The sequence below is a fragment of the Nannobrachium achirus genome (assembly GCF_963921795.1).
Source record: "Nannobrachium achirus genome assembly, chromosome: 13".
Taxonomy (NCBI): domain Eukaryota; kingdom Metazoa; phylum Chordata; class Actinopteri; order Myctophiformes; family Myctophidae; genus Nannobrachium; species Nannobrachium achirus.
The window spans coordinates 13,757,194-13,824,207 of NC_137833.1; the positions used below are offsets into that span (position 1 = coordinate 13,757,194).

Consider the following 67,014-nt stretch of genomic DNA (forward strand, 5'->3'; position numbering starts at 1 on the left):
CATTTTAAAACATTTGAGTACTTTTTCCACCACTGTTCAATGTCTCCGGTGCGCAGTAAAAACCTGTGTAGCATTTTGGTACACTTTACGGGTCCATTTCGTTACACTTGTTGTACACTCTCTGAGTCAAATGAGTGGGTGTGATGATGGTGAGGGAGGAGTAGTGACGGGAAAGGGCAGCATCCATCTGCACCATCATCCACTATTAATCACCAGTGGATAATACGCTGCCACCCACCCACCAATGCCCACTGAACCTTATTTAGACTGTGATAAGGGTGCTGGGGTTCTCAACGTGGGGTCAGGGGACACCTAAAGGGTCCCAGTCCAGGGGGTCCCCATGCTAAACGACTGATAGTTAATCCAACATCATTAAACTACAGCAGTGATACTCAAACTCAGGCCCGCGGGCCAATCCGCATCAAAAAGAAAAGAAAATCGAACCTCTGTTCGAAGTGGAGCTGTGTGTGTGTGTGTGTGTGTGTGTGTGTGTGTGTGTGTGTGTGTGTGTGTGTGTGTGTGTGTGTGTGTGTGTGTGTGTGTTTGTGTGTGTGTGTGTGTATTGCAGTTGATGCTCAGGGCAGGCTAGACTCAACAGCACCTCTCTGGTCACCCAGGGTTACTACATACAGGCTACATACAGACCCACAGACCCACCCACATACCCACATACCTACACACACGGCCACGTATAGGGGAGCTTGTGTTCCACACAGCTCCAAAAATCAAATGAAGTGAACGGTGGATGTGAGCAGTTCATTGTGTTAAGCTATAACCTGTGTGTGTGTGTGTGTGTGTGTGTGTGTGTGTGTGTGTGTGTGTGTGTGTGTGTGTGTGTGTGTGTGTGTGTGTGTGTGTGTGTGTGTGTGTGTGTGTGTGTGTGTGTGTGAGAGAGAGATTTAATAAAATGTATCAAGTGGATGCCCCTGGGCTAATGTACTGTATAATGTACATCAACACGAGAGTCCTTGAAATGAAAAGGGTTGAGATGAAGGCAGAATCTCACAGCCATCCCTTTTTGCCTAAGCCTACAGTACAGTATATGCATAGGGTGGAATACTGTAATGACACTCACTGTGGGTGGAATAGACAGGTGCTGATCAAAGAGAGACATTATTAGTCTCCATCAGAGGATGAAGAAAGGAGCCCTGGTCTGCGGAAAGGAGGATCATGTGCCGAGAAAAGATGAAAAGAACAAGGATGTAAAAGAGAGAAGTGAAGCGTGCTGCAGTGTGCTTAACAACTCTGAATAAAAAAAGAACAGAAGGGCAAAATGGAGAAAGTGTTTCTGGCTGTAACCAAGACAGCCCTCTTAAAGGTTGCCAACCAAGGTCCTGCTTTTCCTTTTAATTCTACTTTTCCTGTAATGGACTCAAACGCTGGTGGTTGATTCTATTACTCAATTCTATTATATCAATGCCTTACAGCTAGCTGTAAACAGGCCTTACACAGTAACGCCCCCTGGGTGCTCATTTGAGTCTGAAAGTGTCCAAATTTATGGACCCTTACGGGTCAGAACACCACTAATAATAGAACATAAATGCACAAGGCTTATAAACAATAACTTAATTGACAGGGAGACAATTAGACAACTTGTTACACAACTGGAGCCATGGAGAGCCTCAATGCAACTGGGTACAGACAGTACTGGCCGTGATGTCACACACACATGGTGTCACAATATAAGGTCTTTGTGACCCTGGATGTGGACTTCTATTCAGGGCCTTGAACTGCTGTTGCTGCACTGTAAAATCACAAGTGTTATTTTCAATCTGAGAGGGCACAAATGGAACCAAAACTGATTCCATTGGTACATTCTCAGATATGAATAAACACTGGTGATTTCATTGTGTGCTTGTGTACACCCATATTACTGTATGTAAATGAGACTGTGACATTTAACACATGGCATTTACATATGTTAATTACCTCACTTTTGATTGCCATTTCCATTCGAGAGTCCATTTTGACTCTCTCAGCTAGATTTATCACTGAGGATTTTTTACAGTGCATGCAATGAAAACATGATATATTCATTATTAAGATATACCTTGGATGACTGGTATGTTTCCAAGATGGAGGGCAGAGTGCTTGAGTGGTAAATGTCTTTACACTTCGACCTCATGATGATTCCCCAGTCAATAACCTCTAGGAAAACAGAACCAGATAGATTTAGCAAACAATCAATTACACCCTTAGATACAGGCAGGTTGGTGAGTGTTGAATTTTTTTTAAAACTGCATTGTGATCATGCCAATTCAAGCTAATGCATACAGTACAGCAGCATTTGACATATTTAAGATGAAGAAAAATGTAGGCTACTCTCTGATAGCAAATTACACATGAAATGTCATTCTAAAACAATGTCCTTTAGCAAAAAAACAAAAACAAATGGGCAACAAAAAATAAAGAAAAAATATATAGATTCTTACCAGCAGACAATGTGTGAAAAGATACTGGTTATTTTACTGTAACCTTCTTTCTGTCTCTCTCACTCACTCACTCTCGCTTGTCCAGTGTGTGATTGAAGGTTAGAGTGGCACAGGCTCTTAGTAAAACTTGGTTACCAAGTTACAGAGAACAATGTACACACACACACACCCACGCACACACGATAAACAGGTGGTTGATTTACTGCACATATTTGCCATTTCATTTACAGTAGATCAATTTCACTTGGTTGATTTGGTCTAATTCTCTCTACAATGATGTAGTATAGTATACACACAGCAGAATCCTGAGTGTTCATTTCCCTCCCAGTATGAACAGTGCACACCTGCATGTGTGTGGTTATGATTTGCGACAGCCATATACAGTATAATATCTTAATTGGCATTGCATCTGGGTGGTGTTAATCTATGGGGGACTGCCCATAAATCGAAGGTTCATTCGTCCGAATTTAGTCAGGGTTACTGAGGTTAAGGTTAGGGTTAGAGTTAGGCATAGTATTCTTAACAAATTCTGACTAATGAACCTTCGGACTAATGAACCTTCGGACCAATGCCATGGCACCTTAATCTATAACATCCTGAGTACACTTTTACAGTGAGCTGTCAGTAAGCAAAAGTGCTAGTAACCAAATGGGCCCAAATGGTCCATCTATTTACTACTGAGGATTTTGCCATATTAGAGCAACACAGAATAGATCAGATTCAGAAGGGAATATTTAAAGGAAGCCTGGAGGCCCTTGATCATTTCCACATACTGAGAGGTGGTTTCAGTGGTTCTCAAATGTTTGACCCTGAGGATCCCTGGACCCCACTTTGAGAACCACTGATCTAAACAGGCGGTCTGTCCTCTTAAATAGTTCTATTCATTGATAGATCTGTGGGTTAGTTAGCCATGTTTACATCCACTATATTTATTCATTCAGACTTATTATTTATATTCAAAATAATGCAAATCTGAGATTTGATAGGTAATTTTTGGCCAATTCTGAACAGAGAGGAGCATTCAGAATACAGTGTTTATATGGTAAATATATTCTGATTCAAGCTGTATATACCACCCCTCCAGATACCACCGGAATGGAATAGTGTATTCCAATTGACCGGAATCAGGGACGTGCTGCCATTGGGAAAAGCGGGACAACTCCCGAACGGCCGGTTCATTCCTGGCCGGTCCAGGCCGGCCATTAGGAAAAAATAAATAAAATAAATGTCGGCCTTCATTCCATTTTGGGGGCTGGGCGGCCAACCAAGTAAATCAGACTCTGTCGGGCAGAAACCTTGAATCTCCAAGTTTCACATTTATAATTTTTTTTGCAAAGCAAAGCACTGCTTCATCATACAAGGCCGTTGCACAAAAGTAGTTAAAACAGCCAAACTACAAGCACACAACGCCTCGCATCGTGCTTGTAGATCGGCTGTTTTCACTAGTTTAAATCATTTTTAAAATGGTTTTGGACATACAAGGTTTCCACCCGACAATGACGAAATATAACTCCTGTAATTGGCCCACTGGCTTCTCACTTGTCATGATCTGAAATGGCAAATCTTTGAGTAGCAGCAGCGCTATATAGCGCGCAATGAGGGCCTCTACAACTCTTTTTCCCGGGCTGAATCAGGGGACCAGCACGTCCCTGACCGGAATTGAATATTCTAATCCAATTGAGGTGTATACATGAGCATTTTTTATTCTGATTGGATGTGTTTTCATGGACAGGTATATTCCACTTGTATTCAAGAATGACTACTCATTCAGAATAAAAAAATCAGCATTCATCCATGTAAATACAGCCAGTGACTATTAGTAGATTAGTTGTTTCTGAGCGGTGCTCCTACATCTGGCTTTGTGTGTCTGTCTGTCCGTCCGTCCGTATGTCCGTCCCGCAGAGCACGGCATTGGCCAGGCTCCGCGGGATGCTTAATGAAATTAACTTATAAAAGGCACCGCTCACTTCACATTGGGTGTTTTTTTTACACTTTTAGATGCACGTCTTGTAAACTCTATCCTATATAAAAAGTGGCTTAAGGGAGGACAGGGCCTCTAACCATATAAGGAGTTCCAATGCAGCTACGCCCAGATATTATGGAGTGTGTTTGTCTAACCTCAATGTGTGGTCATGGCATCAGCAAAAAGCAAACAAATCAGTCATATCCATATATGGGCACAAAATGGGCAGCATATAAAGGCATATACTGATGACATCAGGGATCTCAATATATGGGAAAAGGGACAATGACTGACAGATACAGAGATCTCTGTATATGGGCATATCAGCATACATACAGTATAGGGGCATATTGTCAATATGCCCATATATGGAGATATGTGCATCAATATGATATTGATGTGATGACATCTAGGATATCTATATATGGGCATACAAGGGTCATGGACTGACAGCTATCTTCATATATGGCATATCCATATGGCCATATCAGTCAGATCATCAGAGGTGTGAACCTCTTTGGCTTAAAAAGATATTTCACTTTCAAAATAACTTTTGGTAATGTTATCATCTAATCAGGCTTTTATGAATACCCTGAACAGTTTTTGCCAGACCCATGAAATGGGTAGGCCTACATAAGCAAATGTCGGTCTGTCTGTCTGTCTGTCCGGGTTTTCTATATAAAGGGTATATATGATGATGACATGATGATGACATGCCTACAAAAGGCATGATGTCATAAATGATGATGACAGACAGGGGGTCTGGCACAACCAGGTTGACCTGGTCTAGTTAATTAGCTTGATTGAATATTTAGATATTTGATGTAAATGTTACCAGGCCCTCCAGGCCCAGGGCCTCTCCCCACACACACCCATTGTAACTTCAAACTTCATTTTAACCATGATAGATTCATTAAAAACACCCATTATTTTTTTCTGGTGACTCATACTACCCTCCTAATATGTGAGCAGGCCGTGTTTTTTCAATAACTTTTTTCATTTATTTTTAATAATTATTATTTTTGTATTTCATTTTTTCCATTTTCCCAAATAATTATTAAAAATAAATGAAAACAGTTATCGAAAAAACACAGCCTGCTCATGTATTAGGAGGGTAGTATGACTCGCCAGAAAAAAATAATGGGTGTTTTTAATGAATCTATCATGGTTAAAATGGAGTTTGAAGTTACAATGGGTGTGTATGTGGAGAGAGGCCCTTCCACTGCTCCCTGTTGAAAGTGGAATATCCCTCACTCCTGTAGCCATTGTGAAATCAATGTTGGCTGGTGACCCCATCTGGAAATATTTTTGAGGCCGCGACCCCCCATACAAGGCTTTTTCAATATTTTTTGAAAATAGCAGTTCTACAAGCTCAGCTGATTAAACTGATTTTGATGCTTATACCGTATTCACATATTTTGCTGGGGGCCCCGGGCCCCTGCAAGCGCCTCAAGGACCCCTGCGGATCCCTGGAAAGCACTGCTCGGTCCAACTGAGATATCATCAAATTAATAACCTCTACTGCATGCACAAATTGCACAAATTACTCAAATAATTTCAGAAGGCTCATTGACACTTGCATAGATTAAAACATTTTACTTACAAGTGACATAAGAATGTCACAGCGGGCACAGTACAAATATTTCGCAAATATTAAATAGGCCTATAGTGGGCAAAAGAGAGTATTCTCTACAAAAGATATAAAAGGACAGTGTCTCTTCTTGTGAGAGCAAAAATAAACAGTCTCAATTTCTGCTCCATATTAAAGAAAGGCGCGTGCACCCCGTTGCCGTTGACAGATTGTTGTTCTCCGACACAAAGGAACGTTTCCAGCGCTCCGCGGGCACGCGCACACACAGCATTCCTTCACTGAATCGACCGGTTGAAAAAAACAAAAAAATAGCATGTGCAAAAAGAAAGTACAGGACATTAAAGTACTTGTTTCAAACGTCACCAAATACACAGAATAACACTCGTAGTCAGAGCAACATTCCCGTGCGTAAGGAAACCAGTGGCATTAAAAGAGTTTGGCTATTTTGTATCTATCAATGCGCATCCGTTCATACAATCCTGACTGAGTGTTCATGTAGGTTGCAACGCACGTGTAGTAAGTAGCCCTATTGGTTCTCAAGCTTTTCAGGCAGTGTGAGCCCCCAAAATAATCATATTTGAACTGGGGAACACCCAAAAATCATATTGAACTGCTTATCAGGACCCCCCCGTCCTGATAGCAGTTGGAATGTAGGAAGGAGTTAATTGAGGCATTAAATGATGTGTTGAGTCTGTTCCACTGATACACGTTGGGGAAATAGCCGACCGTAATGTTTCAGCGCAAGACTGGGGGTCTAAATTGACGAATACAAGTCTGTAACTCTTGACAGTGTACAAATGGAACCAAATTAACCCGTCAGGGTCCATTGTAGGCCTACACTGTCAGAGTTAAGGGGAGACCTTGAAATGTAAAGGTTTGAGAAACCCTGTATGTCAATTTAGACCTCCATAAAGGAACCCACAGAGGGTTAATCAAAATGTCACCGTGAGGTAAGCCTACATAGGATCAGCATCCTTTAAGGTGCGGTAGTGCAGAGACAGAAAGTTTCTCTTGCTTCCCGTTGAACGCCGCGGCGCTCTCCACTCCCTTCAGCCACTCCCGACACTTCCTCACCACCGTCTCGTCCACGGCGTCCCCGTCCTCCTCCTCGTACTCCACGTCGTCGTACTTGTACTGGTCGTTGAGCAGCGAGATCTTCACGATGGCGGTGATGTCCGGCTGCTGCTGCTGCTCCGGCAGCTTGGCCACCGGGACGCCGCTCCGGGACGCACCGTTGTGGTGGTGACCTCCGTGCGCTCCGTGCGCCTTTTTGGACGAAGAACTCGGGTACACCCGCCTGTGCCGGCTGAAGTCGCCGGCTCCCCCGCCCTGCTGCTTATTGTTCGCGGTCATCTTCTGCTGCTTCTCCAGGTTGCGCTTCTGGATGACCAGGATGGCTTCTGGCGTGAGGCTGAGCGTGAACTGGATGTCCTGCTCCGGCTTGCCGAGGGAGCCCCGCCGCGACGACTGCCTGCTGCTGCGGTGAGACTGCGAGGCGGACGCCGAGGACTCCTCCACGGAGCTGGAGACGAGCGTCAAGGCGTCACAAGAAGAGTCCTGAGGTCTGGGGACACCGGTCAGCCAGCATGGGTCTTTATTATTAGCACGACGAGCCTCCTGACAGGCAGCTAGTAGTGGACCCTGAGTAGTGCTGGTGGTTGTTGCTGCTGCAAGAGGAGCCTTCGTTTTCTGCTGCTGGGGCTTTCGTCCCAGATTCTTTAAGTTGGCTGATGTCCAAGACGCGGAGAGCCTCTCGGAGAAGTGCTTCTCCTCGTCTCTCGGTTTGCTTTTCAGGAGGAGTTCGGTCTGTGGAGGAGGAGGCGCTTTCTTCCTCCTGAACAGCTCCCTGCCCGGCGAGGAGATCCGCTGGTGGAGGTTGATCGGTGGAAAAGGCATTCTCGAGTTTGTGAATAATAATCAGGGTGTGGGGAAAAAAGCAGCAGTCCTCAAAGTGCAAATGATAAAAACGCACGCAAAGAGACGAGGACATGGGAGAGAATATTATTATCATTATCCATGATGATCAGTACAGTAGTGCACCTGTTGTCCCGTCTTCTCAGTCATACTCATCTAGTCTAGTGCCACTACTGCCTGAGCAAAGCCTGCGTTTTATCCCATTGGCTGGGAGGCGTGGCCAAGAGGAAGGAGCAAGCTGCTAAACAAAGCCTAGAAATAAATGAAAGCACATGGATGGATGGATGGGGATGAGGTCATTTCATTATTTTCACACTATAGCGGTTGATGTAAAGTTTTCTCTTTAAATCAATCCGATTTAGCTATAAAAGTCTCCTATAGAAGCCAAGCAAAAGCCCAGTGCTAGTGTTTGTTAGTCCAGGAACAATTCCATTTGTTGCCAATAGCATCACCTAGATTTTCATAGGCTCATAAAGGACGTTTTGGCATTTCTACATAGTAAACATGGGATAATCTAATCATTACAATAATTTAAGTTATTGCACAAATCACTCTGGAGTCTGGATGCACCTTTGGCTCAAGAATATACATTTATACATCATCTGCCAATTCATTCAGAAAGCTCCTCCAAGAGTTGCATTGTTTCAGTTAGTGCATCATTCTCAAAATGGGGACCAAAAAGGTTCTATGTTCCCCACCCACCCTCCCCACAAAAAGGTTCTATGTTCCCTAGTTCCCCCAAAAAGGTTCTATGTTCCCCAGGTTCTATGTTCCCCACCCACCCTCCCCTGCTCAACCAAAAAAAAAAAGAAAAAAAGATCTACTGCTTGTTCCCACCAACAAAAAAAAGTATATGTTCCCAACGCAAATGCAGGAAATGGTGGGACATCTGGGCACTAAGAACATGTGGGCAATCCTAATTTAGGTGCCCAGTTGCCCAAGTGGTGCCCGCATGTCCCTATAGTGCCCAGATGTCAACACCCCTAAGTACCCACTCGTCCAACTGCCCACGTCCCTAGTGCCCAGATGTCCAGGTGCCCACTCGCCCAGTCATAACAAAAGTATGGTGCCCAGATGTCCCCAGTGCTCCCTGTCCCACTAGTATTCATAATTTCTCCCCATTATTGTGTTTTGAGTTATTAATAATTAAAAAATTATGTTTCCTGCATTTTTGAATGAGTGGGGAACATAGAACCTTTTTTAAGTTTAGCGCGGAACATAGAACCTTTTTTTAGTTGAGCGCGGAACATAGAACCTTTTTTTGTGAGGCTAAGTGAGGAACATAGAACCTGGGGAACATAGGACCTTTTTTGGGGTAAACAGGGAACATAGAACCTTTTTTGTGGGGGAAAATGGGGAACATAGGTACATAGGTAAAAGTTTGAGAATCCCTGAGTTAGTGTACGTCTGTACGGTAGAGAAATCAATAAATAGCCCCTTGCATCATTTTCACACTGAAGATCCTTTATTTGTTATTGCCTGAGGAGGTTGCGATTGGTGGGTGTATAAATATAGTTTGACGATTTTGTCAATCAACTGACAAACCTAAACATTCACATCACTTATCCGGGTTAAACTGTAACAAGTTACATCACAAAATAGCTTACAATCACAAGTCAAACAATATATTACAATGTTATGCACAAACACAACAGTATTATACTGAAATAAATTCCAGTAGTAAATTTAAGTAACTTAATACTAAATTCGAGTTACAGACATCAATTACATTAGTTTAACCTCCTCTAAATATTAACATAATTTTAACACAATAATGCACTATTCATAAAAAACTCTTGAAAAATAGGGAGTGCTTGTATGGAACGTCCTCTGGCAATACATAAAAGTATGTTTAGAAAAATCTTGAAAGTGTGACTGAAAACTATATACTGTACATACATGAAAAGCTTTTCGGGAATTTCTGCTGTAGTTTAGCCAGTGGAGAGAGCATAAACCAGGAGCAGAAGTAAGATATACTGTATGTAACTCATGGAATTCTACCCACGACACTGTGGCACACTGCCTAGCTCACATTTATTTGTGGTGCACTGGATCATCATGGTAGTGTTAAGAGAGTGGGTGAACGCATTGGCATAGTAGCACTCTGCTCTCATTGAATCAGCAGTGGATTACATCACCAGGAAACCATTTTGCAGAGCTCAGAATCATCGCTCCTATAGTTGTAGTCCATCAAATAAATTCAATGGAAGGTTAAGAAAACTCAACTAACGCTCCCTTCCATAAGAGCACAAAGCCTTGAATTATGTCCCTCGAGTTGAAACATCACGTGGGGTCTTTGGATTTGTTGTTTTCCTAACAAGAACAGTATACGACCATCTAATGAAACTATGTAGGGGTTGTATGAGGCAGAAGGTAAAGAATCACTCAGGTGGTAAAGAATACGTAAATCAAAATGTGGAGAACATGTGAATAATAAACATTTTTCAGACCTGCAGACAACACGTCTGAATGACAGTAAAGCGAAACCTCATGGTCCTAGATTGACCACAAGGTTATCCAAGGTATTTGACATCATGAGTGTGTTCTACCGTGTCCGGCACATGCGTAGTTACTAGTATGACGCGAAGAAAAAATTAGAGAAAGCGTATCTTAACAATAGACCTGACACCTCCCAGACTCACTTCGGTATTGGATTTTTCCCCACTTTTTTTTGCAAGTGCGCTTTTTTCCTTTATAACTGTTTGCTATTGCTGCTGAAATGTGTGAGGAGCCAAAAAAATATTATTTGGACTTTGTGACCGGTTGAAAATCTGTGAATTAAAGGTATGACCTAAAAAATAAAATCTAGAACGCACCACTGATCACGAGACACGTTTTTTGCATTAACACGAGGAAGGAACCATGTGATCATAGGCAAGGCATGGCAGATGGGGGTGGGCTGTAAATGTATGTTCCCGGCGTTGTCATGACAACTGCATCCTCAGAGGGCTATATGCCATCATGCTGAAGCAACACGGGAAATCCTGTGCTGGCTATTGTAGATTATCAGGTCACGTCAAAATCACCACGCTCACAAAGGCGGAATGGACCGAGTCATTATTGCATTGGTTGGCCAGTAAATAAAATCAATAAAAAATAAAACCCACCCCCCAGAGAAATGCAGGTGATGTGTGTGTGTGTGTAGGGGTGAGGTTGATAAATTAACAACACATGGCAGAGCTGCTAGACTAGACTATGTGCTACTTTGTGTCTTTGGCTGATTAAACCTCCGTATCATGAATACATGATAGACTCCAGTGTATTATCGTCGCAATTTGTGCTTCACTGAACAACACATGGACCGATAGAAATAGCAATTTACATAAACATGCATGTGTTGTGTAGAGTAAATATTACTGTACATAGTAGACATACAAATTCATAAAGTAGAAAGGCAATTGTGTTGTATTTTACAGGCACTGGCACAGCAAACTTTCAAAAGTAATTTCCCTGCCCTTGAATGGTACAAAATGGCCAAGAAACCAATAGCAATATCTTTTTTTAAAACATATTAAGCGTTAAAACAAAAAGCAGTCATCTCGCTCACACCCAAAGCAATACACAGCTGAAACATTATGACTGTAGCCACAGAAAACAATCTAAGTTAATGGCTAAATTAATGGCAAAGGTGAGAATTCACAGTTTGACAGAGCAATGTTAAGAATGTAGAGAGCTATAGCATATCAAACAATATGCATATAAAACAATATAGATATATATATTTATATATTTTTTCTTTTTTTTACAGAGTCACTGAGCTCGCAGTTTGCACACTGGGACCCGGTCTTCCCGTGAAACCGAGGACTCAGCCATTCTAACTGAGACAGGTAGTAAAGCATTTCATCACAGCGTCCCTGTAAAAGACAAAGACAACATGAATAGCAGCTTGCATAACAGAAAAACTAAAAATGACGACAACACGCGAAAACAGTTCTAATTATCCTGGCATTATGACTCTAGATATTTAAATTTGCTGAAGCAAAATCTGGGTTTCTGTCATGCATGCACAAGCGAAGATGACACAAGTCATTTTGTACGAGGGCTAGGGAGAGGCTGGTCATGAATAAGTAAGCGTGTTTTGGCTGGGAGGCAGGAGCACATGCTACCAAAGAGGGGGGGCGGAGGGGTTGGGGGGGCTTCCTCTTTCAAGGTGCTGTGCATTGACGGACGGCGCAACGCACGCCATCGCCACGGCAACGCCAGGCGGCTGCCTCTTCCGTTCACATTGTTGCCATTGCCATCACCATCGGTGTGTGTGTGTGTGTGTGTGTGTTGCTATGCAGACTTTGCTCTGCCACGCTCAAAATTCAGTGGAGGAGGTGTGAACCCACTCAAGGTTAAACGGAGTGACGATCGTAGGCGAACCCAGAAGGAGGGGGTTGGTCGATGGGACTGGTGACTCACACCTACCATCTTTCACCTGATTTGTGCTTCCGTAGCAGCACATACGCAAATATCCAACCTCAGCATTCTCCTTCTTGCCATTACTTATAACAGCCAAAGGTTCGCTTCTCGCTATCTTCATTTAAAAACAGAGTATGAAAAATCGCTAAATTAGATGTCTCTAATTTCTGAGGAAAATATCAGAATGACTGCTATGTCTGCCAGAAGATCACTTGCAGTATGTTTTAACATGTGTGTGTGTGTGTGTGTGTGTGTGTGTGTAATTGACAGGTCTTAAATAGAGTTAACGGGGTAAAATACATTAAGGGATCAACTCCCCTGGACATGTGGCGCTGTGGCTAGAACCAGATATCTCGGTTTGACTGGGCATAGTCGGGATTATTAATTTATACTCTCATCGCGTTGTGAGCTTGTAGATCGGCTACTATTTGTGTCACCCTCACGTGGTAAAGTACAAATCACCTGTTTACGCTATTCTATTTACATCTGTGAAATAATAACGTGAAAAACAACAGACAGCTAAATAATCCAATCCCAACTAAATGAAAAAAATGGATTAGAGCAAGAGGCTTAAGACCAGAGGAAAATAGTAAACAGTTGTTGATAAAGAAACAAAACCAAACAAAAAGGAAATAATAAAATTAAGTGTAACATTTTAAACATTTTACCCACAGCATTTTTTTAAACAGTCAACAACATACGGCAAAAAAAATAAAAGTACATTTCTCTGTATAGATTTGGACTTTGGGAGGTTAGCGGGGGGTGCAGACATTAGCCTTTGTCTGGACTGTGTTAGCATCTGGGCTGGGGGGAGGGGTACTGAGGGATGTTGTAGTGTAGGAGGACTCTCAGCTGTCAGAATGGATTAATACACGTGGCGCTCACTGCAGGGGGGGGGGGGCCAGGGGGCACTAGACCTCTCACTAGATGGGAGATAACCCCGTTCACAGCTGGACTGTCAAAATAACATCACCCCTCTCGCCTCATTCTGAGAGGTAGCTCACTCAGGTGACTGCCGGAGACATATGGCTTGATTTATAGTCGGAAAACAGCTCACAGACAGTTTAGATTTTGTGTTACTTTTCAAATGATTACAATCAATTTCTTGAATGCCTATGGGAATTCAAAAACCAGACCTTCAGTCCCTTTCATAAAATAAATACGCTCAAAGTACTTGTCCTGTGAATGTTTGTGAATATGTGACAGTATTGAAAAAGATAATAATTAGAGCCATTTGAAACCTGGGGGAAATTCTTTTTCACCCAGCTGATAAGATCTAAACGCAGGGCAGTTAGGGGTTGAGTAGTCTTGCTCAGGGACGCCTTGACACATTGACAGGGACGGGAATCGAACCTGGGAGCTTCTGTTTCCCCAAGCGGCCTCTCTACTCGTTCAGCTATGACCGCTGCCCCTATACAGACTAGATTAGATTACGTTATTGTATGTCCTCAGAGAGAGGAAACACTTTCCCAGCTCACATAGTACGGTGAACATAATGAAAGCCAAAAACACTGTGATACGTTCTGACTATAAAGCAATGTTGTTTTTGACAGCAAATTTTGATTTAGTTTTAGTCATAGTCTTTTGAATAAAATGTAATTTTATTTTATTCGTAATTTAGTCACCTGAAAGGTTTTAGTTTGTCTAATTTTAGTCGACTAAATATCATACGTTTATAGGCGACTAAATCTACAGTTGATTTAGTCAACTAAAATGTATTTTGGCAGGCCTTGATGGCATCGTAATGACTGATTTTACACTTACACTTGGTTGTTTGCTGAAAATAGCCGATCTACATCTGCTATTTTCAGCATGCAACACCTGAGAGCAACCAAACATAAAATGACTCTCTCCTCCACTAGTCCCTCCCCAACGTTTTCGTCTAGTTTTTATTTTGTTGACAAAATTGACAATATATTTAGTCTTATAGTTTTAGTCATCACAGCTTAGTTTGTCGCAACTTTAGTTTTTTTCACAGCTAAGTGAAAAAACAAACAAAAAAAAAGAAAAAAAAGAAAAAAAAACATTTTTCGTCATTTTAGTCGACGAAATCAAAACTGCTATAAAGTGCATTTGTGCTCAGTCAGTATGTTATTTTGTGCATCCTAAACAACCGTAGCCCCATAAGGCTAAACTAAGCACAGAGGGTGTGTGAAATAACATGCTGCCATTTGGGTGACAAGGGATGGCCGGTGGTGACGTGTGTCTATTCCTAGCCGGGGATTACGGCCATGTGTTGAAGAGAAAGCAGCAGGGTGCCACTGCTTAGCGGTAAATACAAACATGTTTTCATTCAAGGATTGCCTCGTCGTTTTAATTACCTGCGTTACGTTCGTGGGCATGTGACCGACAGTGTCAGTTATTTATGTATTGGCATTTGGATTCTCAGTAGTCAATGGCACACATGGGTCACTGGGTTCAAACATCTGATAACTACAATATATCAACCTAACGCTGCTGCCTGCTGACTTACCTGGCGAATGGAATGTATGAGATGCTATACCTGGAAAAAAAAAAGAACAAAGAAAGGAGAGTCAGTGCTGCTGTCTATTCCAACAATATTACAATTTGGTAACAGACTAAACAAGACAAAACTATGTCTTTATAGTTTATAATAGTGAAGTTAGATGAAATGCAGTAAAGATACAATTGCAAAACACTGAAAGAAAAGTGTAGTCATAATAAAGGCCTTCTCAGTGTGCTTTCTCAATTAGCAACAATTAGCAATAGCATACATATTTCATGACTAAAACACATCACATATACAAATCATGAAGATTTCTTTTCTTCTTTTTTTTTTACGTAAACATTTCGTTTACCTACATAGCTTTAGCTTGCCCAAAACAGTAACATTACCCTATTTAAGCTAGAGGCTGTTAGGTCTTAATAGGTAACATCTGTCTCTCTCTAACAAAGGCATTCTGATGATTATACACAAACAGCGTAAACATGTTCTTTATTGAGGCATCAACTGAATGAAAAGGATTAAAGCCATTATTAACCCCAGCCATCTTTTGACAGACGTACGCCAGAGGATTAAATCATCAACATCCACACTGCAGTCCACAACAAGGCTAATGTGTTCAAAGGGGTTTCCATTGTGTACAGCCTGGCTCTTTTAACATTTAACACAAGCCTGTGTTTTTTTTACCCGTTATGGACCTAAACCATTTTCTTTTGTCTTGGCTTTGCTTTTCCGACAAACAAAACAAATTGTGTTGGATTACAACACAATAAAATGAAATAGCGGACCTCTCCATTTACACTGAAGATTTTATTGTGTAGCCAACAAATACAATATAAAACAGTCTAATGGGAAAATTAAAGGAGGATGTTCAAGCTGTGAACAGTCCATCAGAAACAAGACACAATAACACACTGGATTGATTTAATTGATAATAAACACTGGATCACCTCAATAAACCCATGTTTAATTAATAATAATAGTGGATTGTATTTTTATAGCGCTTTTCTAAGCACTTAAAGGGCTTTACAATGGCCCATTCATTCATACATTGGGAGGTGAGGCGGTGAACAGTCGACAGTCTCAGCACCAGCGTCCTCACTTCCCACGTTCACACACCAATGGTGGCAAGCTAACACCGACCGACTCATTGGAGGCAATGTAGGGTTCAAGTGCTGCCCTTATTGTCAAAAAGTGGTTACTGTGAACTACAGGAATGACTCTGATGAACTGAGGACTCTAAATTGGTTTGCACTGTCTTAAAAACACTACACTTAATTCATGTGTCTGTGCATTAAAAGTAGTGTTTAAGTGCAAACATGTCTGTGCTAACTGTGATTACAACCCACTGTACCCAACGACGATGCCAAATCAATCACTTCCTTCCAAGCATCCCAGTTATTTGAACCATGTGAGGCATGCAGTACAATAAATGAATAATTAACTGCGTATGGCTGCCCTCTCATTCAACCATCACACAGCGGGCACCGCTCTTCCACTCAGTAGATGTGGGAATAGGCAGTGTGGTAATAATTACAAGGCCATAGTAATGGAAGGTCCTCCTGCATACCACTCGAGGTAGGGTTTGGCAAGTTACAGCCATAATGTTCCATATCACAAAACGATAAATAGGTATTATGAACATAATAACTGTTATATATGGTTTGGTATCCAGGTTAACACAGACAGGGAGTGTCTGTATGTAAAGTGCACCTTCTTGCGCTCCGTCTCCTATGACTAGGCTTGAATGTGCAGTTGTGGTCGCCAAGGTGATGCTTACATACTCTCATGGTACAGGCAGAGTCAGAGTGAGAGTACACCGTGTTCGTGTGCTAGCAGCCCGGGTTAAGGCCAATCATGTCTCGTCCAATGACGCAGATTTCCGCTGCCCAGAGAGACCGTCCATTATGTTCCACTTGAGCTGCTGGGGGTACCGTGTTCTCATACTACGCAAGCGCTTTGTTGCCGCTGTGCAAATATGCTCACGTTAACAAATACACTCACGGACACGCCAAGACACACCACCAGCTGGAGATTTTATTTGCTGTCAACTCGACTAACCAATCAAAAATACGGTCATGGTGTCTGGAACTAGTTGGCAAGGGAACGATCCACAAATGACAGGACATATGTCCACCCTGACATCCCTTTTCACCCAAGCAAAAAACACTCCCACTAAAGTGGAAAGTGATGCAGCTTATCCTCATCACAACTCCACTTACTAAACACAGGTACCTAAACTCCCACTACACCTAAGACAGGTAGCCTCTGTGGATAGCTTTAAAGCACAGCTCAAGACCCATTTCTTTACTCTTGCTTTTAGCTGAATTTTTAAATCCCTGTGCTGCTATTGAAGTCCGCACTGCTCTGATTTCTTTTAATTTTTTTATGGTAGTCCTTACTGATGTTTTATGTTTTTTTCCCCCTGCTTTATTGTAATCATGTGTACATTTTCTGTAAGAACTTGTGCTTCATTTTCTGCTCTGTAAAGCACTTTGAGCTGCATTTCATGTCATGAAAGGTGCTATAACGTTTATAATTGTTCATAAATACTAAGGAGAATAATCCTAAACTAATCAAATTTCTAATACCACTACATACTCATTTCCAATGAAAGTATAATGAACACATGGCACTTCATACTGAAGTTCTTACTGATAAGTATAACTAATTAAATAGCTATCAGTGTAACACCAGATCAATTACCAAACTAAGTTCACATACAATATAACATACTGTTATATTAACTCATTCATTGCCTTTTCAAAATGGCCCCCAAGTACCTCACTGCCACGTTCCTAAATTTCTAGTGCACGGATCAATTTTTAGTGCACAGATCGTGCACGCCCATGCCTAGATCATGCACCATATGTGTAGTACTTTTTAACAGCTTTCAAACAAAAGAATCCGCTTGGAAATCCGTTCAGGCATTCGTGAGATAGATGCCTTCAAAGTCAAACAAAACAAACATTTTGCCACTTTGAAAGATGTGTTTGTTATGGGGCTAAACATGCAATTTCGCGATTGCGATAATGCCTAATACATTTTAGGCATTTTTGGATTTTCTTTTTGAAAAAAAAGGAAAAAAGAAGAAGAATCCTAAACTAATCAAATTTCTAATACCACTACATACTCATTTCCAATGAAAGTATAATGATAAACACATGCATGGCACTTCATACTGAAGTTCTTACTGATAAGTATAACTAATTAAATAGCTATCAGTGTAACACCAGATCAATTACCAAACTAAGTTCACATAGAACATACATTTAAAAAATAAAATGCAATCGTAGCCTTTTTCCCAAACAGAGCATGTGCCATGAGGCCCAAAGTGTGCCAGTGTGGCAGTTCCAAGTCTAACCATTTACAGGATTTAGGTCAAGCATGTGCCCAGGGCAGTAAATCAGATTAGCTCACAATTAGCCAAATGATCTCAACTCATGGATACCTACAGTAATACAAGCTGTATGAAGCTGGACTAAAGCTCTTTTTGGTTTCCTGTGAATGCCTCTTGATATGAATGCATCATTGACATTAATCATTGTTAGCCAACAGTGGAGAGATGGCTGAGGGGGGTAGGTAGCACTTACCATGTCATTGCCAAGAACTGCAGAATACAGAAGATGAGAGCCAACAACTTTTTGTCCCACTGTGAAAAGAAATACAAAGCAGACATTTGTTTTCTGATTTATGGAATTTCTTAGATTTTTCTTTATGAAATTACTGGAAAAAATATATATTTTAATTTGTTTGTTTTAATCCACAAATTGTTTCGCTTTTTTGGGAATGTTTTTTGAAAACATTTTGAAATAATAATTAAAATGTGTCCCGACTCCCGACCCAGTGGTCCAAACTGTTTCAGTCTTATTTATTTACTTACCCAAAACGCTGCACAGAGTGTCAGTACAAGGCAGAGCTGGAGGGTGGCAAAAAAAGTAAAAGTAAAATATCTGGCAAGCTTGCACAACAATATGAAACCTTTTGTATAATTAAACACCTTTGTTAAATCAACTGTTGGCCATTTACAGAAAACACAATGCTTCTGACCAAACGGCATTAATTGCCTCCACAAAAAAATGAAAATGTTTGCCTATTGACATGCACCAAAAGTCACAGACACCAGGTTCAAAGTGGGTAATACCACAAGAATTCCAAATCTTAAAATCGGGTATGCAGACAATGTACACTCAAAAGGTTAGCCAGCCACAGGCCACCTAAGGAGTAAATCAATACAGATGACAATAAACTGGAGCCTCTCTTAATCCGGGGCTTAAGACGAATGGAAAACAGAAAAATTCCATGATGTTGCGTCTGTGTCCCACATGACTTGAATGTCATGGATAGAGCAAGCAACGCAGGAGGTAAACTCTCAATCAAAATGTTGGGTATTATTGGCTTTAGGCATGGGCTGAGCACAGCTATGAGTGTCTGGTTCCCCATTTCAACTGTCTGACACACAACATACACCAGACTGGCAAGTGTGTCTCCACCAAAGCCTCACCCCTTTTGGGGGGCCATGCTCCCCATTGTAACCAAATGCCATTTGAAATAAACAAGCTTACCTTTACCATATATTATTATACAGTATTATCATAGTACTATCTATTTTATCTATCTATCTACTATCTTATATTATTCTGTTCACCTTGTTGTCCGTTCCTCTGGATTTATTGATAGCCAAGCACACAGAGATAGATAACTAGATTAGACACCTCGATTAGATTAAATAAAAACAGATTAAATAAATCCAGAGGAACAGATGCCAACAAGACACGCAGAACGTGGAAGTAATCTCTGGCGTGATGTCAACAGGTCAGAAAAGATACGCTGGAGTTAAACAAATATTCCGTTATTAACAAATACTTACAGAAAAAAATTAGCATAGAAAAGGGCATAATCCTTGACACTGTCACAAAGCTGTTTGTTAATCTCGTGACCTCAGCACAGACAGATGCACTGCCCTAGAAATATGGTACTAAATAGCACTTAACACTTGGGGAGCCAAACGCGTTCAGGGACGAGTTATGGCCACTAGATGTCACCCTGCCACAGGAAGTTATATCGTCGAGGGACGAGTCAACAAATAGTTAACTTTTCGAGACCGCAGCTTCCCTTTGCATGCCCTGAATCCATTACGTCACCCAGCCAGGGCAGGAAGCCCCCTGTCTCTCCCCACACGGAAGGATTTTACATGGCTTTAGATTCTACTTTGAAACATAAGAACGGCTTTATCTGAGAATGAGGTAAAAACAGCCCCATGGAGGCAGAGAGCTGATTGTTTTCACGGCGACACTTTACCGCGAATTTACCGCGATTTTTTTACCGCGAGTTTCGCGAGCGTTTGTAAACAAATGGAGTACCTCCTCAATCTTCTCTGGACACGCACGTGCACACGCACGAAGCTTGCGGGGCTCATCAAAACATAACGTAAGTCAATGGTGGCACCAGCAACAGCTATAAATGTTATAAACCTTGGCCGCCCATGTGTTAAGGTGTGTTTTTGGGTCATAATCATGGGGGAACCTATTTTGGTGATACAGCACCTGTCTTTAACGTGCTATAGCACCTGTCTTAAACGTGATACATGGCACCTTTGTCTAATTCTGATATATAATGGAACCATTAAAAAGGTGCCAAAACAGCTAAAGAACCACACAGGGGCTTTGTATAGTGGCGGTGCAACATAGCACCTTTAGTTGAGGTGCTACAAAGCCCCGGTGTGGTTATTTAGTTGTTTACCTTTGGCACCCTTTTCTTCAACCATCCCAAAATAACTGCTGATGAACCCTGTAAGAATGTCGTCACCATCATATACTACTATATACCAGAAATGCTGTTGTTTTGTTCACCCTACACAGCTACAGAGGACGCTTTAGAAAGATCTTAAACAGTAACAAAAATGGAAATAATAATGTATTTACCAGCATAACAATGGTGGCTATCAGTCTTGTTGGTTCAAACATGCGCTTTAACTGATTAAATGGTCCCATCAGGAAGCAGGTGCTTGAAATTAAAACAAAAAGAAAAGGTTAAATAGTTACACATACAATCAATGAAAAATGAAAAACCTGTAATATTACACAAGTGATATGTGAATCTTTCTTCAGTCGTGGTACTCGGTAATAATCATTACTCGATGACACATTCAAAACCACGATCAACAACTCCATTACGGTTTCTTAATACCCGGGTTGCAGAATCGCAGCAGGTATGACGTCAACAACGGAATAAAAACAAAGGATATCCCCAGCTAGGCAGAAAGTGGCCAGCAGGGCTGAGTGGGCTGAGTGGGGCTGTCTCTTCAGAGTTCAGACAGAGTGGTGTGTCATACTGTACAGCGAGCGCGGTGTGAACTCACTGCAGCAGAGTGCTGGCTGAGTGCCCAGGGCCAAAGACACAGTAATGATATGGACTCCCACACGCAGCGGCTGATTACTAAGTTGGCCGCGGGCCGTTACGTCAGTGCGTCTAACCATCACTGACGTTTAGCTGTGAGGATGTGTTAGACGTTAAAATATGGTGACCCATGATGAGTGGGTCAGAGTAAATCCACCTCTTCAACATCTTCAGAAAGGGAATGGCAACGGTCCTATACCTAACAGTATAACTTGGTAGGAGCTGGAGGCAGGCCAAACTTCCTAACTTTGGCTCTATAAAATAGAATGAACTTGCACTAAATGCTTCATATATTTTCTGTCAGGCAGAAACCATGTCCATATTTCACCTTTTATGCTTTTTCAAAAATATATGCCCCATTTTATACTTCATCTTGTGTCGCAGATCTAAACCCCAGGAGATGTCTAAAAGGACAAAAAGGTGGCCGCACACCCCATAGTCAAAGTGCGAAGTTTTATTGTAGGACACAGAGTAACAAACCGACGTTTCGGCAGCACAACTGCCTTCTTCAGGGTATATGCACATCTAGAACCTCACAACATGCCACGATGCTCAGTGTAGTGAGCTTATAGAATGTTTTTCCTTGTAGAAAAGATGTAATCCTCTGTGTTATGTCAGTCACTGGTGCTCAAAGCCAATTTAAAACATGACACTGTTATGTCTTTGGAGCAGCAGTAACCAGGGGTTTGGAAACCCTAGGTGGCCCAGTTCCATTCATTGTCTTGTGTGTCTGTCAACATATTAGATATATGACACTTGAGACAAAAAAAGACTGCCCTCTGCTGGAAACAATACCACTGTCAATGAAGGGTCAACAGCATGTCAATGGAAGACACTGTGTGGTTTGTCACTGCACCCATAGTAGATGCTATCTAGTGTCTAGGTTTATAGTCAAATGCAAGCTGCTAAAGTCCCCGAGATGATGAGAACGCTATAAAGTTGCATAAGAATGGAACATGAACATGCCATAGAAAGATAATGACAACTAACACTACACAATAGCGGCCAAGTAGTATCTGAAAACTAAACAAGAAAAACCCTTCCACATCAGGAAGTGTCTGTACAGGATGTGAAACCTCCCCATTCCAGGAGGATTCTAAGATTACTGTCTACTCTAAATCCATGGCACACTTCCAAGAAACTTTAAAAAAATAACAATGTGATATAGTTTGTGTACTTGGTGGTGGTGGTGGGGTTCACCCGAACCTGAGACATGTTTGCATATGTTGCAGTTGTTCTGAAACAAGACAGAGTGTAATGGTGTGTCATCTGTAACTTCTATGATTGATGTTTCACCCTAACTTTGGGCAAGGTTTCAGCCTGAGCTGACCGTTTCACTATCATTATAAAATGTATATAAGTGGAAAATAACTTCAGTTAGTTGAAGTAATTCCTTGGCCTACTGTCAGTCATTCTGCACAAAAATGTGGTGCTGAATGATGAACAAGATTTGTAAGATTAGCCCCCCCCCCCCCCACACACACACACACACAGACACTTTAGATGGCTTGTGAGTGTTCTGTTTTTTACGGTACTTGCCAGCTTGTATTGCACAATGCACAGGCTTTCCTGGTCAGTCTATTATGTGAATGGCAGTGGCCACAGTAACTCAGTAAAGTATATTAATACAAAGAAGGTTGTCATTTCATTATTGACTTATCAGGCTTGCCTCCTACAGAGCCACGCTGTAAAAATATGGATTCCCCGTGATAAATACAAGCGTTAACTTTAGAGTTAAGTTGTGCATGTCCAAATATCAGCAGCACCGTATTCATATTTGAATATCATGGTGATGTCCCACACAGGATGGAAACGTACTGTTGTAACATCAGTAGACCATGGCTTAAGGCCAGACCGCACCAATGCAACTAGTCGCAAAACAAAACCGTTGCATGCAACTACTTGCAACCATTATCCCTGATGGCTTGGTGTGGACTGTCCTTAAAAGGGTTTTGTTGCAAGGAGTTGCGACTAGTTGCATTGGTGTGGAGTGGACCGTCCTTCTAGGTGTCAGTCTTACCTGGAAAGTGCTGCGAGATTCCCTAGTGTGTAGAAGACGGCAAAGAGCTTAATGCCAGCTTTGGGCAAGAACAGCAAGGCTGAACCCTGGTGAAACAAATGGTGAAAATAAAGCACTTGTGTTATTACATTCCAAACAGCTACAGCTTATTATTATAGTTCTTAACTAACCTCATCCTGGATTATTTTATACAATAATTGCACTATTAAACTCTTCACTTTCTTAAAGTGTCATAACCATTCTAGAGACATTTGATTATTATGGTGATAATGGAGGAACATAGGCTCCCCCTAGTGACAAAGCTCTGTAAAGCCAGTTCCTGGATAATGCCATTTACCTCTCTAATTTACAAATCAGGGGGGGTAAACTATTATTTGTCATCACCTTGGATTTGACAGATTGACAGAACTGTCAGCATACAAAAAGGCTATGGTTAAGTACTTCATACTTAACCACTTACAGTGCCGTTAACACCATTTTGCAATAGTTGAAATGTTTTGAAAAATGCTGAGCTATAACGACATCCCGAAAATAGGGAAGCCGGCATATGTGGTTAACACTAAGAGAGTAGACTTTTCATCACAGCAGAAGCTATCATGAGATTTGGATGTGTGTATTATCAGTATGCAGTTGCTTCTGTCCGTTATCAGTGGGTTAGGGTTAACTGTCTAACTGTCTTAACGGTCTGGGCTATTTGTTTCAAATACAGCATCAAAGCTGAGGTTCACTGAGCTCATAGCTTTACATTATTCTCCATCCTATTATGCATCCATGCACATTATTAAATAGCAGTTAGCTCTTATTGGACAAATTAAGAGACTTGCCATGGAAGTCAGACAGTGGAAAATGGGTATGAATTTAACCTAAACCTAATTTACTCATGTATACCTTTTCAAGCGATAAACAGGATCTGTTTTGGCCTGTTTATCGCTTGAAAGTAATGTTTTTAGGCGAGTGACGCTTCTGCGTGACGAAGTATAAAAGCTTTTGAAAGCACCAAGAAAGACTCACTAATATTGAGCACAGGATGCCTCCAGCGAAGCATATGACAAACCATTTCACCCTGGTGCTGTAGCTGAGCGTGGAGGAATCAAGGACCTGGTGAGAGAACAATGAGAGGATGTCACAATGACCCACAGAAATACCCCACCAAACAACACACATGGACTTCCTATCCATGACGTTTACCACTGCCAAGGCTGGAGATACAGACATTCTTTTATCTCTCTCTCACACACACACACACACACACACACCCACACACACACACACACACACACACACACACACACACACACACACACACACACACACACTTGAGTATGTACAACACAACATGACAGATATATAGGGATGTGAACTGTAATGTTATTATATATATATAAGTATATATATACGATTTTAAATGTGGACCCCAAGAAGACTTGTGGTGCTTTATTAAAGGCACAACTGATGAGGATCCAAATAAACCAATGAACCGGCCAGTCCACACCAATGCGGGGAAATCTCGCTCTTTAGATGGGTCATTCTTTCGACTATGAGCGTCGGCAGGTTAGCCACTTAGCCACGCACTTAGCCACGCAGGTTAGCCACCCACGTCACGGTTACTGAGGTTAGGGTTAGGTTTAGGCATAGAGGTTAACATTCACCCACGTCGGCAGGTTAGCTTTTAACCAGGTTAACATTCACCTGTGTGGAAAGAATGGGCCGTCGAACAGATGCTATGTCGCAATATCGACACGCTCCCCACCAATGCAACTCCTTGCAAGTTGCAAGGAGTTGCATTGGTGTGGACTGGCATGTTGCAAGTTGCAACATGCAACTACTTGCAAGTACCATTTTCTCTATTGGCCGTTGCAAGGAGTTGCATTGTTGTGGACTCTGAACTGTCCTTAAAACTGTTTTGTTGCAAGGACTTGCGACTAAGTTGCATTGGTGCGGTCGGGCCTTACCCCTAACCCTGTGTACTGTAAATACATAAAATAGATGTGGACAAGATCAGGGGTGTTTTGGTTCGCTACACCGTATTATTATACGGTATTTACGGGTGAGCGTCCCTCATACATTTATTTACCCTGAAAAATAATTCACCATTACACCACTGGACAAGTTGAATATTAAAACAATGATGTATGCTGATGTCCCTGTAACCACACAGATCCTAGTGTGTAGTTATGTTGGTAAATGTATTCTTAAATGATCTGTAACCTTTGACCTGTAACCTAGTAGGAACCAAGAGTTAATATGATGTGGTTTCAAATTGATGAGTGCTAAAACAGTGTAGCCTATATCTTAGTACATAAACTCTGGTCAGACCTGATGTGCGCTGGGTCAGACACAACTTTCCATTGCATTGCATTGTAATTGTGTTCTCTTGTTGTGACAATATAATAAATATCATTCATGTTTTAAGATATGGTTTCGTGTGTCCTTATGTTTCTAAAGGCCCATTCCCACTGGGCCAGATAAACGGATAAAAACTATCTGTCTCCATTCAAGTGGATGGTAAGATATAGATACAAAATATCTGTATCTTACCATCCACTTGACTTGAATGGAGACAGATATTTAAGTCATTGTTTCTGAGGTTATGCCGACAGATTTCCACGACAGAAATAAAGCATTATATATCCCAGACAGACAGTGGCTAAAAGATGCAAGGTTTCACATAACTTAGGATAATAGAGCTCATTCCTTAAAGCTGTTGTTCAGTTCTAATATCAAGCACATTTATATTCAGATAAACTCATGAAGCACAAGTCAATATCTTACCTCATTTCCTCCTTCTCATGAAAGCATGTAAAAAGTGGCAACACACAGACAAGTGATTAGCCTAACTATTATACAGTAGCCTATAGCGATATGAACTCCCAGAGAGGATATCTCATGACAGCCCTGCTGACATACAGTAGTTTATTTTCGTGATAGGAGGTCAAAAGTATAATAGCAATTAGCAAGACTCATGACAGGCTAGAGACTGGAACACAACCACCCTAAGCAGTCTAAATGCATTTTACATCTGATTTTTTCTTATTCTATCTAAACTGTACTGAGGAAAAACAATGCTCCAACTATATTATGTTCCCCCTTTTCAACAGTTTTAATTTCACTTTTGACACTTGCTTTGGCAATGTAAACGTCTGTTTTCTCATGCCAATAAAGCTCATTTGAATTGAATTGACAGTCCTGTGTTGATCAGGTTAAGATGCATTTAGCCTACATTCTTTGTTCATGTGACTGCCCTGTTACAGTAGGCCTGTACAATATATAAAGAACAACGTTAGTAAGCTGAGTTTAGCGACAAAACAAAACTGAAATATTTTACACATTTAACGCTATCCAAAAAGGAATTCAACATTAACAGACAAAAATGTGTCACCAAACCTCTTCAAAACTCTAGATAGAGCTTACTTTAAGTTATTATGTAGCTCAGCTGGCTGGTGTTAAAAGTTAGTTAGTTTATGATGCTAAGTGTTGACATAGCAGCAGAGCTAGCATTACAGTACAGTACCTGTGCTGTCAGACCCAACTCTTCGTTCTCCTCCCGGCCACTTAACACACTTCGAAGCTTGTCCATGGTTCAAAAACTGTAACTGTTTAGCTCTGCTTTATTTATACTTATTAATTAGTAATTAATTATATCGAATTGTTATCTCTAAAAATTCACCAAAACTAGTAAACGACTGCGAGCAGCAAAAGTTTGCTCGCATCAGCATTAACTTCCTCCAGACTTCCGGGGGTGTTTGTTTTGTTGAGGAACTGCTGCTGACTGCAGATCAGTTTCCGTTAATGCCTCGTCATCGTCGAGGAAGTTGCGAAACCGACCGCAGATCAGCCGTTGAGCCGAGATAGATAGATACGGTGCGAGCCCAGAAAGTAGCAGATCTACTAGCTCACAACGCGTCGCGGTGAGCTTGTAGATCGGCTACTTTCTTGAGGCCCCATTGGAGGCCCCAAGTAGAGGGCCCTGAAGACATGTCAACGTGTCAGTCAGTCAGTCAGTCAGTCAGTCAGTCAGTCAGTCAGTCAGTCTTTGTAATGAGACGAGTATAGTAGGCAGGCTACAAATGACACCAATGCAAACAATCCATGGTAGTGCTTTCTTGGGTTTAAATCCTACTTAGCCACTGTCATGTCTTTGATTGATTGATTGATTGATTGATTGATTGATTGAATACTTTATAAATTCAAGTTGGCTGTTTCACGTTGAGCATTGACAGTTGACAATTTATGTAGGCCTATATAGTTTTTGTTCCCTTTCGTTGATGTACCTTGCTCTTTACTGTACTCTGTTCTTTTATTCTTTTCATAGGCCTACTTCTCTGTAACTTTGTAAATATCCTGCTGTGCTGCCTGCCTGCCTCTGGGCGACTGATTTGATTCCCACCCTTGGGATAATAAAGGTATCTATCTATCTATCTATCTACCGTATCTATCTAAATAGAAGTTTGCATATGAAAAAGCACAGGACAGTACAGTTCACTCCTATGTGAACTGCTAATAAAGTATTCAATAAACAATATCCGAACTACTAAACCCCTGGTTCAGTCAATTCAAATGAGCTTACATTGCCAAAGCAAGTCCATCATGGAGGGGCCTCATTTCAGTACTTTTACGCCCCCTCGTGGTCGCTCCATTGGTTGCTCCGTCCATAGATAGCCATGAATCGGAACAGCTTCTTCACCGTGACCCGGACATCGTTCCGCCACCTCTAAAGACGTTTCAATTCCTCTTAAAAGGATGAGGAGAGGAGAAGGATCACCGAGGAGTTCAGGTTTAGACACAGAACAGGCTCAAACTCTTTGGTTAAAATCCATCACCATGGCAGAAATATACGGAGCCCCAGTAGAAGCATCCATTCACAAATGTAAGTGTTTACTTTCCATTCAGGCTCTGTTATTACGGTTTTAGTACACTAATATAACAATTAAAGGATGCTAATCCAGCATATGAACTTGCATCCTTATACACAAGTTAGTGTGCTATGCATAGTCTACTAAGCTTTACTTTATACAACTACGTGTTATCCTTAATTATGTCCATTGCTACAAATTACAATCCTTATACCTATAATATACCGGTATACCTCTATAAAGACCCTATTTTGATTTAACCATAAAAACAAAAACTAAATTAAAAAATGGGAGAATACATTTATGCCCTATCCTCTGTGCATGTTCTGTATTTTATCAATGTCAGTATACCACCTTTTATGTAGTCCCCAATGTAAACAAGTCGATAAGACTTTTTTGTCCTTTTAGTTGACCTTGTACCAGTGAACTGTACTGTCATGTACCTTTTCCTTTGCAAACCTCTAATAAAATCTTCAATCAATCAATCAGTCAGTCTACTTATTGTACTTTTGACAGGTCATTTGAGATTGACAGACACCTGAACATATAATGTTTTCTTACAGGGACTGATGAGGAGACCCGAAAGCTCATTCAGCTCAGAGCTGAGCACGACAACCAGTTCACAGGGAAAAGGCACACTGCCAAAAAGGCCTGGGAGTGAGTTACTGTACATGATCACTTTCTGTCACTGCTGTATAATAATCTGAGCTATGTACGTTCCAGTTTAACTTGCAGGATCACGTCAAATTGTATTGACGTGTATTTGTTACAGTATCTTAATGTTGGTTGATTGAGAGAGAAAGATCTGCCATTGTTTGTATTGTATGTAATATTCATGTATATTACTGATGAATTGAGTACAATGGAAATATTTATTTCATTTAATACCTGTTAGGACCTGTTAATATTGTATTCAATACATCAAAACACAAGTAACAAGTAATTCTGGTATTCTTTTATTAAATGTACATGGCACACCACCACACCTCTGCTGTTGTCATGTACATTAAACCACTCAAACCCCCACCTAAACTATCAGAACACTAAAAGTTAGATAAATTAATTCCCAATGAAATAAGGGGGTCATACTGCCTCTGTTTTATTACTTTTTTCTCCTCTGTAACAATAGCTATTTGTATTGACTTTTGGCAAATATTTTCCCTTAAATGCTTGGGTTTAAGTGGTTCATTAAAATGACAGGAAGGACTTGTTTGTGAGTGTGGGCAGTTCTTTCTTTTTTTTTTTCTTTCTTTTTGCCAGACCCAGGGGGTCGGCCTACATAAGGCTTTGTCGGTCGGTCTGTCGGTCGGTCTGTCGGTCCCTCTTTTCCTCAGTTTGCCTGTCCTCTTTTCCTCTGATTGCCTTGAGTGCCGTCACCTGTACAGGACCAGCTGAGTTGAGTTGGCTGACGAGCTGCTGACACTATAAATTCCTCAGCCCAGCTCACAAACATTTCCAGCTGCTCAGCCTATACAATCCTGTGTGTTCATGTGTTAGTTCAGTGCCATACTAGTGAAAACAGCCGATCTACAAGCTCACTACGCTTTGTTGCTGAGACTATAAAATCCTGTGTGTTCATGTGTTAGTTCAGTGCCATACTAGTTTTCATTGCGGGTCTGGCACGTCCAGGTGACCTGGTCTAGTTTTACTTATTTGAGACCACTTGGTTTTGACATCTACGTTGTCTTGCATTCCTCAGGGAGCTGCTAAAGAAAATGGCCATAGATGACTCTGTGACCGCCACTCAACTGTCTAAGAAGTGGGACAACTTAAAGAGAAAATATAAGGTATTGCTATTACACTGTTATGTTGACTAGTGTGTCATGCAATGGGCAGTGTGTGATTTGTTGGCTGCTCTATGATATCTGTTTGTACTGTACAGCAGGGGTCTTCAACGGTTTCAGGCCAAGGACCCCTTAGCTGAGAGAGAGATGAAGCAGGGACCCCCACTACCTCTTCAGATTCCATATAGTTTAATCGTTTGACAGCGCAATCATCATTGTATTTTGGATTCATGTCAATTTGTGTTTTCAGATAACTACTTGAACCGTCAATACTTTATACATTTGACCTTTCATTCTGTACTTAGTGTGGTGTTTTTTACCCTCTACACCAAACCTCTTTGCTGAAAATAGCCGATCTACATGCTCACAATGCCTAGCTCTGCGAGACATTTTGAGCTTGTAGATCGGTTATTTTTGGCTAAAGTTCTCAGAATATGGACGCTAGGGTTCAAGTGGTTGATTAAAAAAAAAAAGAAGAAAAAGACAAACAAAGTTTCTATCACACAAAGATTTGGAAGACCCCATGTAGTAACTCTGAGGACCACTTAGGGGTCCCAGATCCCCTGTTGAAGACCCCTGATGTACAGTATATGTACTTTGTTATCTTTGTTTTTTTAACGGCAGATATTGTATTTTGTATGTTTACTTTACAAATTTCCCTTTGGACAATAAAGTATCCTATCCTATGAAGCCTTTAAATAGGCTCACAACTCACCTTCACCCTCGCTTATTTTCTCACAGGAGATCAGATTCCCCCCCTCTGGGGCAGGTACTGACAAAGAGGCCACGCCAACCACTTGGACTTGGTTTAAGATCATGCACGAGGCTGTCGGGGACGGGTCGTCCATTGAGCTTCCTGACGTGATGGACTCATGTGTGGTCAAACAACAGTCAGTGAAACAACAGTCTCCTGATAGTGTGGACTCGGGTGGCAGAGTGTCACCTCCTCCTACTCCTCCTAGACCCATGAGAGCCACCAGTAGCCAGACGTGCGTGGAAGAGCCAGGCTCCAGTAGCCTCACAGAGGAGGACGGTGAGCCGTCCACCTCCACCAGCCCTCCACCCCGCAAGAGAGACAGGAGGAGGAGAAAAGAGGAGGAGAAGAGCGTGTTGCTGGAGTTCCTGGAGACAGAGGCTGTCAGGGAGGAGGAACGCTTTCAGGCCACACAGGAGACCACCAAACGCTTCCTAGAACTCTTTGAGGAACTTGTAAAGAAAAGCTGAGATTTATTTAACCGTCAATTATGTTTCCAATTATATATAAATCTTTTGTATATAGTTATGTTTTATAAAAAAATGTAAATGTATTGTACAGTTTATAGTAGTGGTTCTCAATCTAGGGTACAAGGACCCCCGGGGTCCTTGAGGGGGTTCCCCAGCTAAATAATTGATAGTTCGCTACCAAAATGGATCCTTACAGGTCTGTAACTCTGACTCTCAGAGTTATGAGGCCTAATGCATTCCAAACTAGTCCTTGAAATTAAAGTTTGAGAACCACTGGTTTATTGTGTTGTAAACTGAAGCTTCTTCACATACTAGGCTGTATTAGAAAACCTCTAAACAAATTGAACCAAGCAAAGGTTTTAAAACATACAAGATGAATACGCCACATTGCCTTACTGGCATCAGAGGTGGACTCAACCACTTTGGGACATCATACAAAAGTCGATGAGAAAGTAGTTATTGTTTCTCAGTTGGAATAACCACTTGCAGTTCTACCCATCTATGTATGACTCTCTGTAAACTCGGAACACGTTTAACCCATTTAAGGGGGAAACATCAGTATCATTCTGACGTCCTTGGGGGAGGGGGGGATAATTTTAACCATCATTATACTTTGGCTCTATCAGGGCAATTATTTACAGAAAATATTCCAAAGAAGGCACATTGTTGCACCGCTGCACTGTACATGAAGAGCTGCATTTAATTGTTTAACAACTGAGGCTTGTACACCAGGAGGTGGCAGCATAGTCAAAGTGGCTCAGCCAAGATGTGAAGTGTAGTTGATTAAGTTTACTTAATGATAATAATAAAGGAAAGAATGGTAGGCTGTAAAGACATTTATTACAACTAAAATACATGTATATCATGTATGTATCATAACAAAAGCACAAGAGAGGACAGTCAAACAGCACACAACTAACAACATACAAAACCAGTGTGAGATACCATAGTGCATGTTTAGTCACAAACAAATGATTGAGAGTGCAAAGAGAGTGCAAAGAGTGCAAACACTATTCATTTAAAACAAAAAATAAATTGTTCAAATTTCAATTATGGTTTAAGAAAATAAGGAAGCACTATTTAAATGTCTGATTTGAAAATGTATGCCTTATCCTGTGCTTAACAAAAAATATATTTGAAACAAATTTAAATAAAACGTATTAGAACAAACTTTCTGAAACTTCTGTTGTCTAGGGCTGACTGTTTTCAAAAGTCACTCAGCTGCTACTATAACATTACAAGTAACACAGTCACGCAGAAATAACACTAAGCATTATAAAAAAAGTAAAAGCGTATTTTGAAGTCCGCTGACCTGGAGAAAAAAAACACTCTTATTTTGAAGTCGACTGACTGGAAGTCAAGGGTTGATGTTCGTCTAACTTGACGTGTGAGGGGCGGAGTGCTGGATGTTCTCATACTAGCTGCGACCTGACGGTCGCATTCATCAAACCATGTTACACAGTAGGGTTCAGACTTTCAACTAACTGTATACCGTACATAAACAATAGCTGTACCTTTAAAAAATAACACTACAAAGAAGATCGCTGCAAAAGGCCTCAAAACAATCGACACATGTACAGTATGTATCTGTTGCAGTTAAATCCTTCATGTTAATAAATAACACAATTAAACAAATGTAGTGTTACAGAAATGAAGAACAAAGTACCGTAGTTTGTTCAGTAGTACAAACATTTTGGGGTGAACTATCCCTTTAAATGGTTGTGAATTACACATTTGAAATAAGGCACTTGCATCGGAAGCCACATCCCAGTATGACTCAGCCATTTTCAACAGTCTGAATTTCAAGTACACCCAGTCTGATTTACATTAGACACGGACCCACCCATCAAATATTTTATCTCTGGGACGCCAAGCTACAGTAATACAACAGTATGAGAGTAAAGTAGTGGGGCATGGCTTCTCGGCTGCAAGTGCAGAGTCACAGGATAGTGTGTTGATGCAGGCAGCATTGATGCAGGCAGTCTTTTATAGGCTGACAGCAATCAACAACCACCCGATTAGGCTACTTAACTTAACTCTCTGTTGCAGCTGACAACAAGCCAGACCCCACTGCCACATGGTCCGAGGCGTCATTACAGAGAGAGATAGGGGGTGGCAAAAAAAATAACTTACCATAGCCCCATTTCTAAAATTGCAAAAGTAGTGGATCTACAAGCTCTTAACGAATTTGTTTGGCAGCGAAAAGAGAAAATGTTTGAAAGTGTTTGCCTAACAATGACATTCCCAAATAGCCACGCTGAAAGTGGTAAATACATGAATAGTTGCATAACAAACAGGATATGCATAAAATAACTGAATTTATATAACGGTTAAGTTAAATGATAACACTAGGTGACCTAAATGACGCCCCTGTGGTCCCGTTTTAAAAGGATCATATGATGAAACATAGAGATACGTTACAATAAAGCAGTGCTATGGTGGGTCAGCCATCCCTCTGCCTCTGCACACCCATCAAATGTGTCAGGATTGTGTTGACAGAAGGTAATGGGTCATCCATGCATGCGTGGTCCAAACACAGCCTGACCTTTGGTATCTTTGGTCCTTTCCAGAGATCTCTAAGATAAATCAATGAACACAACCATCATCAAAATAAATCTCAATGTCAATTAAGCATGTTTTCTTTTGGCCAAACAGGCAACAGCATATCATTGACAAAAATAAATAACAAATATATTCCTTACAAATGAATCCATGCTCCATGCTTACTTGAAAATGGTTTACATGATCAGGTCTCTCTTTCTTCTTCTTCTTGTCTGTGGCTCTCGTCATCTAGATCTTTAGTTGTTTTGGACTGACGGTGAGGCATCTGAAACGTCACTTCTTCACTCCTGGTTTAGGAATCATCAGCTCATGTCAGAGAAATACTTCAGATACCTTTTTTTTTTTGCATTATTACGAATATCTGAATCTAAAATGAAAATAATATATGTAATATATATATGTACTGATAGTTACCAGGGGAATTTTCCAAATCTATGCTTGTAGTACAAGAAGGCAAGACCAACAGCAACAGTAACAGCAATGATGCTAAGAATGAATAAAGTCATGCAGGTCACGCAGCCTCCTAAAGAACAGAAGACAGAGATAAAAAGACATACTGTATGACACAAAAGGACATCATGGGAACATGACATGACATTTTTTTATTTTTAAATCACATCTTGGACTACATTTCTGACCTTGTAATTCCTCATGAGCCTGTATGAGGTCTGCAGTAACGTATTTTTACTATGTTTATGTTAGTTTGATGTTTGTTTCAGAAATGATGTGATGTGATGTGATGTGATGTGATGTGCGTATATTGTATATACAATACACGTAATGTATGCAGGTTTGTAAATAAACCACGCCTCCTCACTGAGGGAGCATTCATTGGCTCTAGCTCAGGTGTCAAACTACGCTCTCAATTCAATTTAAATTCAATTCAAAGGGCTTTATTGGCATGAGAAAACATACGTTTACACTGCCAAAGCAGAAGTGTACACAATACATACAATACGATCAATCAATACAATCGAAACAAAATGTGTACAATTGAAGGGAGTAAAACAGTTTTCAAGTATCGAGGTTACACAATGCAGTAGCCCTGAATACATGACTCTCATATGCATGAGAGTCATGCTGTGCCCTTAACATGAGGACCAGTCGGGAATCGAGCCCTCAACGGTTTGAGCTAGTCTCTAGCCTCTAGTGGACAGTCGCGTCATCTCCGGCTGATCATTGTAGTGAACGGAGATGATGCGATGACGCGACTCTCCACTAGAGGCGGAAGTCCTATGTTAAGCAAAATAATTTCGGACAAAAATGCTTTTTATTCAACAATCCGGCAGCGGCATGTAATGAACGTTGCACGGCGTCAAATCGTTAGCAGAGTTGGCTTGGGTAAGCACTTTATTTGTGATATCTGACGTTCCTAGCTCAAACCGTTGAGGGCTCGATTCCCGACTGGTCCTCATGTTAAGGGCACAGCATGACTCTCATGCATATGAGAGTCATGTATTCAGGGCTAACAATGCAGACAGTGCAGGCCAGGAATATACACAATGGTTAGAGTGGTTGTGTTCCATTTGATATCCTATCACAGTTTTCTCTCTCTCTCTCTCTCTCTCTCTCTCTCTCTCTCTCTCTCTCTCTCTCTCTCTCTCTCTCTGCTGTAGTTTGTGCATTGAAATGGGGCCAGCAGGTAACCACACACTGTGTAAACACCAACCTGAGGGCCCCAATTATTTTGTCTCAGTCCAGTGTACCAGCACTATAGGGTGTGCCAAATGTAGTTCTAAGCGCGGCCATTTCTTGGGTAAACACAGCCTTACACAGGTGTTCTGATCGGTTCTGATTAGACTATAGCATTAGTTCTATGCAATCAAACAATTGAAACACCTGTGTTTTGACCCAAGAAATGGCCGCTAAGGACTACAATGACGTAGCCGCTGGCACACACTATAGAGAAAACCACCCCTTTCACAATGAAATCATGTGCCTTCCTTATGAGCACCAACACGATTTATGAAGCTCAACTAGTAAATCTACAAGAGCACAGGCAGAATTCAACAAGGGCTCCATGACCAACCACCTTCAAGACTGACAGTAATCACAACCATGACTGCAATGTAACACGACGGGTAAGAAAGATCTTATTTCCATTGCTGCTATTTCCTGTTTACTTATGACTGCTACGACACCGCCCTCTGTTTATGAGATTCCTGCTCTGACACGCAGAGTTCCTGGTCTGCTAACTGCTGTGGGGCGTAGATTACTTTCTTCCATTCAGGCAAGCCGTGTGTCAAGGACAGATAGGTAAGTGCCTTAAGTAATTGTAAGTAGTGTTTATGTCCACAGTAGGTGCTATTGTTTCATGACTGCAACGTACTCTGGAGACTATAATTAATTATGTTTATATTAATCTGTTTCTGTTGTTTCTCTCTTCGAGTCAGAACATGTCAGCTATTTTAGACAGATAACTTACAGTAGCTGAGTTCTCGTTAGGCTATTATGCTTATGGCTTTATGCTTGTATTGTGTAGCTTGGTTCCCCTGCATAGTCAGTCAGCCTACATACTTAGGATAGCTACTGTTCGGACTAAACAATGGAACAGGAGGATAGCTATGTTTATATTGTTTTAGCTCCTAAGTACGGGACTATTGTTAACTCTAGATCAGGGGTTCCCAAACTTTTTTGTCCCAGGGCACCCCATAAATATTTTTTAATCCGAGGCACAATTTTCACTCCCAGCACCTTATTGCGACCGTAGGTCGCATTTACTACCAAAACCTCCACCGGCTGTCCGTCTGTCAGTCACACTTTTGCCCTGCTCATATCTCCACAACCGTTGCCCCCATCCATGCCAAATTTTGCACACACACTCCTTACCTGCCAAACTACAACCTCCAAGGACCCCCGGAGCTCCAGGGACCCCCAGGTCCCTGGGGGACCCCCAGGTCCAACCTCCACCGGCTGTCCGTCTGTCAGTCACACTTTTGCCCTGCTCATATCTCCACAACCGTTGCCCCCATCCATGCCAAATTTTGCACACACACTCCTTACCTGCCAAACTACAACCTCCAAGGACCCCCGGAGCTCCAGGGACCCCCAGGTCCCTGGGGGACCCCCAGGTCCGTCCGTGAGGCACACGTCACACGTCACACTTTTGCCCTGCTCATATCTCCACAACCGTTGCCCCCATCCATGCCACATTTTGCACACACACTCCTTACCTGCCAAACTACAACCTCCAAGGACCCCCGGAGCTTCAGGGACCCCAGGTGTAAAAAATGACCAAATGTGCAAAAATGACCAAATGACCACCCCAACGGGGCTGCTCACGGGGAATTCCTGGGGACCACCCACTAGGAGCGTCCGGGAGAACCGGGGCCGGTACCTATTCGTCCGCCAAGGCAACGCGGAGACCCCACCCCTCATTTCTCACATGGCCCTCTTCTAGCGCCACCTTCAGGCCGATTTTTAAAACACATTTTTGGCCACTGCTCCTACAGTTTTGGCCCTAAAATCACGCAAATTGCTACACAGTATGTCTACACTCATCCCATCAACATGAATCTGTCCCATATAGCGCCACCTTCAGGCCGATTTTTAAAAACACATTTTTGGACACTGCTCCTACAGATTTTGCCCTAAAATCACGAAAATCACTACACAGTATGTCTACACTCATGTCATCAACATGGATCAGGAAGATTTCGGAAAAACACATTTTTGCCCTATTTGTGGAGATAAGTGACCTACGGTCGCTTATCTCCCGATTAGGGAGTCTTACTGGTATTTATAGCATATCGTCGTTGTCGGGTGGAAACCTTGTATGTCCAAAACCGTTCGTTTTGTATTTATCATCTATAAAATGTGCTAAACTAGTGAAAACTGCCGATCTACAAGCACACGCCTCGCGATAGATTGGCTGTTTTCACTAGTTTTGTGCGACAGAGGTTTCTGCCTGACAATAATGATATTTTAGTGATTATGTTGCGAGGAAAACTTTGAGATAATAGCCATTTTGGTTAGAACTGACAGAAAATAACTTTGTACTTCAAGTTTAAAATGATACTAAATATTTTTTCAAGTGTCCAAATAAATTACAAATATTATCAAATGATCTCGCGTTGCGGCACCCCTGCACTGCCCAGGGTGCCCGTCACCCACTTTGAAAACCCCTGCTCTATCATCGATCACGGTATTGATACTGTACATGTGTGTCATGCTAATGGTCAAACTTATACAATGCAGTATAAATAAAAATGTTTAATCAAAACATTAGTTTCCTTTTATGACATAGCAGTTAGGCTGTGTCTAAACTATGAAAACACACATGTTTGCACAAGTTAGGCTGTGTCTCTTTTGGGCATGGCGACTGCTCATGTGTTATTAATGTTTATTAAAAAACAAATTAAATGTTTTTCAAACTTTTAGGGCATATCCGTGGTAATAATGAGGTCATACTTAATACATGCCAAAACCAAAAATTATAAATCATGTTTTGTGTATTTTTAGATGCACCTAAACCTTGACCATAACTTCTGTTTTTCTCACATTGATGGACAGAGTGCAAGAAAATTTCTCACCTGTGGCATGGGACACATAGAGATAGACATGTTGTTGTCCGTAAGGGTTAGAAGCTTCACAGGCGTAGAGACCTCCCAGGTCAGAGGTGAGGCTGATGAGCTGCAGACTGCCTCCCTCTGCACTGATCCCAGACCCGGGCCATGACTGGTTCACTCTACAACAGAGACACAGCAACACTCAGGATGAGCGTATCCCACACAGAAAAGAACACAGTGTCATGTCCATCCATCCATCTTCAACCGCTTATCCGGGGTCGGGTCGCGGAGGCAGCAGTTTCAGCAGAGAGCTCCAGCTTCAGCAGAGAGCTCCAGCCTTTTCCTTCCTGAGCAACATTAGCCTCTCCCTCCTGGGGATCCCGAGGCGTTCCCAGTATGGAGATGTAATCCCACCCATCTGGTCCTTGGTCTGCCACGGGGTCTCCTCCCAGTGGGACGTGTACTGTAGTGAAGGAGCAGCGGCTCTACTCCGAGTCTCTCTCTGGTAACTGAACTTCCCACCCCATCTCTAAGGGCCACCCACCCGCTTGAGAGAACTCTTTTTGTCCGCTTGTATTATACCTTATTCTTTCGATCATGACCCACACTTCATGAGGTTAGGTGAGAGTAGGTGTCATGTTTGGAAATAAAATGCTTGATAAAATGGACAACAGCCATGTTTTGGAGAAAACCCTGTATCGAGTATCCACACTATTACAAAAATATATTTCCAGGATTCAAATGTAGTATTTTGTTCCAATGACATTCACTGTTGATGTGCGTTTGGTTACATTTATGTCAGTGAATACAAAATAAACTAAACAAGACATCACTGTGCTTTACAGAAGGACCATTTCAAAATATGTAGGGACTTAACCTTTACATTTAAACATGTTTGTTGAAACTACCTGCTCCAGGTGTACGTAGCTTTTGGACTGGAGTTAGACATACATTCGACCACATCTTTGGATGCTTCATGGATGTTCACTGACAGAGGTGCATCTGCAAGAAAGGAGATGAAATGGACATGCTATAAAAGACATTGAATTACCTGTCTCTGATCTCTTTTGGAAAACAAGGACTGCAGATTGAGACAACATGAACTTTGTTCCGCTATTCAGTGGTATAGTATGGTTCAACAAGGACTTCACACAATGCACAACAGGAGAGAATTATTAACCTGCACATGGGAATACCATACCGTTATTGTGACTCCCTGTTGTTACAAATATGAAAGTGTATAAGCTGTTAGGGCAAGGTTAGTCTCGCGAGGCCAGACTGTTGCCTCCGCGATTTGGGCAAATGCTCCCGGCATACAGTCTGGCAAACCGGAATAGAAATGATGAGTGCGAGATAAAGCGGATGTGACGCAACCGCTCCCTTGGTGCAGTAGCAATAACATGTCCTACTGGAAGCGTTAAGTCTCCTTTCAATATTTTTTGGGGCTTTATTTCGTCTTTCTCTGGTGTTGTTGGTGTTACTTCCATGTTGTTTTCAAACATTTTCTTAAACTATACACCCATAACAAGAATAGGCCGCTCGAATGACTTTGTCTGAGCTATTGTGTTTCTGTTATGTTTCCAATGGGACTACCAGGGGACTACAGTTCAGTGCAGCACTGGCTACTTCCGATACTCGCCGTTCAGGAGCTGCCGTTCCAGACTATATAGCATTCGGAGATTGTGGAAAAGTTGTCTGGCTACGCGAGACTAGGGCAAGGTATAACTCACAGTGGACCTCAATGGTGAAGGGCAGGGTTTCTTCTGTCGCCAGGGCTTGTTGCTTGACTACACACTGGACGAGGAGGTGGTTGATATTTCTGGTTGGTACGCCGACCAGATGGCTAACTGTGGTGGTGGTGCCGTTGGCATGTTGGGTGGCATTGGTGGCAACTCTCAAATCTTGAGAGGACCCAGTGTCCCAGGTCACATCTGCTGGGGGTTTGGCACCAGAAGCTATGCAGCTCGCATATGTGACCAAATCCTCCCTCTCAACAGGAGCCGGAACTTCAGCATTCAGGGTGGTAACTGGAGGGACTAATAAGAGAGTAGCACAAACAAGTAGACAGATAAGCCACAACAACTGACTCCCCAATGCTTAGTTGCATATCTTATTTGATCAAAAAGGAAAACATTTAAAATATTTTTTATTATTTCATTACCCATTTATTCACCCAGTGCCAATTGCCTAAACTGTAATCCTGGGTGCTACTGTCCCTCTGCCAACCTGGAGAGAGCCCCGAACTGAACTCATGTTTCCTACAAAGCACGAGGAGTGACAAGCCGCTTCTTATCACCTGACAGGGGGGGGGGGGGGGGGGGGTAGGACCTAGCTCGTGGAAGGAACACATTATTCCGACCAGTTCCTTTCCCCTCCATCAGGCGTCCGACCGACCAGGGGGAGGCAGTATAGAGACCAGGATTACTGAATGTTTTTGTGAGGGTACCCTAGGGAACACAGGGAGATCATGCAACTCCACACAGAAAGGCCCTTTCGCCAAATCCACCTAGGGTATAAGCACTGATGCCGTGGAGGAAAGAACACGCCCACAGCGTCCCCAGTGGTAATCGAACCAGGGACCTTCTGTGAGGTGACAGTGCTACTGACTGCGCCACTCTGCACCATGCAAACAAAACATTATGTTGCTAAATAAAACGTAACATAGCCATGAGTTATCTCCATCATACAATAGTGTCATCTCCATTATACCGTACACTACAATACAAAAAGGTATATTTTACCAAGCACAGTCAAAGGTATGTCTGTCCAGTACCATCCACTTGGGAAGAGAGTGAAGATGCAGGTGTAGACTCCTTCATCCAACAGCGTGACATTAGATAAATGGATAGATCCATTGTTTTCACTTAAGCTCCCGATGAACTTGAATCTACTGTCATGATCGTCAACGAGCTCTGGGCCGTATTCAGGAGAAACGGTGAAGAAGTCATGAACTTTGATGTTGTTTCTGGTTGTCTTCTTCCAGAAAACCTGAGCTATTTCTTCACTTGCAGGTTTGTCGGTCAATGTGCAGGAAAAGGAGACGTCTTGTCCCTGTACTGCTGTTTGTTTTCCTCCAATCACCTTGATATCTGGACAACACAATTTACAATTACAATTTAGGTAACTTACAAAATGTGACATCTGATCATAGACAAATAGCATAAGATAAAACGTTCCTCCTAATGCCGAATGACATGCATCCTACATTTCTGATACAGAATAACAGCAGTTAGTGAGCAGTGGACACAGTAGAAACTTTATTTCATGAGAAATCCTTGATTTCATGTGAAATCTTAACTCTAACCCCAGTAAAACTAAACCTAACCCTAAGTCGGACTAATGGGACGTCGGACTATCAAGATTTTGTCCCTAACCCCAACTGGAGTACTGGGGATTTGAAACATCGAACTATAGAGATCTTGCCACGTTTCAGGGCTAATATAGCGGCCATGATAACCAGTGACATCAGAGGTTCAAACAAAGGTTCAGCTCCTTTTCGTCTCTCGGGGCCCGGGGGCTTGAAAAAAAAGCAATATTTTTATGTCTTAATTTTTCATAAGATGGTGGTTTATTGTGCCAGGTCCTGTGATACATAAGGGCAGTCTGAAAACAAGTCCTCAGGGCTCAACAACCGCCTTGGTAAAGAACTGGCTAACCCTGAAACATGCGTCCACCTCAACCTTGTTTGGAGCGGGGTAGGCAATTTGCCACAGCAGGCTAAACAAACCGTCATATGTTTTCAGGGCTAGGCAAAGACCAATAATGTAAATAAAGAATAGAAACGTACTCTGAACTGTGTTGTTCATCCACATCAACAGCCAAAACAGCAGTTTCAAGTTTCTCCACGACATTTTTTTGTTAGAACACCGTTGGCAGAAAGATTGAATATCCAGAGCGACTATTAAGTTAACAACAATGAAAGCGGCAAGCGTGATGTCAGGCTGTTTTCCCTAGCCTGGCCTTCCGGGTTGAAGCCCCACCCCGTCATCACTCCGGTGTCGGAAGCGTTTTCCCCATTCATTTCTTCCATAGACATTTCATAAAGTATTTATTTAAACGTTTTTAAGCCTCGGACAAAGCCACCTCGGCTGGTGAGGAATCATGACAATATTCGATTTTTTTTAATGCAACGATTAATTAGAATAAGCTGAAAAAAGGGCAGGGTACAAGACTGTGTACATCATTATTTAAAAAATTGTGGAAATTACACTCCCAGAATGCATTGCGAATGACACTTTCCTGAAATATATCCCTTAAATCACGCTCGGTTTAGTTATCCAGGCCAGCATATGGCCTGACATGTAGTGATTTTCATCTCTGTGGACGCTCTTATCGTAATCTTTAACATAGTGCATATTTGTAAAAGAAAGACACTCGCTCACAGATTTCTGCTAATGTGCAATAATCCGCCAGGAAGACAGGGGGCAGTAAGCTACTTCCACGGTAACCGCAAGATACATGAAAGAAGAAGAAGTTAGACCAATCACAGACGTCGATTTCCCCGGATGTACATTTTTAGCAGTGGGTAGGCTAATGCAGTTCTTCTCTTTAAAAGCATTACACCGAATTAGAGTTCGGAAATCTGCACGTCGGAAAGTCGGAACTCTCCGAAGAAAGGTTTGGTTTCGGAGAGTCTATGGACAGGACTTAAAGAGTAGGCCCTAGGCCTACCCCTGAAGTAATTGATTGAGGTAGCACTTTACAATAATGACCTGTTATAAATCATTTATAAACATTTATAAGCAGTTTGTAGATGAGTAATAAACATGAACAAACTGTTTATTGACATTTGTAAATGTTTACCTAAACATTTATAACTGTTTTAAACATCATTTACATGTTATTAGGGAGTCTTACTGGTTATTTACATCTGTCTGTAAATGTGGCCTCCTTGTTTGTTCATGGTTATGCTTTGTAAAACATCTGTTAAACATCTATAAATCATTAGTAGATGTTATCAAGAGCCCTAATGTAAAGTGAGAACTATTCATTATTTACAACTGTCTGTTAATGTGGCCTCCATGTTTGTTCATGTTTAGCAGTTTGGCGACACTTTTGGCCCTACTCTTATCTCCGGCACCGTTTCCCCAATCAATGCCAAACTCGCCAAACTGCTAAACATGAACAAACATGGAGGCCACATTAACAGACAGTTGTAAATAATGAATAGTTCTCACTTTACATTAGGGCTCTTGATAACATCTACTAATGATTTATAGATGTTTAACAGATGTTTTACAAAGCATAACCATGAACAAACAAGGAGGCCACATTTACAGACAGATGTAAATAACCAGTAAGACTCCCTAATAACATGTAAATGATGTTTAAAACAGTTATAAATGTTTAGGTAAACATTTACAAATGTCAATAAACAGTTTGTTCATGTTTATTACTCATCTACAAACTGCTTATAAATGTTTATAAATGATTTATAACAGGTCATTATTGTAAAGTGCTACCCAACTGGGTTTAGATAATCAATTAATTAATGAATTGGAGAAAAGAAAAAATGTTTTCATACTGCTTTCTATCGTTTTAGTGATTTTAGCGATTTTGATTTCAGTGTGTGGGGGCATGTGTACAAGTGGCTAAAAATGTATTTTTATACACAATAAGCTGGCTATTTCGGGTCCATGCTCAAGCTCCCTCAACCCTATGTTCCCTCAGCCTTATGTTCCCTCAGCCTTATGTTCCCTCAGCCCTATGTTCCCTCAGCCCTATGTTCCCTCAGCCCTATGTTCCCTCATCCCAAAATAGGACCATATGTTCCCTCAGCCCTATGTTCCCTCAGACCAAAAATCTCAGTCCCCCATGGCATTGTTTCCGACGTCTCATTGTTCTGACGCCCCAATCGTCCGATGCTGGTGAATGCTAACCTGGTGAATGCTAACCTGCCGACGCTGTTGAATGCTAACCTGGTGAATACTAACCTGGTGAATGCTGACCTGCCAACGCTGGTGAATGCTAACCTGTGAATGCTGACCTGCCGACACTGGTGAATGCTAACCTTTCGAATGCTGGCGAATGCTAACCTTGTGAATGCTGACTTGCCGAGGCTGGTGAATGCTAACCTGGTGAATGTTAATCTGAATAATGCTAACCTGATGAGACTGGTGAATGCTAACCTGGTTAATGTTAACCTGGTGAATGATAACCCTAACGTCAGTAAAACTATGCCTAAACCTAACCCTGCAGGACTAAAGAGATGTCAGACTTATGGGCAGTATATAGGCCCTATGTTCCCTCAGCCCACACATTTTTCTTTACACCCATGTTGATGGTAACCACAACATCAAATTATACGTGCACTGTTGAAAGCACATGTTCTGGGGATACTTACATCATGTTGCAAGTGATTATCCGTTTTGGTTAGAACTGATTAAAATAACTTTGTATTTAACACAGAAACAAGGCTAATAGCGACCGTCAGGTCGCAGTTACTATCAAAACCTCCACTGGCTATCTGTTAGTCCGTCAGTCAGTCCGTCAGTCAGTCAGTCAGTCTGTCTGTCTGTCTGTCTGTCTGTCCGTCACACGTCACGTCACACTTTTGTCCTACTCATATCTCCGCCATCGTTGCCCCTATCCATGCCAAACTTTGCACACACACTCCTTGGCAGCCAAACCACAACCTCCACCCCTGAGCTCCAGGGACCCCCAGGGGTCCTTTAGGAGGTTCCAGGGGGTACACAGGAAAACAAGGATCAATTTTACCACTATTTTATACTTTCTTTGAAAATAGCCGATCTACAAGCTCACAATGCATTACCATTACAGCCCATTTTGAGCTTGTAGATTGGATATTTTTGAAACATTTTGATAAATCTTGAGAAATCTTCCCCAGCAGAAAATATTTTCAGTTGGGGGTCTGCAGAATCGTGGCGTGGGGCATCTACTAAGACACATTTATTTACTGAAATTACATCTCATCTACATTGAGTACACGCAACCATAAGATTTTGCGCTGTGTTTTGTGGTGCTATTTGCATTTGTTTAGAAGTTACACAGCTGTTTGTGACTTATACAAATGAATCAGTTCTTCATTAGCCTATGACCAACTCACTCAAAGTTATCCATGAATCCATCTGTATCTTTTTGAGATGTCTTAAATGTACTTTTTGCGATGCCATGACATGCCCTTTGCCATGCCTCCTATGTCAAAAACACAAGACTTTATATTGTTAAAAATATGTTATAACTGACAGACAGACAGACAGACAGACAGACAGACAGACATAGGGTTTATTTTTGCGTCCGTAGGTTGCAGTTTAGTATGAGAACGTCACATCTTGTCAGTACGTATATGTCTGTATGTCTCTGTAATGCTTTGTTTGATCATTTATTGTTGACATCATGCTCTGACATCACTGTGAATTCAGGGGAACCACAATAACTGAACCCTTTTATGCCCATATGGAGATCCCTGATGTCATCAATATTAAGCCCATATCCGTGAATGCCAACATGTCAGTCTAACCTATAGACTAAACATGTCAGTCAGTCAAACCAGTGTGGCTGGTTCTACAGACAGGGTCCATATATGGTCATAACATGGATTGTATGTGGCCGGTGTGGTCTCCAAATATGGGCATTGATATGAAGTCCTGTTAGGGGAACCACACTAACAGAATCTCTTTATATGCCCATATGTCATCATTATTAAGGCCATATCTGTGAATGCATGGGTAACAGGGATCTCCATATACTGTATGGGTAACTGGTCCGATATATATATTAATAAAGGATAACATAAATTAAAAGTTCACATATGGGTATTCCCAGATGATGCCCTGTTAGGGGAACCACACCAACAGAATCCATATATGGCCAAGACTGGTGGCCAAGACAGATGGCGCGACCTTGCCCAGTAAGACGCCCTTAATGGGACATCGGAACAATGAGATGTCGGACCAATGCCATGGCACCGTCCATTTTGGGCTGAGGGAACATAGGGCTGAGGGAACATAGGGTCTATTTTGGAATTGAGGGAACATAGGGCTGGGGGAAACATAGGGTTGAGGGAACATAGGGTATAATAAATTGTTAGGGAGTGAGGGAACATAGGGCTGAGGGAATATAGGGCTGAGGGAACATAGGGCTGAGGGAACATAGGGCTGAGGGAGCTTGAGCATGACCCCGCTATTTCTTTATAACAGTAACACTACTGGCCCCCATAAGTCACATCTGCCCATGAAACATTGCGGTGCATTTTGGGAATGGGCTTATTGTGTTGTGTTGTTATAAGTTGTCCTTTAAACAAGCCACGCTGGTAGATGGGTTTAGTGTTGGTAGTACAGCGAAAATGTAATTACCAATTATCTATTAGATAAACTGTTTTGCTTCTACAGTTACTTTTCAGGATTCAAATTCAAAAGCATCAAAAGTAGCACATCTGCAAAACGTGTCGCTTCACACTTTCGAGCTTGCATTTGCAGAGCTGCTACTTTTGATGCTTTTGCGCAACGCCTTAGTGTGATCAAGTAGTTTACAAAAGGAAAAAACAGTTGGCCTTTTTTTTGTGAACATTAAAAACAAAAATGGTCTAGACATGTTACTGTTAAGGTTCAAGGTTCAAGATTGTACTTTATTGTTACGTCTTTTGTACAGGTACAGAAGAGTAAAACGTATTTTTGTTCGGTATCCTTACAGACAAAATGCAGTGATATATATACAATAAAGCAGAACAACAGAAAAACAACACCTAAAGATAAAATAATAAGTTATCAAAACCTCCACAAACTGTGAGTCCGTCCGTCAGTCAGTCCGTCCGTCCGTCCGTCCGTCCGTCCGTCAGTCAGTCTGTCTGTCACACGTCACATGTCACACTTTTGCCCTGCTCATATCTCCGCAATCGTTGCCCCGATCCATGCCAGATTTTGCACACACACTCCTTGCCTGCCAAACTACAACCTCCAAAGACCCCCGGAGCTCCAGGGACCCCCAGGTCCCTGGGGGACCCCCAGATGTAAAAAATGACCAAATGTGCAAAAATGACCAAATGACCACCCCAACGGGGCTGCTCACGGGGAATTCCCGGGGACCACCGACTCCTGGTGCTCCAGAACGGATGCAAAAGTGGTGGCGCCCCCAGTGGAGGACCCCCTGCCACTGCAGCGTACATAAAATGCCGTAACTTGGGCTAGGAGCGACCGGGAGAGCCGGGGCCGGTACCTATTCGTCCGCCTCGGCGGCGCGGAGACCCCAACCCTCATTTCTCACATGGCCCTCTTCTAGCGCCACCATGTGGCGGATTCTTGCAAAACACATTTTGGACACTGCTCCTACAATTTTTGACCTAAAATCACTCAAATCGGTACACAGTATGTCTACACTCATGTCATCAACATGGATCTGTCCCATATAGCGCCACCTTCAGGCCGATTTTTTAAAACACATTTTTGGACACTGCTCCTACAATTTTTGCCCTAAAATCACACAAATTGCTACACAGTATGTCTACACTCATGTCATCAACATGGATCTGTCCCATATAGCGCCACCTTCAGGCCGATTTTTTCAAACACATTTTTGGACACTGCTCCTACAGATTTTGCCCTAAAATCACACAAATCGGTACACACTATGTCTACACTCAGCGCCACCATCAGGCCGATTTTTTTCAACCACATTTTTGGACACTGCTCCTACACATTTTGCCCTAAAATAACGCTGCGACCTGACGGTCGCTTATCTCCCGATTAGGGAGTCTTACTGGTAATGACTTAGGAAAGAAAGAGAGTGCAAAAGCAAAAGAGCAAAGAGAATGAGAAAAGCAACTCAGCTGTACACATGTGCATAAAGATTGGTGTATTTTATACACCATATGTCCATATCTTATCTTGTTATCCAAGATAAGTGAGGAATGTCTCAACTGTGCATGTAAAACAGTAGCCCTAAATACCCAAAAGAAATACAATCACTTTGCCTGATCGTAATTTATTTAAAGAAAGAAATGCACTCAATCACTTTACCTGACCATTCTTCATTTAAAGAAAGAAATGCAATCAATCACTTTGCCAGATCATTCTTCATTTAAAGAAAGAAATGCCATCAATCACTTTGCCTGACCATTCTTCATTTAAAGAAAGTAATACAATCACTTTGCCTGATCATTAATAATCATTAACATATAGTATCATTAATTAATATCATTATTAGTCATTAACAGATTAGATCAACGAGTTATAAGCTTATGGCTTTGAGTTATGGCTTTGAGACAAACTTATCAACGTAACTGAGAAAGAAATAATGATCAAGACCAAAGGCAATTAAGACTGATCAATCAGTAATCATGGCAAGAATATATCAGTGTAAATGTCAATATGTTTATCCCCTTAACACAGACAGCCAAATTTGGCACATACCGGTTAATGGCCAAATATACTGTAGGTTAGGTGGAAAAGGAAGGCTGTCAATGCCTGTGGGTCAGTTTTGACACATGGTTGCCAAGGTAGGACTGTAAGCAATTTGGCGCCATCAAGTGTTTGGGAGAATAAATTACATGCATTTGAAAAAGTGTGTCAGGGGAGACAACGGCACATGGATCTAGTCTGCCAGTGTGTGATTCACTGCTCAATTCTGAGGTAAATTGTGCTAAAATAAAAATACACACCAGCTAACTAGTTGAGCCAGCTAATGATATATTGAAGTATACACTTGACCTCACTAATTGTCAGACATATTTGGCAATGTTTGTTTGTGCCAAATTTGACCCATTAGGCAACAAAGACATAACACCAGTAAGACTCCCTAATCGGGAGATAAGCGACCGTTGGTCGCTTATCTCCACAAATATCACAGCCTCCACCTCTCACGTCATACGGGCAGCCATAGTTACACCTGGAATGTTGAATCTCCATATATGGAGATAACCTACCCATCACACAAAGTCTGACCTCACCAGCCCATACCTGGGCATGGACGACTTATATCTCCATATACGGAGATGGCCATATATGGAGATACGATGACATCACAGAGTCCACAGCTGATGATGTGGCGTGATGTCATACAATACACAAACAAGCCCTATATAAAGGGGCAATTCTCACCAGGGAAGAGAGCATTCCCCACTAGCTGAGTATCTTAAGATGGTTGGATGTGATGATAAGCCACAAATAGGCCAAAAGTTTGTTTTACCAATTATCAAGACATACGGGCAGTTGACAGTTTGCCATTGTTACTCATTGAAGTTGAATCTCCATCTGAATCCCTTTTATGCCCATATATGGAGATTGGAGATCCCTGCTCTGAGTATCTGACATCACTAATCCCTTTTATGCCCATATATGGAGATCCCTGCTCTGAGTATCTGACATCACTAATCCCTTTTATGCCCATATACAGTATGGAGATCCCTAACAGAATCCATTTTATGCCCATATATGGAGATACCTGCTCTGAGTATCTGACATCACTGTGATGTCACCTGTTTATGCCTAAATATGGAGATCCCTGCTCTGAGTATCTGACATCACTGCGATCTCACCTGTGATGTCACAGTGACACATCACCTCAGTATCTGTGATGTCACAGTGACACATCACCTCAGTATCAGGCGTTACACGTATACATTGAGCAGGGCAAAGGTGTGACGTGTGTGACGGACAGACGGACGGACGGCCGGTGGAGGTTTTCATACTAAACTGCGACCTTACGGTCGCAATTATAACATACTATGTACAATGGGTGTGCAGAGTAATTGTAAAAAAAAAGCGGCATTCTAAATGCAAATTTTGGACACCAGACCAGCAGACCTTCAACTTGTGACTGAAATTGGTCTCATCCCACTAACGTTGGAAGCCAATTACAGTCAAAACAAAAATAAATAAAATTAACTGTAATACGCTACATTAATTATAGACCGTCTGTTTTCAATCGCCTACAAGTACATATAGGGCTGAAGTGGTTAATGTACGTTTTGTAATAAGAATTAAAAATGATCAAATGATTGCTGTGGCGTAAAGGTACAATAATTGCCTCTGAGGTGTGGTGGAGTAAGAAAAATGAAAATATTCTCGTAAAGAATAAAGAATAAAAAACAACCTCATAATTATACAGTACTTGATTACATGATATAGGCGTACTTACACCACTGTTTTCCACAACTACACCTGACCTTAATGACCTAAGTTTCATCACCGTTAGACTATAAGGTCATAACATTCCCATGGTAACTTTAATCCACTGTCGTCGCGTAAAGTTATGATATAATAAAGAAAAGGGTAATTCATTGAGTACATTGGATGGCAGCCTAGAATGTTCAAAGAAGTATGTGTGCGTGCATGCACGTGTGCGTTGTATCAGTAAGTGTGTGATGTTGTTTGAGGCGAGACTTTACTCAAAATCTTCCATCTGTCAGTGGTAGTTCTAGTCTCCTCTATGAGTTCTCTTGTGATATCTGAGACCACTGTTATGGCTGAACTGTTTCCCACATTTGTCACAGGAGTACGGCTTCTCTCCTGTGTGAACTCTCTGGTGAATTTGCAGAGTACTGTCTTGAGTGAAGCTTATCCCACATTGGTCACAGTGGTACGGCTTCTCTCCCGTGTGAATTCTCTGGTGACGTTTGAGATGCATGCTGAAGCTGAACCGTTTCCCACACTGGTCACAGGTGTAGGGCTTTTCTCCCGTGTGAGTTATCCGGTGATATCTGAGACTACTGCTCTGGATGAACCGTTTCCCACACTGGTCACAGCGAAACGGTTTCTCTCCTGTGTGGATTCTCTGGTGCATCGTGAGACTACTCCTCCTGCTGAACCTGGTCCCACACTGGTCACAGTGAAAGGGTTTCTCCCCCGTGTGAATTCTCTGGTGATCGCTGAGATTCCAGCTCTTGATGAACCTGGACCCACACTGGTCACACTGGTAGGGCCTCTCTCCTGCTTGAACTCTCTGGTGAGTTTTGCGATTTTTATTTTTGCTGAAGATGTGTTTGTGTTGGGCAGGAAGTACATCTGGGATGGAGAATGAGGAGAGAAAAAAAAACATTAAATGAGGCTCCTAGGACAGGAGCCTATCTCGTTTATGTAGCATGAGAGAGCTTGATGTACAAATACACCCCCTGGACATGACACTAATATGTCACATGGCTCTGCAGCCACCGCAGACAACCCGGAAAATAAGCTGCAGTCGAGTTGGATGTGTTTTATTTCATGACAAAAATAATGTATTTTACATAGTGGTTGTGGGTGCTAAGAGGTTTCCCACTGTGGAGAATAGACTTTCAACAATGCCGCAAAACTACCTTTGGTTAGGTGAGTAGTGAAGTAGTTTAGTTTATTTTGACTGAAGTTGAGCCCACATAGGGGTTGAGAAATCCTGGTCTAGTCTTTTAATCAGCCGCCTGTCATAGCGTCAGTGTAGCTGAGCTATATGTCACAGGGACTTACCCCTCAAATCAACCCTTGATGCTGATTGCCAAACAGGGAGGCATTGGGTCCTATGACCCGGCCAGGGATCGATCTCCAACCTCACTCTCTCAGGGTGGACACTACTAACCACAAGGCCACTGCGATGGTGTACAAGCATTGTTCTATTACCAACTGACAAAGTTCTAAATTTAGGATGGCGGCAGCAACTGCCAGGCACAGATTGGCTATTGGAACATTTAGGCAGATTCTTGGCCTGCCTGATGACTGATTCAACTTGCATCCCCCCGGACACCCCCCCCCCCCCCCCTCCCCCTCTCTCTCTCTCTCTCTCTCTCTCTCTCTCTCTGTCTCTCTCTCACACACACACACACACACACACACACACACAGTTTATCTACACTTGATTTACTGCATTACTCTGTTACTCCACAACGTATCGACAACATTTCTTTACGTCTGCTTTCTATAGAAGATTAAAGAAAAGAGTCCAGAGACATAACAACATGTCATGCACAGATTACACACACCTATTCTGTGTAACTTGATCACAGGCTGCTTCAGCTGGTAGATCTGTGGCTGTTCCTCCTCTGACGTGGCAGCAGCTGAAAAGATGTTGGACGACATCTCTCTTTTAATAACCCCAAATAGTTTATCTCCTTCGGTCCACTTTGACGGTGGACATTTGAGGCCCGGTTTTACCGTTTGGGACCTGACTTTACTTGCTCTTTAGGACTACTTGCTTAGTTGCTTTACTTGACTTGACTTGACTTGTTCCGCTTCCTGCATAAACGTTCGCAGATGTCGAGTCAGATCAACAACACAGTGCTGTGCAGTGTTTACATGACCAGGACCCCGACCCACCCACTCTCCACCCACTCTCCACTCATTCTCCACCCACTGCTCCAGCCACAAGTCCTGCAGTGGAGTGGATTTTTAAAGGGAGTAGGCTATAATATTACAATATTAAAATGCCTTACTAGACCATGCAGTATAGCTGGTCCAGAGCGTCACAAACAAATGTGTTATAACGAATACAGGTCACTTCGCCAAAAATCCAATATAACGTGACGTCTAAATCACTGCCCTCCTCGATCTAACGAGCATGAAACTTTGAAAATTGGACAACTCGAAGTAAGACTTGATTTAACTGCCTGCCATCATTATTATTATTATATTAGTTTGAATGGTTATATGATGTATTTCTTGGAAAGTGTTTTTGTTTCGTTGCCACTGTGTGGGAGGAGTTGTTATGTTTCTGAATCAGCCCGGAACTAATAGTGTGGTGTCAGGGCAGCCAGGAGGAAACTTGAACTGGGTGCACCACAACAACAGACAGAGACGGCGGGAGTCAGAGGTTTGTTTGTGTGTCGTCAAAGTTCATACGTTTGAAAGAGAATATAGTGTTATTTGTTAATATGAACATTTGATTCACTATAAGTAATTTCTTTACCGTCTGTACGCGGCTGTCTGTACATTGTACACGTTAGTATAGATGGATTTAATCGAGTTTGACTTTTTCTTTGTTGATAGTCACTGGACCCAAATGCGGAAAGCCCTTACTTCTCCGTGCATGTTCAAATAAACCATATCAAGTGGTGAGCCTGTAGCTATGGTTGTTAACTCTACATTAGGAACATAGCCGGTGTTTTTTTTTTCTTCAATAGATTTTTTTTAATCCCGTTCTGTGTGGGATTCTGTGTAGGAAGTCCCCTGTATTCCCATTCCTCAATGGGAGGTAGTGATGGGGCGGCGCATCAGGTAAAATCCGGCATTACACTCAATGTAAACAGGGAAAACAATGGCGTTCAGGAACAGACGGCATTAAAACACAAATCTGTTGAAACATACGCACTAATACACTGAACAAAGATTCCGAATGCAGAGTTAACATCCGGCGCTACCGGGCAAGTGTCTTGTATTTAGCATTTCTATATATTCTGAGAAATACGTACTTAACACAGGCGGATTTCCAGTGGCAAAAGCTCAAGACGATCATGCTGCTACTGCTATGCAAAAGTGTCCATTTGGTTACCAATACCAACTCTCCATCATTTAGCTGGGGACCACCTGGAACCCCCTCAAGGACCACTGGTTGAAAACCACTGATCTAACTGTTTCGTTTCAAGGCCTACTATGACTCTTGAGGGTGTACAAATGGAACCAAATGGACCTTTGCAGGTCCAGTGTATAAATGGAACCAAAAGGACCCTTACAGGTCCATTTGGTTCCATTTCCATTTCAGAGTTACAGACCTGTAATGCCTCTATCAGAGTCCAGGGTGAAGAGCATATCACCTCACCGTGGTGTAGTTTTCTAGCTATCACAAGACAAGTGATACATTAGCTCGAAAACTACGCCGCGGTGAGGTGATATGCTCTTCACCCTGGACTCTGATAGAGGCATTAGGTTCCATTTGGAACCCCCTTCCAGTAACCCAGTGGTGTATATATATATATATATATATATATATATATTTTTTTTTTTTTTAATGAAGGCTGTTTTATTTATTTATTTTCAAATCTAGGAAGCATTAAAGAATCAGAGTGTTGAGAGGGGACAGTTAAAATCCCCCAGGATCACAACCCTACCCGAGACAACACCGTAAACACACAGGTTGGTATTTACACTCCTCACTTGACAAATACACCTTACCATGAAAATGAAATATTGTCCACTTAGTCTTAGAGTGACACCATCTGTGTCCATTCCTGATGCAAGACAGTAAATAGTTAGCATGGTTAATGCAAGGGCCATTTTCCCCTTGATGATCAATGAAACTCTAATGCATATCAGATAGCTTTCTAGTGTCCTCATTCACTTCTTATCAAAACATTTTTTTCCTTTTACAATAAAAATGTATAAGCATTTTGCTGACTATCTAAATTACATGTATGGTAATTTGAGGGTAGGCAAGTTCTACGGTAAGTGGTATGGGCTAAGGTGGAGTCTGAATAGGTGAGTCTTCAGACCACTGCTGGAGCTAACCTAATTTACATCAGTAATGGTGTTCTCAAGAACAATATACAATATAACACGTCGTGGAGTGAAGCTTTTCACTTATTACACTGACAACGTGTTCAGGTTTCAGTACTCTGGGTATGTGCATGGGTTAAGTCGCCTCTGCCTCTCTCTTCTATTGTTTCCTGTCTATACTAATTATATAAGAAATAAAAGATGTCATTAAACCAATTCAATATCTTTGGGGCATACTTTATATGTGTATTAGATTAATGACAAATACATTTTGTGTGTGTACTTTGCAACAGGTCTGTGGTGGTGTATCAAAGCTCAGCCCCCTGTCAGACTCATCTGAGACGATTCAGATCAGACACAACTTCCAGTGAGGAGGACAGACTGTCTTTCCACAGCTACAGGAGGGAATACTGACCCAGACCAGTGGAACCTGCTGCTGACTGAATGGACTGTAACAACAACCACCATTCACAGTGAGAGTAAACTTCAGGGAACATTCTAGGGGAGGAAGTGTTACCACCACTGACTGACCTCCTGTATTGAGCAGAGTTTCTGTAGCTTCACTCAAAAACTAAATGGCTTCCACGTCGTCTCTTCCAGTAGAGGATTATTCCTGTCCTGTGTGTCGTGATATCTTTAAAGATCCTGCTTTCCTGTCATGTAGCCACAGCTTCTGTAATGCTTGTCTGCAGCAATGGTGGAGAGAGAAGGGAATTAAGCAATGTCCGGTTTGTAAGGAAATACATTCAACAGATCATCTGCCCCGTAATCTGGCTCTGAAGAATGTGTGTGAGGCCTTCATAAAGGAGAGACAGAGAGCTTCAAAACGTAAGAGAACTTCATCAGGGTCTGAGGATCTCTGCGGTCTGCATGCTGAGAAACTCAAACTGTTCTGTCTGGAATGTCAACGGCCAGCGTGTCTTGTGTGTCGAGATTCTAAAAAACACACCAACCACAGTTTCAGACCCATCGATGAAGCTGCTCTGGATCACAGGGAGGAAGTCCAGAGATTACTGAAGCCTTTGCAGGAGAAACTGAGAGTCTTTAATGACGTAATAATTGAAAGTGACCAAACAGCGAAACATGTTAAGGTCCAGACCCGACACACAGAGACACAGATTAAGGAACAGTTTAAGAAGCTTCGTCAGTTTCTACAAGAGGAAGAGGAGGCCAGCATCACTGCACTGAGAGAGGAAGAGCAGCAGAAGGGTCAGATGATGAAGGAGAAGATTGAGGGTCTGAAAAGTGACATATTAATCCTTTCAAACAACATCAGAGCCATAGAGGAGGAGCTGAGAGCTGAACACATCTCATTCCTGCAGAACTACAAGACCACAATGGAAAGAGTCCAGTTCACACCGCAGGACCCACAGCCGGTCTCAGGACCACTGATAGACGAGGCCAAACACCTGGGAAACCTGACTTTCAGAGTCTGGAACAAGATGAAGGACATTGTCTCATACACTCCTGTCATTCTGGACCCCAACACTGCCCATCCATTATACACCCTGTCTGATGATCTGACCAGTGTGAGAGGAGAAAGACAGAAGCTTCCTGACAACCCAGAGAGGTTTGACCACTATGGCTATGTTCTGGGTTCTGAGGGTTTTAACTCAGGGACTCACAGCTGGGATGTTGAGGTTGGAGACAACAGTGCAAACTGGGGATTGGGTGTGTTACCAGATTCTTACCAGAAGAAAGGAAACGGTGGGGGTCAAGACTGGGGAATAGATATCCGTGATGGTGAATACACAGCATCAGAGTCGGACACTGATCTCTCACTGAAGCAGAAACCTCAGAGGATCAGAGTCCAGCTGGACTGGGATGAAGGAAAGCTGTCATTCTCTGATCCTGATACTAACACACACCTACACACCATTACAGACACTTTTACTGACACACTCTTTCCATACATTTACACTGATGTTTTACATGATTATGTTGTCCCTTTGAAGATGTTACCTGGGAAGATCAGTGTAACTTTGGAATAATGCAGTTAGACATGATGATGAGGTGGAGACATTGTCTGTAAAGGAGTATATTACTCATAGAATCTCTCTATATGATTGTGTTGTGATCAATGACTGTTTCCTAAAGCAGTGGTCGTCAAACCTTTTCATGGCAAGGACCCCCAACTGACAATATTTGGTGCCGGGGACTGCCGTCCTCTAGAAGAGAAGATTTATGTTTAAAAAAATCTAAATGGTTCAAAGAAAAGTGTATATTCTTAAGTTGTGAGCTTTTTCAATAGCCAACTCATTGGAAAAGTGGATAAAGTGGTTTAAATGATTGTGATGCTGTATTAACTACGTTCCTGGAGACCCCCTGGAACCTCCCCAAGGACCCCTGGGAGTCCCCTGACCCCACTTTGAGAACCACTGTCCCAAAGCAGTGATTCTCATCATCTTTTTTTTTGTTGCAACCATGACATTTTAGTTTTCGTTTGTTATCTCCATAAATAGGTACGTTGCCATTGATCCAAGCAGGAACACAATGGATTGTTTGAACATTCAAATAAGCGGCCCACCCATATGAGCACTTGGTGTTAAAGGGTCAGATGGGCGGCCGTGAAACAAAGAAGGTTGAGAACCACTGATATGTGATGTCATCAAAATGTCCATATTGTGATGATGTCATGTTGTTATGGATCACAGCTATTGGTTCTCGTGATGGTTATGATAACCCTTTGGGGTTCAGGCTGTGAATAAACAGACTATTATACTAATGCTGTACTTTTTACTTTAATTTCATCTATTATACAAGGAAAATTATGACACCAACATGTTGTTTGAAAACTGACCCTACTTCTCCAAATGATTGATTTTACACTATACTGACTGATTTGAAGGTAAAGAATAAATAAGAGTAAGAAGAAGAATAAGAATGAATACACTCAAAGGTATTGATAAGAAGGAAGGAAATGTGTGGAAAACAATATAATCAACTGGAAGTGTTCATAGATGACAGTGAGTCAGGTTATTTATTCTTTTGAGAGGTACTACCTTGTTTTTCACCATGTGTTTTCTCCAAGGGTTTTCCTATTGGGTGGTGCCTGCTGCCTGTCCGAGCATCTCTGGACCAGAGCTAAGACCATGCCACCTTTTTCTAGAGGGAAGGTCCTCTTTAACAATACAATACAATGCAATGCACAGGTTTGTGTAACCATAAGGATGAGCATGGAAGTAAGACATGGAATTATTACAAAAAGGCTCTTTTTACTATTTTGCCATCATAATCATTTAAAAAAAACAATATGTAAACATACTAGTCTAAAACCCATCAATACCTACAATACAACATTACCCTCTGTGTATATGTAGATGGGGTGTGCCCCAGCTATCAGTAAGAAACAAACAGGCCCTTTTAATTGTGATTCTAATACAGTATACATTGTTATAATGTATTACAACAATACTAAATATAATACAATACAGGTAACTGAGGTAACTAAACAACCTTTTACAACAGGGCAAATGCAGTATGGTCCCCTCGGTATGGCCCAGTTGTGTATTTGCACCATCTTGTGGCGTGTGTTGATATCACAGTCTATGGTGTTGACAGGTGCCTTGACAACCAGCAGATGATAAACTTTTGTACACAAGAAAACAAGAAAGAAGGCTAACTTTGTGCAGAACAGCAAGCTTTTACTAGCTTTTTTCTTTCCGTTCAACTAACCAAGTATTTAGTACATCCACAGGTAAGAGAATAATTATTTACAGCATGTCTGTGAGGTAGCCCAGATAGCCACTACTGCGTCACCAAATCATAACATCTTAAGTTTTCTCATGTTCACTATCACCCGAGTCCACTAAAGGCAGCATTTTAAAAGTCACCACTACAGCAGCGGAGGTAGAACATAAAGGCACTTCCACATTATAGTGTGTGGTTTGAGGAGTTTTTGCATTGATCTTATTTCTAGGAAAATAGCTCTGTCAAATTTAGTTCATGTCAATGCTGAGGACGTGATTAATGGGGACCTAATCAGTTTTACATATTGTTTTATAATATTGCATAACATAGGCCTTGGTAATGAAATATTCTCTTTTACATAATATAGACAGCATTAATATTTTAATTATAGGCTAATATATAGATGATAATATCTGTCTAGTAAAATAAAAGTCTGGGTTTCCGAGGCTATCTGTCTAGTGGCTAAAATAAATTATAATTAAATCCTTTTTATTGAAAACTTTATTAGACAGAATTGCAAATAGCTGTCAAACACAAACAGTGTTTTCAACCAGTGCTCCGGGGACCACCAGTGGTTCCTTGAGGGGGTTCCAGGTGGTCCCCAGCTAAATTATGTATATTTGGCAACCAAATGGACCCTTATAGATCTTTAACTCCTGAGAGTGTAACATGAAACCAAATACAGTGTATGTTCTAGCCAGTGGTGGAACAAGTATAAGCCTACTCAACATTTTTACTAAAGTAAAAGTATCAATACTGCAATTTAGAAATACTCTGGGCCGTAATTCAAAATGTACTTCAATAAAAGTGCACTACAGTAGGCTACCAAAAGTAAAAGTTCTCATTATGCAGAATATCCCAAGTTTTCAAACGTTTCAGATTCGAACCTCTGGATCTGATACACAGCATCTAAGCACATTGAGCTGCTGGTTGCTATACATATAGATGAGTACTTAAGTAAATGTACTATAGTGACTTTACACCACTGCTTACAGCCAGAGATGGGCACACAATACAAAAAAAAAAAGTCAAACTACTTGGTCAATACTTGGTCTAATACTGACCAGGACCAGGATGCTGTCACCAAGATACAATCCTGGTGACAGTATCCTGTTAAATATTTCACATAGTATTTTGTATTTTGTGCCCATCTCTGCTTACAGACATGTCGAACTGCAAAACAAAGCCAAACTGCAGCAACCTCCATAGACTGCTCCTAGCTGCCGAGGCCGGACACAAGGCCGACATCCTCACCTACTGTGCAGGTCACCTGGGCCCCCACAGCCTGACCCCCAACCTGGGCCCCCACAACCAGACCCCCAAGCTGGGCCCCCACAGCCGGACCCCCAAAGACCCCAATAATGTCAGGACAACAGCACAGCCTTTCTGGAGGTCATCTGAGGGACGCAGAGCGGCGCCAATAAGGAGCCCCCAGACCCTCCTCCTCCTACAGAGACGTAAAGCACACCTCAATGCAAAGAAGATGCTCAGCGGTGGAAAAAGTACTCACATTTTCTAATTAGAATCAATATGGCAATGTAGAAATACTCTGTTACAAGTCACGATGTGACGCATTGTGAGCATGTAGATCGGCTCTTTTCAAATGGCCGAAATGTAGAGTATATAGGTTTTTGTAATAATTGGAAATACTCCAGTAAATGTACTTTACACCACTGCATCTAGTAGTAATAGTAGTAGTCAATGACAACGCCCCTCTCTCTCTGAGGCCATACATAGCATAGCTTTAGTGGGATCAAATGTCTGCTTATCTGAACATGAAGACACCACAACTTAACTCATCACATAATACAAATGAAGTGGGATCAAATGTCTGCTTATCTGAACATGGAGACACCACAACTTAACTCATCACATAATACACATGAAAAAAGACTACCCTCAAGTTTGCTGTAGGCCAGGGTTCTGCAGTTTGTTATTTGTTTGTTTTTTTAATTTCAGTTATGTTCAAATAAAGAAAAAGAACAACTTAAATTAAATTAAGCTAAACCAGGAAAAACCTTTAAAACCTTTAAAACAAATTTAGTTTATGTTGTTGACTTTCTTTTAACTATATACCCTAATAACCCTGCTGTTTTAGACACCCCCCAGACTGAGTCACCTGGACTAGAGGGGGACCAGGCTGAGTCACCTGGACTAGATGGGGACCAGACTGAGTCACCTAGACCAGAGGGGGACAGCATGCAGCACAGCGGGCGGTCCAGCCATCCTCATCTGCTGAACAGCAGTCAAGAACTGTGGGAGCAGAAGACCACGCCTGCTAGAAGAGCTGCAGAGATGCTCCAGAGGAAACTGGACAAGGTGGGCTAAAGAGTGTCACATTTATATCACAAACTGTATATATATGGGAGAACGGGGTAAGATGAGCCACGAGTTTTGATGCAGTCACGAAACAAACATTGTGGCCCTAGAAATACACAGTAGGCCTACACACAAGCTCGCGATGTGTCGTGACGCGACGCATTATGAACTTGTAGATCTTCTATTTTAAAAAGATTTGTATTAATTTTTCAAAACTTGTGAAATGGGACATTCTGCATAATGACCTTCTACTTTTAGCACTTTAAGTGTTTCTACATTGCAGTATCATACTTTTACTTTTACCATATCCAGGACCTGCAGAAACGGAGTGGAGCCAGTGGAGGCCGCCTTGCGGCCTACAGTGACGTCTTTGACGCAGTGTGTGACGGATCGCGTATATTTGGAGGCATCCTGAGGGAAATTAAGGTACTGTATCTTTTTTATTCAAATGAGGTGCTGCCAAAGCGTTTCAGAAATATAAAAAAATAACAAGATCTGTTGAATATAGTCGATCTAGCTCACAGAGGCATTGTGAGGGATGCCAGGTTGAAAGTTATTCATCATCTCCTGAAATCCATTTGGTAAGAAATCATTATAAATTATTATAATTGAGTTCTCTTTTATTTCTCTTACTTTTTAGGTAGATTATGACCTGTACCTCAATGACACCATGGCCTCGCAGTCATCTCTCCAGGACAAGGTCAAGTACACTGACCACCAGACTGTGTTGAACTGTGCATTTTCATTCATTAAAATACACCATTCATTAATGTGCAATAAGTGTTAAATGGCTATATATTGTGAATAGTACTGTAATAATCTCTTCAGCTCTTAATTTATTTAACCATAATATTTCACATTTTATAGGGCTTTCAAATACAGGACATTTCTAGCAGAAAGAAGGCAAGTGACCTTTTTAATTTTGGATTTTTTAATAGTTAATGTAAGAAACATGCTTGGATATGATTGTGATGTCCCAATAAAATGTAAATGAAACGTTATAGACGTAATTGACACTTGTATGTGTTTGTTATGGTGAAGTGGCTGAAGAAGACTCCACTGGAGGACTGGGACCGAGGCGCTGCAGCGCTGGAGAGGCTGCAGAGAGCTGAGGAGGAGGTGTGCAGCCTGGAGGATGAGGCTAGGAGAGCCCTGAAGGAGAACCACAGGTACTGACTCCTCTCTGATAGAGAGACCTGAAGGAGAACCACAGGTACTGACACCTCTCTGATAGAGAGACCTAAAGGAGAACCACAGGTACTGACTCCTCTCTGATAGAGAGACCTGACAGAGAACCACAGGTACTGACCCCTCTCTGATAGAGAGCCCTGAAGGAGAACCACAGGTACTGACCCCTCTCTGATAGAGAGCCCTGAAGGAGAACCACAGGTACTGACCCCTCTCTGATAGAGAGCCCTGAAGGAGAACCACAGGTACTGACCCCTCTCTGATAGAGAGCCCTGAAGGAGAACCACAGGTACTGACTCCTCTCTGATAGAGAGCCCTGACGGAGAACCACAGGTACTGACACCTCTCTGATGGCTTCACATGCAATGCAAAGTACGTTGACCCATTACGTTAACCTGACTTAAAAAAAAAAAGTCTAAATCCTAACTACATTTTCTGGAAAACTGATTTTAAATTATTTTTAAAGGAAAAGAAAGTTGCTATAGTCTCTGTCGCGTGGAAACCTCATTATGTCCAAATGATTTACTTTTAGGAGATTTGGGTCAAAACTCAAAATGTCTCTTCATTCTCCCGTAATTGTATTCTCTCCCTTCCGAAGAGTCCGAACTGAATTCCAGAATGTACACGTACCACCCATAAGAACTCCAGAAGATCCAGGTACAATAAGTATCATAACAGTACACTACACAGTGTGTGTGTGTGTGTGTGTGTGTGTGTGCGTGCGTGCGTGCGTGCGTGCGTGCGTGCGTGCGTGCGTGCGTGCGCGCGTGTATGTGCGTGTACAGTTCTTCATGCGTGGCTCCTGTTTGTCCCTATAGGGTTACACCAGGGGACGGTTCTTCCAGGACTGCTACAGGACCATGGGAGTGGCGTCTGCTACACAGACATGGTCCACAGCAAGAGGCTACAGGTGTGGAAGGTGTGGGAGGAGATCCAACAGCTCCAGCACCAGATGAAAGAGGACATGGTGCCTGTTGTCACAACCACTGCAGCCCAGAGATGCATCCAGGACTCAAAGGTAGGCTCCACGAATATGGGAGGATTGCATTTCTACTAAACACAACTTAATGCCAGCGTGTCCCCTTGCATGGAAATATCAACGGCCTCCAACCACAGATGCACCTAGTTATTGTATTAACCTACTCTACACACCATACAGACTGTTTAAAATAATGTTTTACTGTTTAGAATAGGGCTTTGATGTACATGATCAGCTGTCCTCTTGGTTCACTTCCAGGTTGAGATGATGAGGCTGCAGGTCTCAAATGATCGCTTCAGGAACACCAACAAGGCAAGAAGCCAGTTTGACATGTTTTACTTTAGATGTCACAAGCATCTTGCATGCTTCTGTTGAGCAGGACACAGTAAGACAGTGATTTGAAAAGAGATTTCTCAGCCAAGGATGCATGGGTAGCCTATATTCTGTTCAAGTTTATACCTCGCTCTAATATTTCACTGAGGAGCACGTAGAACAACAGTTAAACCCCCAAAATGTTTTTGTTTTTTTTCCTATTGATTACTCACACCATGGAGTTCAATACTATTTTGTCGCATTCCTAAGACAGTAATTTTATTACAATAAATGTACCCCCATTGATTCCGGATGGGGACCCAAATGCGTTTGGGTCTCCATCCAGAATCAATGGGGGTACATTTACTATAGTCCCATTTTTCTTAAGAATTTGAGGAATACAAAATAATATTATTGAACTCAAGTCTACATGGCGTGATTAATCAATAGATAAAAAGTCATTTTTGGGGTGAGTCATGGTGGTAAGATAGTTAGTGATACTTTATACGCAGAGACTACAGAAGTAGTTCATTCAAATCCGCCAATCCCTGCAAAATCGCCACTCTGAATGCTAAGTTATTTTAGTCAACATCAACGGAGAACATGCGGTCAACAAAACTGAAGCAATGACTAAAACTTGTTGATCAGCTGCCTATTTTCAGCATGCAACCAAGACTAAAACTAAAATGTGGTTAAAACGAAATCACATTTTATTCGAAAGACTATAAAACTAAATAAAAAAATCCAACACTAAGTCTGCGTGTATGTAAGGCCTTAAGGGTTGAAAAGAACACATGAATATAAATATTGGTGTTGTCTGTTTCCAGGAGTTGGAAAATAACATCAACATGCTGCTGAGTGGAGACAATGTAAACAAGGCCATGAGAAAGTAAGTGAAATCGATTAATATAATATTGTCGCAGATCCGCATGCTAGAAAGATCTACAAGTTTTGAGCTTGTAGATCATCTGCTACCTTTGTTATTACCCGTTTTGAATCCTGAAAAGTAACAGTTCTTTTTACAGTATAGGCCCCTATTTTCGTCCATGCTAAACCCTAAACAAATAGCCAATCGACACTATGGACGAAAATAGGTCCAACCAACAAAGACAAATTATACTCTAGTCTATTGACAAGATCACAACGCACATCGATGCAATGCGTTGTGAGCTTGCATATCTGCTATTTTTGGGGTGTCAAAATGGATCTTCTGTTTCTGCTTACAGGGAAGTGTGGGACAAAATATGGAGCGTTCTGCCATCAGAGAGTGACCAAGTTGACTAGAAGAGTGTGTGAATCCCCACCAGGTCAGGTTGCCTAGCCCAGTGGTTCTCCACCTTTTTAGGCCGCGATATTTGAAGTGGGGACCCCCCCACCCTGACGAGCAGAGTTGAGGAATTACATTTTGTATAACACGGTTCTATTGTGAAAATAGAAGATCTACATGCTCACAATGCCTCGCGTTATGAGGCGTTATGAGCATGTAGATCGGCCATTTTCACAAGTTCTGCCTCTAATATTTGACAATTTGACCAATGCTTAATTTGTCATATTAGAGGTATTAAAAAGTATTTAAACTGTCACTGTGCAGATACCCTCTATACACTTAACCTTTGTTGGTTTGTTTACTGTTGAGTGAGAAAACAATGTCGCACATTATGTTAATCATCTGGGGACCCCCCAAAATAATTTGGGAACCCCCAGACCCACATGTTGAGAACCACTGTCCTAGCCTACCTAGAGCTGTGTCAGTCATTGGGTACAGCCGCCAGGACAGGCAGCAGGGGGAAATAGGGTTGGTGTCATGATCTGTGTCATGGCCTGCCTCTCTGCCCCTTCTGGCCATGCTCTTTAGCACTGGACACTTCCTTATGTTCCTAGTGTGGGCTATGCTCTTCAGCCTTTTACAGGGTGTGTGTGTGTGTGTGTGTGTGTGTGTGTGTGTGTGTGTGTGTGTGTGTGTGTGTGTGTGTGTGTGTGTGTGTGTGTGTGTGTGTGTGTGTGTGTGTATTTATATACAGTACTTTCATCATTTTATAATGGAAGTAACTTGGGCTGTGATTGTGCTGAAACCCTGTCCAAATTTGGAGTCACACAGAGCAGTGGTTCTTAAAGTGGGGTCCGTACATCACTCGTGACCCTATACTTCATCATCATTCATGACAAATGGCAAAAATGAATGTCCTTTGACACCTTTATGAACATTTTCTGTCTTTCACTGTCCACCTAAATGAATATATATATATATATTTAAATTATAAAAAGAAAGCTTAAGGCTTCTGAATCCTATGACCTTAATAAGTTTGTTGTTCCCTATAAATTCACCATGGCTCTATAGCACAGAGGAAAGAACTTTGCCCTGGTGGATCAAGACTAATGATGATATTCTGTTTTTCACTCTCTGTTTTGTATTGTCTTGTATGTCATGACTTTTGAATAAAGATTTATTTAAAAAAAAAAAATCCTCAGAGGAAGAAAATGTGGATTTTTTCAACTTGGTCAAGTTTTTTTTTCTTCTTTTTTTATAAATCTTTATTCAAAATTCATGACATACAAGACAATCCAAAACAGATGATACAGAACAGAACAACACAAACACAAAAGACAAGTTATCAATAAATCAATATAGAAATAATCCATCCATTCCTCCTCGGTGGAAATTCCACATAGAAGTCTATGGCGTGTCTATTTCACAGACGTCATACTGTAGATACAGTATGCTGCAGTGATGGGAAAAGGTAAAAGTATATACTCACAACAAGTTTTCAAACATATAAAAAACCTTTTAAAATAGCAGATCTACAAGCTCACAATGCATCGCATCGCTACGCATTGTGAGCTTTTCGATCGACTGTTTTGGGAATTGGAAATAAAAGTATTGGGAATTGGAAATACTCAAGCAAAGTAAAAACACGTCAAAATTGTCCTACTTGAAGTACAGTACTTAAAGGGGAAAACCACACATTTTCAATATTGAACTATGTCATTAATATACCTTGGAATTGTGTGGAAATAAATAAGAAGTTCACCCCCTTCTGTGTTGCCCAGAACTGGAGGATTGATTTTGGGGTTTGTATTGTAAATCACACCGGTGTGATGTCATCACGATATTTATTTCAACTCCTCCTAGGTATAGGCCTATTAATGACATAGTTCAATATTGAAAATCTGTGGTTTTCCCCTTTAAGTAATGTACTGAGTTACATTACACCACTGGCCACATCATGAAGCCTGAGATCCATGCTGTTTCAACAGTATGTGGTTCCCAAGAGCCACTGCATTTCCTAGGTTGTAGGCCTATGTTATTTTCAGCTGGGCCTACTATTTAGTATGTACTAAGCAGCTGGGTTTCACCTCGGTCATACTGTACTAAAAAGTATAAATACTATGTTGGTATGTAATTTCGGACGCTGGCCCCTGCAGCCAAAATTGCGTGTTGCTTCCGCTACTGCTTAGTAGATACTAAACAGTGGGCGGAAATGGCATACTGTGTTGTATATGTAGTACGTTTAGTATGTGGCAAACCCTAGTCTTTGTTTCACCATGCCAAATGAATATGCTGAATGTTAGCGTTCAATGTTCGATTTACCCTTTAAAAGGTATTAAGTCCAACCCACTACCAGTGCCCTGCCAGTTGTAGCATACAAACAAAGGTAACGTCTATTTAACGCTGCAATCATGCAGCTCAGTGACCTTTTATCAAAACACAATGAAGTTCATTATGTCTTGAAGAAAGGTCACAGACTGAAATGCCAGGAGCAGAGTTGCTAAGTGTTAAAATGAAGACTGCAGGCTGGGGTTGATTCCAGGAGTCCAGACCAGAGTCACACAAGATGGATTAGCCTACAGCTTTGCTGACAATTAATCAACATACATATATAATCATCAAGAACTGAAAAATCCTGTAACTCAGAGCGTGTACAAAATGTAAGCGAATGGACCCGTAAAAGACAATGTGGTCACATTTGGTAAACTCTCTGAATTAAATTAATAGCAGTGGATGTTGTTGGTTGTTAGGCCAATGGTATACAGCTGAGTGGGGCGTGGTTTGGGAGAGTA

The 67,014-nt window shown here is 41.7% G+C and overlaps 5 protein-coding genes and 1 long non-coding RNA gene across 6 annotated transcripts; 2 read left to right on the forward strand and 4 right to left on the reverse strand.

Moving 5' to 3' along the window:
* Positions 1-6,952: 6,952 nt before the first annotated feature.
* prr18 (proline rich 18) lies at positions 6,953-7,882 on the reverse strand (the record flags this gene model as incomplete). The annotated part of the gene is made up of 1 exon (XM_080740572.1): positions 6,953-7,882. The coding sequence occupies one exon, from the start codon at positions 7,880-7,882 to the stop codon at positions 6,953-6,955; it is 930 nt and encodes a 309-aa protein (XP_080596698.1).
* A 1,508-nt stretch (positions 7,883-9,390) lies between these two features.
* sft2d1 (SFT2 domain containing 1) lies at positions 9,391-26,912 on the reverse strand. Its single transcript, XM_080740145.1, has 8 exons — positions 26,699-26,912; positions 24,199-24,285; positions 23,188-23,273; positions 20,693-20,774; positions 18,652-18,687; positions 18,362-18,420; positions 14,778-14,807; positions 9,391-11,754 (listed from the first exon to the last, which is right to left on the reverse strand). Exons 1-8 carry the CDS (start codon positions 26,762-26,764, stop codon positions 11,715-11,717), a joined length of 486 nt encoding a protein of 161 aa, XP_080596271.1. The 5' UTR covers positions 26,765-26,912; the 3' UTR covers positions 9,391-11,714.
* Positions 26,913-27,924: 1,012 nt separating this feature from the next.
* Positions 27,925-31,048, forward strand: LOC308297157 (uncharacterized protein; the record flags this gene model as incomplete). Its single annotated transcript, XM_080740573.1, has 4 exons — positions 27,925-28,054; positions 28,604-28,697; positions 29,740-29,827; positions 30,566-31,048. The coding sequence occupies exons 1-4, from the start codon at positions 27,928-27,930 to the stop codon at positions 31,046-31,048; spliced, it is 792 nt and encodes a 263-aa protein (XP_080596699.1). The 5' UTR covers positions 27,925-27,927.
* Positions 31,049-33,085: 2,037 nt separating this feature from the next.
* On the reverse strand, positions 33,086-34,125 carry LOC308296446. Its single transcript, XR_013962619.1, has 3 exons — positions 34,025-34,125; positions 33,776-33,897; positions 33,086-33,624 (listed from the first exon to the last, which is right to left on the reverse strand). It is a non-coding gene; the product is annotated as an uncharacterized lncRNA (long non-coding RNA).
* Positions 34,126-46,699: 12,574 nt separating this feature from the next.
* Positions 46,700-52,279, reverse strand: LOC308297618 (uncharacterized protein). Its single transcript, XM_080741127.1, has 2 exons — positions 52,022-52,279; positions 46,700-51,077 (listed from the first exon to the last, which is right to left on the reverse strand). The coding sequence occupies exons 1-2, from the start codon at positions 52,116-52,118 to the stop codon at positions 50,491-50,493; spliced, it is 684 nt and encodes a 227-aa protein (XP_080597253.1). The 5' UTR covers positions 52,119-52,279; the 3' UTR covers positions 46,700-50,490.
* A 2,597-nt stretch (positions 52,280-54,876) lies between these two features.
* Positions 54,877-56,482, forward strand: LOC308296830 (E3 ubiquitin-protein ligase TRIM35-like). Its single transcript, XM_080740160.1, has one exon. The coding sequence runs from the start codon at positions 55,043-55,045 to the stop codon at positions 56,456-56,458; it is 1,416 nt and encodes a 471-aa protein (XP_080596286.1). The 5' UTR covers positions 54,877-55,042; the 3' UTR covers positions 56,459-56,482.
* The last annotated feature ends 10,532 nt before the right edge of the window (positions 56,483-67,014 follow it).

What these genes read in the sequence shown, in the direction of transcription:
- LOC308297618 (XM_080741127.1), bottom strand. Translation starts at nt 52,118, where the DNA reads ATGTCGTCCAACATCTTTTCAGCTGCTGCCACGTCAGAGGAGGAACAG. An exon ending in GATCAAGTTACACAGAATAG is followed by an intron (nt 51,078 to 52,021) that starts GTGTGTGTAATC and finishes TCTCCATCCCAG; the next exon opens with ATGTACTTCCTGCCCAACAC.
- sft2d1 (XM_080740145.1), bottom strand. Translation starts at nt 26,764, where the DNA reads ATGGACAAGCTTCGAAGTGTGTTAAGTGGCCGGGAGGAGAACGAAGAG. An exon ending in AGTTGGGTCTGACAGCACAG is followed by an intron (nt 24,286 to 26,698) that starts GTACTGTACTGT and finishes TTCTCTCACCAG; the next exon opens with GTCCTTGATTCCTCCACGCT. An exon ending in TAGCCACCATTGTTATGCTG is followed by an intron (nt 18,688 to 20,692) that starts GTAAATACATTA and finishes GCCACCCTCCAG; the next exon opens with CTCTGCCTTGTACTGACACT.
- LOC308296830 (XM_080740160.1), top strand. Translation starts at nt 55,043, where the DNA reads ATGGCTTCCACGTCGTCTCTTCCAGTAGAGGATTATTCCTGTCCTGTG.